The sequence below is a fragment of the Hemitrygon akajei genome, unplaced genomic scaffold, assembly GCF_048418815.1.
Source record: "Hemitrygon akajei unplaced genomic scaffold, sHemAka1.3 Scf000038, whole genome shotgun sequence".
In the NCBI taxonomy this organism is placed as follows: domain Eukaryota; kingdom Metazoa; phylum Chordata; class Chondrichthyes; order Myliobatiformes; family Dasyatidae; genus Hemitrygon; species Hemitrygon akajei.
The window spans coordinates 3,391,308-3,463,396 of NW_027331924.1; the positions used below are offsets into that span (position 1 = coordinate 3,391,308).

The window sequence follows — 72,089 nt, forward strand, 5'->3', positions numbered from 1 at the left end:
CTATTTCCTGTGGCAGTGGTCCATGTGAATGTGCTCAGTGGTGTGGAGATGAAGAGGACATATCGAGAAGAGGGCATATCCTGAATGATGGTTGTTTTGATGACGGTTGCTATTTCCTGTGGCAGTGGTCCATGTGAATGTGCTCAGTGGTGTGGAGATGAAGAGGACATATCGAGAAGAGGGCATATCCTGAATGATGGTTGTTTTGATGACGGTTGCTGTTTCTTGTGGCAGTGGTCCATGTAAATGTGCTCAGTGGTGTGGAGATGAAGAGGACATATCGAGAGGAGTGCATATCCTGAATGGTGGTTGTTTTGCTGATGGTTGCTATTTCCTGTGGCAGTAGTCCATGTAAATGTGCTCAGTGGTGTGGAGATGAAGAGGACATATCGAGAGGAGTGCATATCCTGAATGGTGGTTGTTTTGCTGATGGTTGCTATTTCCTGTGGCAGTAGTCCATGTAAATGTGCTCAGTGGTGTGGAGATGAAGAGGACATATCGAGAAGAGGGCATACCCTGAATGATGGTTGTTTTGATGACGGTTGCTATTTCCTGTGGCAGTGGTCCATGTGAATGTGCTCAGTGGTGTGGAGATGAAGAGGACATATCGAGAAGAGGGCATATCCTGAATGGTGGTTGTTTTGATGATGTTGCTATTTCCTGTGGCAGTGGTCCATGTGAATGTGCTCAGTGGTGTGGAGATGAAGAGGACATATCGAGAAGAGGGCATATCCTGAATGGTGGTTGTTTTTGATGATGTTGATATTTCCTGTGGCAGTGGTCCATGTGAATGTGCTCAGTGGTGTGGAGATGAAGAGGACATATCGAGAAGAGGACATATCCTGAATGGTGGTTGTTTTTGATGATGTTGATATTTCCTGTGGCAGTGGTCCATGTGAATGTGTTCAGTGGTGTGGAGATGAAGAGGACATATCGAGAGGAGGGCATATCCTGAATGGTGGTTGTTTTGATGACGGTTGCTATTTCTTGTGGCAGTGGTCCATGTGAATGTGCTCAGTGGTGTGGAGATGAAGAGGACATATCGAGAAGAGGGCATATCCTGAATGGTGGTTGTTTTGCTGACGGTTGCTATTTCCTGTGGCAGTGGTCCATGTGAATGTGCTCAGTGGTGTGGAGATGAAGAGGACATATCGAGAAGAGGGCATATCCTGAATGGTGGTTGTTTTGATGACGGTTGCTATTTCCTGTGGCAGTGGTCCATGTAAATGTGCTCAGTGGTGTGGAGATGAAGAGGACATATCGATAAGAGGGCATATCCTGAATGGTGGTTGTTTTGATGACGGTTGCTATTTCCTGTGTCAGTGGTCCATGTGAATGTGCTCAGTGGTGTGGAGATGAAGAGGACATATCGAGAAGAGGGCATATCCTGAATGGTGGTTGTTTTGCTGACGGTCGCTATTTCCTGTGTCAGTGGTCCATGTGAATGTGCTCAGTGGTGTGGAGATGAAGAGGACATATCGAGAAGAGGGCATATCCTGAATGGTGGTTGTTTTGCTGACAGTTGCTATTTCTTGTGGCAGTGGCCCATGTGAATGTGCTCAGTGGTGTGGAGATGTTTTCTTGTGACGGACTGGGCTGTATCAACCCCTTTCTCTGCACTGTCCCTTCACTCGGTTATTTAAGGAAACATGACAGGACGGTGTCCAGGAATGAATAACGTGGAGCAAATTGAACAATTAGATATGCAAAGGCAGTTGGTGGTTGATTTGTCTGAACAACTAAAATTGCAAATGTCATACACTCTTCCAGAGCTCTGTGGTTGGGATGATGTCGGAGACCATTAGTAAGGATGAGCTTTCGGGGTACTCGGAGGCACATGAGAAAATAGGGAAAAGTTTCCTTCAGGAAAAATCTTGCCTGACAATTCTATTGGAATTCGTTGAGCAAATAGAAATAGCAAGATAGACAATGTAGTATTGGTATATGTTGTGTATTTGTGTATCAGAAGACCTTTCACAAGGTGAGGTTGCTAAACAAGATAAGAGTGCAGGATATGACAGGAAAAATATTAGCATGGATAAAGCAATGGCTGATGGGCAGCAGGCAAAGAGTGGGAGTAACGGAGCATTTTCTGCCGGTGTCCAGTGAGGTTCCACGCTGGTCAGTGTTGGGACAGTCTCTTTTATTTATCTATGCCTATGGCTATGTCTATGTTTATTTATCTATATCATTTGTCTATGATTTCAGTGATGGGTTTAATACTTTAGTGCCCCAGATTGTGGACAACACGAGGTAGGTGGAGGGGCGTGTAGTGCTGTGGAAGCAGGGCAGCTACGGTTGGTATTGGATAGATTAGGAGAACAGCCAAAGCAGTCACAGATGGAATACAGTGTCGGAAAGTGTATGGTCATGCATTTTGGTAGGAGGAATAATAGTGTTCACTATTCTTCTAATCAGTGACAACATTCAGATGTCCATGGTGCGAACAGACCTGTGTGTCCTTGTGACAGATTCCCGAAATGTTAGTTTGTAGTTTGAGTCATTCGTGAGGAAGTTGTTTGAGGCATTGTCAGGATTCAATTCGAGAGAACGAGAAGATAAAAGCAAGGATGTAATACTGAAGGTTTATCAGCCGATGGTGAGGCCTCACTTGGAGTATTATATGTAGTTTTGTGTCTGTTATATTGGAAAGGATGTGCTGACATTGGGGAGGGTTCATAAAGAAGGTTAACAAAACTGATTCAGGAATGAAAGGCTTATATGAAAAGTGGTTGACGGCGCTGGGCCTGGATTCACTGGAATTTAGAAAAAGGAGGGAGTACTAATTGAATCCTACTGAGTATTAAATGGCCTAAAGTGTGTGTAAAGACGATACTTGCAGTGTGGCAGCCTACGACCAGCCTCAGAATACAGGGCCATTCCTTTCGAACGGAAATGAGGAGGAACTTCTTTACCAAGTGTGGTGAATCTATGGAATTCTTTCACACAGTGGGCTGTGGCGGCCTCGTCCCTGGATGTATTTAAGGTAAACATGTGAAGAAGGAATTTGATAGGAGAGGAGAACGGGAAGGAGAAGGGGTAACATAGAAAGATGATGGAGGTATGCTGACAAGACAGGAGGTCTCCTAAATGGGGATTATTAAATTTGATTTATGAACATATAGGATTGCATCGGCCCTTCAGGCTCTTCCAGCTGCGCTGCCCAGCTAACCCCCAATTTAATCCGAGTGCAATCAGGGGACAATTTACAATGGCCAATTAACCAACTAACCTGCGCAGTCACGGGAAATCAGTGGATATTGCATTTTCCAGAAGGCCTTAGACAAGGTGTCGCATGTGAGGCTGCCTGGCAAGACAACATCCCGTTGTATTACAGGAAAGATACCTGTCTGGATAGGGCGTCAACAGATCAGTAGGAGGCAAAAAGTGGGAATAAAAGGAATCTTTGCTGATTGGCTGCCGGCGACCAGTGCTGTTCTCCAGGGGTAGGTGCTGCGACTGATCTTTTTATATTATTTGTCAATGATTTCGATGCTTGAATTGATGGTTTTGATTCGAATATCCTCGTGTCCGTCGGGCACCTCGCATTCGCCACAGTTGCTCTCTCTGTCTCTACACTTGCAGTGTCAGTTTTTATATTAATTTCTTACCAGTTCAAACGTTCCATTAAAGTGACATTGACCGTAGGTCGTGGAGACCAGTCCCACATGGCACGCAGCTTTTCAGGGTCCATAAGAAGATTTCCAATTGTATTTCTAAACCCGAACCCCTTACAATACCGCGGGAGGACTAAGCAAACACACAGGCCGGTATCCTAACAACAGTAAGGACTTGCAGCCGAGGCAGACAAACAGGTTTGGTAAAACAATGCCGAGGACTGTTGGGGGTTGGGCAGAACACACCGGGAGGGGGAGGCTCAGAATCCCAACTTTAAATGGAGCCCGTCTGAGGGGCGAACAGCAGATTCCCTTCAGAAAGCCTCAGGACAGGGCAAAACTGCAGTCTCTCCCAGTCCATCAGTGATACCCCGCCCACCTGAATATACAGATAACTTGAGGACGTGTGCCAAATCAAAGTGCAGGCTGAAGGGATACGCTATATCCACTAGGTGGTCGACAAACCTAGAGGGATATTTTCCTCGCCTCCCGCATCATCACAGCCTTACAATGAAGCTGGTGGTGTTTAAGAACACTTGTGTTGATTTGCCTCCATTAGCCGGGGTTTTATTTCAAGAACCATTTTGCGGGTCTCTGAAAGTCTAATTCGATGTCACTGAGAATGTTGTTCACTTCTGGTCTCCTCCTGATAGGGAAGACGTGAATGTTTTCCGAGAGGGTGCATGGGAAATTTACCCAGGACATTGTTTTATTTTAGCTGTGTGCTGGTGTACGGCTGAATCACGATAAGCTGGAACTTGAACCTGAAGCAGTCGGGGAAAGGCTGCTGGAATGTAAACATCCCTCACCCTAGACAGGCCAGCTCTACATTAACCCTCCTTCTCCCTCGGCAGATTCCGACATTTCTGAATGTGAAGACATTGGAGGATTCTGTACCATGGCGCCCTGTCCGATTAGTGACGCTGTGGACAAAAGCTTCTGGGATAATGAGATCGATTGTAGTTACCTGTGAGACTGGCCACACTCAGAAGTGTTGGAATCTGCCGAGGGAGAGGAAGGGTTAATGTTGAGCTACAGTGAGGGATGTTTACAGTCCAGCGTCCTTTCCCCGCTTCACGTTCAAGTTCCAGTTTACCAGTATTCAGCCGTACACCAGCAAACGGGTAAAGAAAAACAATATCCTAGTAAATTTCCTATGCATCCTTTCTAAAACTTCTACGACTTTCCTATCAGGAAGAGAACCAGAACTGAACAACATTCCCTGTGTCGTCTAACTGGAATTTCCGAGAGCTGCAACATGGCTCCTGAGATAAATGCCACAATTAATGAAGGCCTTCTTAAACACCCTACCCGCTTCATTGTGAAGTGTTATGATGCGGACAGCAGGGAAAATATCCCTCTCAGTCTACGGACCTACCGGTGGATATAACATATCCCTTCAACCTGCCACTCTCAATTGGCACACGTCCTCATTATCCAGGCCTTCCACTTGTCTTTATTGGGATCTTCCTGCTCGTTAAACCCATTTTAACGTTTAAAGGTACCGTTATGTTCAGGTGGTGGGATTATTACTCATGAACTGGTAGAAACAACACACTTTCGCCCTGTCCTGAAGCTTTCTTAAGGGAATCTGCTTTTAGGTCCTCAGGCGGGCTCCGTTTACAGTTGGGATTTACAACTGTTACAACGTAACAAATTAGTCAACAACCCAGAACTAGGCACACACAACACTAAGCGCAGCTATAAGCTAGATCCCAAATGGACACTACAAAAGTATCTCAACTGGGGACTCACTAACACTTCACTCACACGCCTACAACTCTATCAGAATTATATGGCTCTCAAAGAACACACAGAAGGCACACTGTTAGTACACAACCACAACACATCTTGGAACTCAAGTCCAAGGTCCTGGACTTGACTCACGCTGAAGATTCTGACTCAGACCTCTAATGGAACAGTTACCCCCAGATCCAAAAGATCACATTTCAGCACAAGATGTTGCTGAATCACTACTAGATGACATTGGCATAGGAGGTCTATTCTCCGGCCTCTCTAAAAAGAAAGATGAAGAGCCCCCCCCCCCCTTGATTGGGAGCAATACCCCCACACTAAAATCTTATCAGCAGAAGAAGATGATCGGGGGGGGGGGGGGGGGTAACTGTCCCAACAACATCAGCAATCCCTTCACTAAGTTTTAAGTGTGAGGGTCTGACTGGGTAACAGTGTTCTGTTAAGGGTTCTGTCCAACCCCTAACAATCCTCGACATTGTTTTACCAAACCTGTTTGTCTACTTCGGCTGCAAGTCCTGACTGTTGCTGGGATACCGACCTGCTGTACTTATTTAGTCCGCTCGAGGTATGCAAGGGTTTAGGGTTTTCAAATCCAATTGGACACGGTGTTAGTGAGGATGAATCTCAATATCAATAATGGTTCAGGACCCCCGTTTAGGAAAGTATACAGTACATTCGCATTGAATACGGTCCAACAGGGATTCATTCTTCACAAGCAAAAACAACTACAACAGTTAGCTCCATATTCTTTATGTTGTTTAGATGAATAGTTGCCAATTTTATTGAGCTGTACATAGTCCCACTGGGACGTGAGTGTGAGTGGTGGAAGAGACATCATACCCCGGCTGCCTACCTACCTTACAGCATGGACATTGATTTCCCAACTTCCAGGAATTGGTCAATGTGTGAAAATTATGGGGAGAAGGCAGGAGGATGTGGTTCAGAGGGCTAATAAATCAGCCATGATGGAACGGCTGAGCAGAGGTAATGGAGCAAATGACCTAATTCTGCTCCTATGTCTTATAGTCTAGTGCTCTCATTGATTTTGGAAAACAATTATCTAACCGACTTTACTTGAGACACAGGCACGGGGAACTGGAATTGCAGACACTGTAAGCAACGGTGTTGGTGGAAAACAGGAAGCTTGTGAAGTACTGTGGGAATGGGACAGGTCCCTCATGCAGACCATAGCATAACAGGACAACAGTGAAAACTGATCTACCCAAATATGAAGTTAGCACAGCTTTTACATTCCCATTTGATAAAATTACCAGTAAAGCTCCATTTTGATAGTTATCAGGGCCCACACTATTAATTCATGAATTCTTTCCATGATCAAAATGGAGCTTTATTGTTAATTTTGTCTATGGTCTGCATAAGGGACCTTTCCCATTCCCATAGTACTTCACAAGCTTCCTGTTTTCCACTAACACCATTCCTTACAGTGTCTGAAATTCCAGTTCCCCGCGCCTGTGTCTCAAGTAAAGTCGGTTAGATAATTGTTTTCCAAAATCAATTAGAGCACTAGCTCCATTACTTCTGCTCGGCCGTTCCATCATGGCTGATTTATTAACCCTCTCAACCACATCCTCCTGCCTCCTCCCCATCATTTTCACACATTAACCAATCCAGAAACTATCAACCTTTGCCTTAAATACACCGAGTGATGAGTTCTCCACCGCCGTCTGTGAAGAGAAATTTCATAGATTCACCACACTCTTCATAAATAAATTCTTCCCCATTTCCATTCAAAGGGAATGTCCCTCAATTCTGAAGCTGTGTCCTCTGGTCATAGGCTGCAACATGATAAACGTCCACTCTACATGGACTTTAGGCCTTTTTAATATTCAGTAGGTTTCAATTAGCACCCCTCATTCTTCTACATTCCAGTGAATACAGGCCCAGTGTGCTCAGACACTGTTCATACAAGTTTTTGATTTCTGAATCAGTATTGTGAACCTCCATTGAATCTTCTCCATCATTTCCTATATTATGGACATAAAACTACTTACAATTGTGCACTGATCCCTCATTTTACTAAACTATCTAATTTCTTGCTTCTTCAACATGACCTGCTCCCCACGCCCCCTTCCTGCCCTCATATTGTCTGGAAACTTGGCCACCAATCCATCATTCAAATCATTGAGATGCAATATGAAAATAAACGATCCCAACACAGACCCATATGCCAGCAAACCAGAAAGGGCTCCCACTATTCCCACTCTTTGTCTGTTGCCAGTCAGCCAATACTTTATCCATGCTCATATCATTCCTGTAATACCCTGAAACAAATTACCTTGTTTATCAGCCTCAACTGGTCAAATCCCTTCTGAGAACCCAAATACACAGCATTCACAGATACTACTTTGTCCATCTTCCTTGTTATTGGCTCAAGGAATTCCAATAGATAAGCCAGGCAGGAATTTCCCTTACTCAAACTGTGCAGCTATTGGCCTATTTTATAATGGGGCACCAAGTACCCCGAAACCTTCTCCTTATTAATCAACCCCAACACCTTCCCAACCACTGAGCTCAGGCTATTGGTTCCATTGCTTTTTGAAGAGTGGAGTGGCATTTGTAATTTTAGACTTTCAGACTTTTGATCAACTCCCAAGTCCCTTTGCTCATCTGTTTCATCAATTTGTTCCACATTATGATATTCAGGCACAGCCTACAGTCATGTTTACTTCAGGAACCTGGTGAAGAGAATGTGATGGATAGAGGCCAGTCCATCACAGGCAAACCTCTCCACACCATTGAATACATTCAGATGGACCACTGCCTCAAGAAAGCAGCATCTATCATCAAGGACGCCCAGCATTCAGGATAGGCCCTCTTATCACCACCACATCTGGAGACCTTTTGGTCTGACACCACCAGGTTCAGGACCATTTGTTATCTTACAGCCGTCAGGCTCCTGAAGCAGTGTGGATAATTTCAATCAGCAATAAATCTCAACTGATTCCACAACCGACAGACTCACTTTCATGGAGTCCACAACTGAATCCAGAACCTACAGACTCACTGTCACAGAGTCTACAACTGATTCCACAACCGACAGACTCACTTTCACAGAGTCTACAACTGATTCCACAACCTACAGACTCAGCTTCACAGAATCTACAACTAATTCCACAACCGACAGATTCACTTTCACGGAGTCTACAACTGATTCCCCAACCGACAGACTCACTTTCACAGAGTCTACAACTGATTCCACAACCGACAGACTCACTTTCACAGAGTCTACAACTGATTCCACAACCGACAGACTCACTTTCACAGAGTCTACAACTGATTCCACAACTGACAGAATCACTTTCACAGAGTCTACAACTGATTCCACAACCGACATACTCACTTTCACAGTCTACAACTGATTCCACAAACGACAGACTCACTTTCACAGAGTCTACAACTGATTCCACAACCGACAGACTCACTTTCACAGAGTCTACAACTGTTTCCACAACCGACAGACTCGCTTTCACAGAGTCTACAACTGATTCCACAACCTACAGACTCAATTTCACAGAGTCTACAACTGATTCCACAACCTTCAGTCTCACTTTCACAGAGTCTACAACTGATTCCACAACCTACAGACTCACTTTCACAGAGTCTACAACTGATTCCACAACCGACAGACTCACTTTCACAGAGTCTACAACTGATTCCACAACCGACAGACTCACTTTCACAGAGTCTACAACTGATTCCACAACCTACAGACTCACTTTCACAGTCTACAACTGATTCCACAACCGACAGATTCACTTTCACAGAGTCTACAACTGATTCCACAACCGACAGACTCACTTTCACAGAGTCTACAACTGATTCCACAACCGACAGACTCACTTTCACAGTCTACAACTGATTCCACAACCTACAGACTCACTTTCACAGTCTACAACTGATTCCACAACCGACAGACTCACTTTCACAGAGTCTACAACTGATTCCACAACCGACATACTCACTTTCACAGTCTACAACTGATTCCACAACCGACAGACTCACTTTCACAGAGTCTACAACTGTTTCCACAACCGACAGACTCGCTTTCACAGAGTCTACAACTGATTCCACAACCTACAGACTCACTTTCACAGAGTCTACAACTGATTCCACAACCTTCAGACTCACTTTCACAGAGTCTACAACTGATTCCACAACCTACAGACTCACTTTCACAGAGTCTACAACTGATTCCACAACCGACAGACTCACTTTCACAGAGTCTACAACTGATTCTACAACCGACAGACTCACTTTCACAGAGTCTACAACTGATTCCACAACCTACAGACTCACTTTCACAGTCTACAACTGATTCCACAACCGACAGATTCACTTTCACAGAGTCTACAACTGATTCCACAACCGACAGACTCACTTTCACAGATTCTACAACTGATTCCACAACCGACAGACTCACTTTCACAGTCTACAACTGATTCCACAACCTACAGACTCACTTTCACAGTCTACAACTGATTCCACAACCGACAGACTCACTTTCACAGAGTCTACAACTGATTCCACAACCGACAGACTCACTTTCACAGAGTCTACACCTGTTTCCACAACCGACAGACTCGCTTTCACAGAGTCTACAACTGATTCCACAATCTACAGACTCACTTTCACAGAGTCTACAACTGATTCCACAACCGACAGACTCACTTTCACAGTCTACAACTGATTCCACAACCTACAGACTCACTTTCACAGTCTACAACTGATTCCACAACCGACAGACTCACTTTCACAGAGTCTACAACTGATTCCACAACCGACATACTCACTTTCACAGTCTACAACTGATTCCACAAACGACAGACTCACTTTCACAGAGTCTACAACTGATTCCACAACCTTCAGACTCACTTTCACAGAGTCTACAACTGATTCCACAACCTACAGACTCACTTTCACAGAGTCTACAACTGATTCCACAACCTTCAGACTCACTTTCACAGAGTCTACAACTGATTCCACAACCGACATACACACTTTCACAGTCTACAACTGATTCCACAACCGACAGACTCACTTTCACAGAGTCTACAACTGATTCCACAACCGACATACACACTTTCACAGTCTACAACTGATTCCACAAACGACAGACTCACTTTCACAGTCTACAACTGATTCCACAACCTACAGACTCACTTTCACAGACTACAACTGATTCCACAACCGACAGACTCACTTTCACAGAGTCTACAACTGATTCCACAACCGACATACTCACTTTCACAGTCTACAACTGATTCCACAAACGACAGACTCACTTTCACAGAGTCTACAACTGATTCCACAACCTTCAGACTCACTTTCACAGAGTCTACAAATGATTCCACAACCTACAGACTCACTTTCACAGAGTCTACAACTGATTCCACAACCTTCAGACTCACTTTCACAGAGTCTACAACTGATTCCACAACCTACAGACTCACTTTCACAGAGTCTACAACTGATTCCACAACCGACAGACTCACTTTCACAGAGTCTACAACTGATTCCACAACCGACAGACTCACTTTCACAGAGTCTACAACTGATTCCACAGCCTACAGACTCACTTTCACAGTCTACAACTGATTCCACAACCGACAGATTCACTTTCACAGAGTCTACAACTGATTCCACAACCGACAGACTCACTTTCACAGAGTCTACAACTGATTCCACAACCGACAGACTCACTTTCACAGTCTACAACTGATTCCACAACCTACAGACTCACTTTCACAGAGTCTACAACTGATTCCACAACCTACAGACTCACTTTCACAGTCTACAACTGATTCCACAACCTACAGACTCACTTTCACAGTCTACAACTGATTCCACAACCGACAGACTCACTTTCACAGAGTCTACAACTGATTCCACAACCGACATACACACTTTCACAGTCTACAACTGATTCCACAAACGACAGACTCACTTTCACAGTCTACAACTGATTCCACAACCTACAGACTCACTTTCACAGTCTACAACTGATTCCACAACCGACAGACTCACTTTCACAGAGTCTACAACTGATTCCACAACCGACATACTCACTTTCACAGTCTACAACTGATTCCACAAACGACAGACTCACTTTCACAGAGTCTACAACTGATTCCACAACCTTCAGACTCACTTTCACAGAGTCTACAACTGATTCCACAACCTACAGACTCACTTTCACAGAGTCTACAACTGATTCCACAACCTTCAGACTCACTTTCACAGAGTCTACAACTGATTCCACAACCGACAGACTCACTTTCACAGAGTCTACAACTGATTCCACAACCGACAGACTCACTTTCACAGAGTCTACAACTGATTCCACAGCCTACAGACTCACTTTCACAGTCTACAACTGATTCCACAACCGACAGATTCACTTTCACAGAGTCTACAACTGATTCCACAACCGACAGACTCACTTTCACAGAGTCTACAACTGATTCCACAACCGACAGACTCACTTTCACAGTCTACAACTGATTCCACAACCTACAGACTCACTTTCACAGTCTACAACTGATTCCACAACCGACAGACTCACTTTCTCAGAGTCTACAACTGATTCCACAACCTTCAGACTCACTTTCACAGAGTCTACAACTGATTCCATAACCTACAGACTCACTTTCACAGAGTCTACAACTGATTCCACAACCGACAGACTCACTTTCACAGAGTCTACAACTGATTCCACAACCGACAGACTCACTTTCACAGAGTCTACAACTGATTCCACAACTGACAGATTCACTTTCACAGAGTCCACAGCTGATTCCACAACCGATAAACTCACTTTCACAGAGTCTACAACTGATTCCACAACCTACAGACTCACTTTCACAGAGTCTACAACTGATTCCACAACCGACAGACTCACTTTCACAGAGTCTACAACTGATTCCACAACCGACAGACTCACTTTCACAGAGTCTACAACTGATTCCACAACCTACAGACTCACTTTCACAGCGTCCACAGCTGATTCCACAACTTACAGACTCACTTTCACAGAGTCTACAACTGATTCCACAACCGACAGACTCACTTTCACAGAGTCTACAACTGATTCCACAACCGATAAACTCACTTTCACGGAGTCTACAACACAATGTAGCCTTCTTATTTTTATTTGCATCTTTTATTTTCCCTGCACATTGATTGTTTTGTCCGTGTCTGTCTCTTCCTGCATCGTTTTTAATACATTCCTTTGTGCTATGATTTGTTTTGTGCAGAATCCTCCAATATCTGCACATTCAGAACTGCAGGAATCTGCCGAGGGAGAAGGAGGGTTAATGTTGAACTGGCTCGTCTGCAGTGAGGGATGCTTACATTCCAGCAGCCTCTCCCCGACCGCTTCAAGCTCAAGTTCCTGTTTATTGTGTTACAGCACACAGCTAAAATTAAACAATAATTTTATATGCACCCTCTCGAAAAACTGCGTCTGTCCTATCAGGTGGAGACCCGGACTGACACAAAATTCTCGGTGCTGCCTACCTAGACTTTTAGAGACCTGCGACATTGTTCTGCAGATAAATGCCCCGACTAATGAAGGCCAAAATACCATACGCTTTCTTCAACCCCCTACCAGCTTCGTTATAAGAATGTTATAATGCGTGCAGGGGGAAAATACCACTCTAGGTTTGCCGATCTCCTAGTGGACATACCGCCTCCGTTGACCCTGCCACTTTGATTTGGACACCTCTTTATTGTCCAGATCCGCCACTTGTCTTTATTGGATTCTTCCTCCTCGTTAAATCCATTTCAAAGTTTAAAATGATCAGTGGTGGGGTTATTAGTTATTAGAAACTGCACTGTTTCGCCCTGTCCTGTCGCTTTCCCAATGGAATCTGCTGTTCGACCCTCAGACGGGCTCCGTTTAAAGTTGGGATTCTGTGCCTGCCCCTCCCGGAGTGTTCTGCCCAACCCCCAACAGTCCTCGACGTTGTTTTGCCAAATCTGTTTGTCTGCCTCGGCTGCAAGTCCTGACTGTTGCTAGGATACCGGCCTGTGTGTTGGTTTAGCCCGTTCGAGGTATGAAATGGGTTCTGGTTTAGAAATACAATTGGACAGGGTGTTGCTGAGGCGGAATCTTAATATTGATTATGGTTCAGTATCCCCTGTGTAAGAAAGTGAACAGTACATTAAACACGCTCCAACAGAGATTCATTCTTCACAAACTAAAACAATTTGCTCCAGATTCGTTGGTCGTCTAGAAGAAGGTTTGCCGATTTTACCGAGCGGTACAAAATCCCACTGGGACGTGAGTGTGAGTAGACGGAGTGATTCAGGTGCAGAGAGAGACAACGTGGAAATAACCCCCTGTCCGATTTATAGCGGGTACTGTTAATAATCATCAAGTTCATTTTGAAGTATAATTGTAATCCGACCGTACTCCTGTGTACAAGACGGGACGGTAGCGTGGTGGTTCGCACAGTGCTTTACAGTACAGGTGGCCACAGAGTACAGGGCGCCATATACGACATTGCCGGTAAAGAGTTTGTACTTTCTCCCCGAGACCGTGTGGGTTTCCTCCAGTGGCTCTGTTTTCCTCCCACAGTCCAGACGCACTGGTTGTTGGATGGAGTTCCGTGACGGTCCCTAAGATCCCACATCCCTGGCCATTTATAGACTCCAGACCGACAGGTATTTTTTTACGATCTGCGGTTGACCCGACCAGTAGGAGTACCAGTGTCTGAGTTAGACCATCACCTGAGTACCAGCGCTCTTGACGGGAGACCACTTGAGCCAGGAAATGTTTGTCACGTCTCAGAGGCCCTGTGCTTCCTGATAGATTTCACTTTATCTATTCCCTTGGGGTCCGCTTCTGCTGAGGGTTTCTGTGGTTTTCAGAGCATGGCCCCGTTATGGTCCCGGGAAACTTCCTGGGATCATCATAGTCAGAAACATGGGAATGGCTCTATCCTGGGCCGATTCCCAGAAGCTCACGAGTTCCCGAGACTGTAACCCCTGTTTCCGATCCTGCCTCTGACATTCCCGAGTTTTCGACCTATGACGATCCCAAGAGTTTTCCCAGGAGTATTCCGACCTCCTCGGGGTTTCCAGTAAACAGATTGCAAACGCACACACCGCCCCATCGGCGCTATGTTTGTGTCATGAAGTTATTTTAGGGACCCGCCCAGCGCATGGAAGACTCCTTCTCTCCCTCAGGACCCGAAATGCTGGTCAAGGACAAGTATATTCAAGAGGCTCTTTCCGCAGGGTTTTTCAGATCCTGCACTTCCCTAGCGGGAGCAGGGTTCTTTGTGTGATCAGAAAGATGGTCGTCTGACACCTTGCATCGATTATAGTGGCTTTAACAAAAATAACAGTGTGAATCACTCCCACTTGTCAATAACTAACACAGTGTTTGAATCACTGCAAGGGGCAACTATTCTCGTAAAACTGAACCTGAGGAATGCCTCTAACTTAGTTCGTATTCATTAAGGGGGCGAGTGGAAGACAGCTTTTAATGCCCCGAGAGATCATTATGAATACTGATTGATAATATCCAGTTGTCTTTCAGACATTTATAAATGGCATTCTGAGGGGAATGCTTGACAAGTTCGTGTTCGTGCACCTCGATGACATTCTGATCTTTTGAAACGCTTATGGGGAACAGGTAACACATGTAAGTCCGGTTCTTCAGTACCTGTTCAGGAATCGCCTGTCTGTGAAAATAGAGAAGAGTGGGTTCCACATCCCCAGTTGGGAATTGTCATCTCCCAAGGAAATCTTCTTATGGACCCTGAAAAACCACGAGCCGTGTGGGACTGGCCTACATGACCTACAGCCAATAACACTGGAATACAAGAATTGAATTGTAAGAAAGGAGCATAAAAGCAGAAGCTTCAAGTGTGCAGGCGGGTGTAACTCTGTAGACCAACTATCGCAGATGTGAGGTTGGAAACGGGACTATGAGGAACATGCGACCTGCAGAAGGAAGTCATTGGTCTTATATTTCCTGTTCTTTGACCCTTCATTGGTCAGGAAAACTTAGTTGGTGAGCTCAAAGCCCCCACTTGTCCATTTACTTCACATGGTCCCCTTCGTTGTATTTGCCTCGAGTATCACCCCTGGAAGGGCACCACAATGTGTCAACAAAAACTGCCCCGCACACCTCCTTTCAACTTAACCACTCTTGGCGCACATGCGTACCACCTAGTCTGTGATATTGCGCTCTTGGGACAATAAAATCAATTGTTTATTCTATCTGTGACTCTGTACAAACATTCTTACAAACATTCGTTAAGTTATCCTTCAGCCTCGGCAGCCCCAGAGAAAACAACACGTTTGTCCAATCTCTGCTTGTTATTTACCTCGTGTCTCAACAAGTGTTACATCTGCCAATTCACCTCCTTACCTACCAATATTCAAGGTCCCAAAGAGTCCTTGAGTCCTTATTATTAAAGAGTACTTTGATAATAAATTTACCCGGAATTGTCACGAAAGGAATGTAGGTTTGATTTATTGCTATAACGGTGTGGATGGTGATGAAGATTTCACAATCAGCTGGATTTGCTCTATCCAGTCCAAGGGTCGAACAACATTCCTTTTCTTTTTAGAAGAAAAAAAAACGAGATTTACAGAGTGCAACACATAGATACATCTCAACATGAAGTGTGTACATTCATATATTGTAATAAAATTGATCAAAATGTTACAGCATATCACACAAAGGTATACCACTCTGTAATCAAAAATTTAAAGATAGGTTATACATCATAAAAGAATGTTTTATATAAAAAAGTCAACCCCCTACCAACTACCAAAGAAAAAAACTGTTAAACTTTATAAATTGGAAAAGTAATTTAGGAAAGGTCCCCAGATATCATGAAAAGATTGTTTCGAATTTAAGGCTGAGCAGCGGATCTTGTTCTAAATTTAAATAAGACATAATATCATGAAGCCATTGAAGATGTGAAGGAGGGGTAGACTCCTTCCATTTTGGGCACCTCTGGAAGGGAATTTCATTCACCCATTACAATACGTCAATAAATCTTGCCCCGCAAATCTCCTTTATATATGAGGAGAGTTTGGCAGCTCTTGGCCTGAGCTTACTGGAATTTAGAAGAATGCGGGGGAAATCTGATTGTAACCTCCAGCATGTTGAAAGGACTAGATAATTTGTATGTGAAAATAATGTTTCCTCTGAAGGGGGTATCCAGAACTGGAGGGCAAAACTAAGGCACGGCCACCTGGAGCAGAGTTAAAGAGGAATATTTCAGCCAGAGAGTAGTGAATCTGTGGAATGTGCCCGAGGCCAAGTACGAGGGTATTTTTGAAGCGGAAATTGACAGGTTCCTGATTGGTTAAGACATCAAAGGATTTATGAAGAAAGCAGGAACATGGGGTTGAGTGGAATCCGGGTCGGCCAAGCTGAAATGGTGGAGCAGACTGGATGGGCTGAATGGCCTAATCCTGCTCCTAAACCTTATGATCTTATGGACAGAATCTCCTGCTGGCCACCGATTGTAATTCCCCTTCCCTTTCTCATTCCAACATGCCTCTCCATGCCCTCCCTACTGCCTCTATGACACGACTCCCCGGTTGGAGGAATAACACCACGTACTTGGCCTCCACCACATTCCACAGACTCCCTACTCTCCAGCTAATTGCCCCAGGTTCCGGTATTTATCCCCCCCCCCCTTCCCTTTCTCCCATTCTCTATTCAGGCTCCACTCTCACCTCCTCTTCTCTACTCACATCCCTTCCTGGGGTACACCTCCTCCTTACCGTTCCCCCATGGTCCACACTCCTCTCCCATCAGCTTCCTTCTTCAGCCATTTATCTCTTCTCCCTGTCACTCCCAGCTTCATACTTCATGTCCCTTCCCCCACCTACTCACCTTTCCCCTCACCTATCACCTTCCCGCTTGTTCTCCTTCCCCTCTCACGCCATTATTATTCTCCCTTCTGCTCCCTTCCTTTCCATTGCACACGAAGGGTCTCAGCCTGATCCGTCAACTCATTATTCATCTCCATGGATGCTGCCTGACCTGCTGAGTTCCTCCAGAATTTTGTTTTTATTATGCTGTTATAAAAATCGCAAAGATCATTGTGCCCAGCGCAGATCCTTGCAGAACACCACATGTCACTGACTTCCAGGCAGAATCCCCTCTATCTGAACCACCCTCTACCTTCCATGGAGAAGACAATTCCGTATCCACACATCCCAGCGCGGATCCCTGCAGAACACCACATGTCACTGACCTCCAGGCAGAATACCCTCTATCTGAACCACCCTCTACCTTCTATGGAGAAGACAATTCCGTATCCACACATCCCAGCGCGGATCCCTGCAGAACACCACATGTCACTGACCTCCAGGCAGAATACCCTCTATCTGAACCACCCTCTACCTTCTATGGAGAAGACAATTCTGCATCCGCAATTCCCCAAAAATTGAATGGGTTAATTTCAGTTCGAAGAAGGAGAGGTGATTTGATAGGTGTGTATAGCTTACGATAGCATAGGTAGGGTGGCTAAAATTTTCCAGTTAGCTTGGGCGAACTGCATGCGGAGATGATCGGTTAAGGGTGAAAGGTGAAAATTTTAAGGGAACATCTTCACTGAGAGTGTGGTGGGTGTGTGGAACGAGATGCCAGCAGAAGTTCAACATTGACTAGAGTTTTGGATGACTACATGTGTGGGAGAGTTCAGTACAGATCGGTGGCAGCAGGCAGAGTAATAGCTCGGCAAGGTCTAGACGGGCTAAATGGCCTGTTCTGTGCTGCAGTGTTTAAAGAAAAGTTGCTAATGTAAAGGGAAACTGCTGGCAAGGTCTAGAAGTAGAGACATGGATTGGAGCAGTGACGACACCCAAGTTTCAGGAACTTCACTGATGATATTATAGTGTGTATCACTTGTTGTCATAGAGAATTGGCCTTGCTCTTAGACCTGTGCATCAGTGTTTTATTCAGTCAACAGGACCTAGTCTGTTACTTCATTAAGTATTTTTGTAATCACCAGTATTTTTGGTTGGTAGTGTCAAATGACTTTTAGTGACATGATCATTTTTGAGAGGTAAGTCTAGTGGCGGTAATATATCCATCTTGTTGGATGCAATTGACCCAGATTTATTCTTCTGCTGAGCATCCAATATTTGGTCCACGTGACGTCCACATGTCTGGTCTCCATCATCCACTGGTCCTCTCGGTAATCACCTGCTAGGACTTTTTCTCAAATCTCAAAGTTCCATGCTGATCTGCTGGAAACCGGCTCAAATGCACTTTCTCCATAGATCTGGTTTCAGGATGTCTCGGCAAGATCTCAGACACCTGTTCATGAACATCATTGCAGGTGTTTGATTTGTCGTCGCATGGACTGAGTTCCAATACACTAAAAGGAAAATTGTTCACCTTGTGCTTTACAGAAATGTCCTCCTTGTCCATAGTTTTGTTCGAATGCTTGAAGGTTTGGATAAAACTTTCAACTAACTCATTCGTTTCCGTGTGGTGGTGAGCTGATTTGAAATATTTGATGCCATTTTTCTGCATGAATACTCTAAACTCCCCTGACGTCTATTCTGGTCGCTTGTCACACATAATTTGTTCACCATCAGCAACTTGTGGAGAAGGAAGTTGTCAGAGTGGAGGAAGAGCAGAGTGATCGACTTCACTGGTATGACCTTCTGCCACTTCGAATGAGCATCCACAGCAGCCAGAAACACAGAATCCATGTATATCCCAGCAAAGTCAATATCCAGAGATATCCATGATGAAGACGGCCATTCCCACGGGTGTAACGGTGCCTGTAGGGGTTCATTTTGAACTTCGTGGCATCCCAAACAGCTTTTGTCCAAGTCTGCAATCTATCTATATATTCCCGGCCAGCACACTTAACTTTCATCTTCACTGTATCCAGGTGTCTTTCATGCAGAGTTTCTAACGCCCTGATGCACAGTTTACAGGGAAATACATCACGAGGTCAACACATCACCATTCTTTGACTTACCAACAGTTGGTCTCATCTCACTGAGAGTGCTGGAAACATAGGGCTACCTATGAGCTGGCCATCCTTGCATGGTAATTTCATAGACTTCCGACAATGTTGGGTCAATCCTTGTTTCTCTTTCTGTTACTGAATGTGTTACTGGAGTTGATCCACCAATGAAGTCTAAAAAGTCGACTGTGCTCTTTTCCGTAGATGCTGCCTGGCCTGATGAGTTCCCCCACCATTTTGTGACTGCTGCTTGGACTTCCAGCATCTGCAGATTCTTTCATTTTCCCTTACAAAGGGAGCAGGCCATATAAGAATAGGGTTGAGTGATCATGGCCTTTTTCCTTGGAGCGATGGAGGATGAGAGGTGACCTCATAGTGGTGTACAAGACAATGAGAGTCATTGATCGTGTGGATAGTCAGAGGCTTTTTCCCCAGGGCTGAAATGGCTAGCACGAGAGGGTATTGTCTTAAGCTGCTTGGAAGTTGGTACAGAGGAGATGTCAAGTGTAAGTTTGTTTACCCAGATTGTGGTGAGTGCTTGGAATGGGCTGCCGGCGGCAGTGGTGGAGGCGGAAACAATAGGGTATTTTAAGAGATTCCTGGATGGGTATATGGAGCTTAGGAAAATAAAGCGCTATGGGTAAGCCTAGGTTGTTCTAAGGCAGGGACTTACTCGGCACAGCTTTGTGGGCCGAAGGGCTTGTATTGAGCTGTAGGTTTTCTGTGTTTCTATGTTACATACCTCGAGCAGACTGAGCAAACACACAGGCCCGTATCCTAGCAACAGTCAGGACTCGCAGCCGAAGCAGACAAACAGGTTTGGTAAAACAATGCCGAGGACTGTTGGGGGTTGGGCAGAACACTCCGGGAGGGGGAGGCACAGAATCCCAACTTTAAATGAAGCCTGTCTGAGGGGCGAACAGCAGATTTCCTTCAGAAAGCCTCAAAACAGGGCAAAACTGTGTTGCCTCTCCCAGTCCATCAGTAATAACCCCACTGGCTGAATATACAGGTAACTTAAAACCTTAAAATGGGTTTAACGAGGAGAAAGATTCCAATGAAGACACTTGGGGGACGTGGATAATGAAGACGTGGGCCATCTCAAAGTTGGGTAGTGAAGGGATACTGCGTATCCACTAGGAGGCTGACAAATCTAGAGGGATATCTTCCCAGCTGCCCACATCATCACATCCTTACAATGAAGCTGGTCGGGTGTTTAAGAATGCATATGGTGTGTTGGACTTCATTAGTCGGGACATTAATCTCAAGGGCCATGTTGAGCTCTCTAAAAGTCTAGTTAGACGACACTGAGAGTTTTGTGTCAGTTCTGGTCTCCTCCTGAAAGGAAAGTCGTGGAGGTTTTAGAGAGGGAGAGTAGGAAATTTACCCAGGGCATTGTTTTACCCAGTTCAGCCAGTATGCGGGTGTACGGCTGAATCACAGCAAACTGGAACTTGAACCTGAAGCGGTCGGGGAAAGGCTGCTGGAATGTAAACATCCCTCACCATAGACGAGCCAGTTCTACATTAACCCTCCATCTCCCTCGGCAGATTCCAACACTTCTGAATGTGAGGACGTTGGAGGATTCCCTCAAAGCAGCTGCACAAGTTGATAGACCGAAAGGCCATGATAGAAAGGATCACAATGGGAACATTAGGCCCATCGAGTCTGCCTGCCATCCCACCATGACTGATTTCTTCTTCTGTGCAAACTCTGTTTGATTTCTGATCCTCAGGGTTCTTCCGGGCCCGTGCCCGTATAGTGACGCAGTGGGCAGAAGCTTCTGAAATGATGAGCTCGATTGTTGTTACCCGTGAGAATGGCCACACTCAGTGGGGAGGACTGACCATCAGCAGACACCCTCCCATCGTGATGTAGGAACCACGAGTCATATTTAAATGACAAAAAAGCAAATTTTTAAAAAACAAATAAAAATAGCCGAATCACAACGAATCGTTGGTCACTGATTCCTACCCTGGCCAAAGCAGCGTGAGGGGAGAGAAATGCGGGACACACTGTTAAAGAGTCGCTTCTGACCCTGAACATAGAATTATAGAACCAAAAACAGGCCACTCATCCCACCTATCAGACGCCAAACTACCGTGCTGCCTCGACCCATCAACCGGATGCGTCGCTCCCCAAATCCCAGCCCTCATTACCTGTGCAGATCACTCTGAAATGTGGAAACCGAAGCCGCATCCACCACTTGCGCTGGCAGCCCGTTCCACACTCTCACCCCCGAGTGAATGTTCCCCACCTCACCTTCCCCTTCGGCACTTCAATGAAAAAATATCTGAAATAGCCTCTCACATTTTTGCAAAAGCGACCAGCCCCTATTTTTGGGAACCAGGACACACCATCTTTAATTACCCACAGAGTTTATTGAAGACTGCACCCAAACTAGACCATGATGCACCCCATGATGTAGTTACAATCCTGTTACAAAATAAACATAATTATCTATCTGTCTTCGGTATACAAACAACATATACACATTTACACATCCCCATCACCAGAGACATTGATGCCCTGTATGTTCGGAAAGGGACCACTAAGCCAACCCGAGCGTATCAACCCAGTTTAAAACACTTTATTAAAAATAACGTTAACAACTTTGAAGTGCGTACAGTCAGCTGAATGACAACAGAACGACAAGACAATATTTGTGTGTGCAATGAGTGTGTTTATCGAGCGCTGCCTGTCACAAGCCGAATGGCCGAATCCTGCTCCTGTATCTTATGGTCTCCCATCGTCGTGGAGCCTCAAATGCAGCCGCACAAGTTCATAGACCAAAGGGCCATGAGATAAAGGAGCAAAATTAGAACATTAGGCCCTTCCAGTCTGTCTGCCATCCCATCATGACTGATTTCTTCTCCTGTGGAAACTCTGTTTAATTTCTGACGCTTAGAGATCTTCCAGGAGTTAAAAATAACTAGTGACCTTAATTTCAAAATTTCGGTTTATCTTAGAGTACAAACAAACATACAAATCCTCAGCAAACTAAGCAAAGAGCTGAGAATGATGGCAAGAAGTGTAAGGCAAAAAAACCCAGCGCTTCTGAAAAATCTATCACTTCTATAATAAGATAAAGGAACTCACTTCGATGATGACGAAATAATTAACAGGATAATAAATTCTTCTCCTGCTTCCAGCCGGGTACAAGTATCAATTTTAACCGATGTTTCCATTACAAACTCTGCCATCTTCATATGGGATGATGCAGTGGTATATATATTTCCATTAACCACCCCGAACAGACATGCCCAGGTGTCGTCCCTGACGAAGATGCAGAGTTTGGTATTGGCATGCTGATTGAAATAGACACCTGTACCCGATTGGAAGCCTGAGAAGAGTTTAAACGTCATCTACGCCGGGAAAGCACTGGGTCCTTTATTTTAAATTAATACGCTGCATAATTTCAGTAAATGCAGCACATGTGTAATGTGCTCATCCTTAAACAACGAAAAGTGAGAAAGGTGATATATCGGTATGGACTGGCCACTGCATAGGATCGCCTTCTGCAACTGGATCCTCACCAGGAGACCACAGTCTGTGTGGATCAGAAATAACATCTCCTCCTTGCTGACAATCAACACCGGCACACGTCAACGATGCGTGCTCAGCCCACTGCTCTACTCTCTCTACACCCACGTCTGTGTGTCTCGGCTCATCTATAAACTTGCCGATGACACAACTATTGTTGGTGGAATTTCAGATGGTGACGAGGAGGAGTACAGGAGTCAGATAGATCAGCAAGTTGAGTGGTGTCGCAGCAACAACCTTGCACTCAACATCATGAAGACAAAGGAATTGATTGTGGATTCAGGAAGGGGAAGTCGAGGGAACACACACCAGTCCTCATCGAGGGATCAGAAGTGAAAAGGGTGAGCAGTTTCCATTTCCTGCCTGTCAACATCTCTGAGGAACTATCCTGGGCCCACCATATTGATGCAGTTACAATGAAGGCACAACATCGGCTATATTTCATTTGGAGATTGAGGGGAATCGGTCTGTCACTAAAGACACTTGCAAATTTCTACAGATGTACTGTGGAGAGCATTCTAACTGGTTGCATCACTGCCTGGTGTGGAGAGGCCACTGCACAGGACTGGAAAATGCTGCAGAAAGTTATAAACTCAGCCAGCTCCTTCATGGGCACTGGACTCCACAGCATCCAGCACACATTCAAAAGATGATGCCACAAAAAGGGGGCATCCATCATTGAGGACCCCCATCACCCAGGACATGACCTCTTCTCATTGCTACCATCAAGGAGGATGTACAGGATCCTGAAGACACACTCAATATTTCAGAAACAACTTCTTCCCCTCCACCGTCAGATTTCTGAATGGACAATGATCCCATGAACACTTCCTCAGGATTTTCCCTCCCGTTTTGTACTAACGTTTAAATTTAATTTATAAATACTTACTGTAATTTATACTTTTTATTACTATGTATTGCAATGTACTGCTGTCACAAAACAACACATTTCACAACATATGCCGGTGATATTAAACCTGATTCTAATACACAAACAGACACAGCTGGGCTCGGACATACAACACTCTCACATTCCTCGCTTTGTGACACCCTGCTTGCTCCGTGGCCCCCGGTATGAAGCTCAAACTGTTGCAACACCTGCCCTTTAAATTCATGGCTGAGGCTGTGTTGTGTCTGTTCACTGTTTGAGTTCAATATTAAATGAAGAGCATTGAATGGGAAGGAAGGTTTGAATAGAAGAATAAAGATCTCCTCTGAAGGTATATGGGGTCCTGGTGAGAGCGTACATGGAACACTGTGCGCAGGTCTGGTCTCCCACCCGGAGTCAGCCTGTGGGATGAAGGGTATGAAGAGATTTCCCAGATTGATTTAGGAGGTGAGGTACTGTCCTCGGAGAGATTATACTGACCGGGCCTGTCTCAAAATTAGAGAAATAAAAGGTCGTCTAACTGAGACAGACACAATCTCACAGCATATTGACAGGGTAGAGGCAGGAATGATGTTTCCTTTGGCTGTGGTGAGGAATGGGGGTCACAGAATCCGAGTTCACCTCAGCAGAACTGAGATGAGGAGAAATTTCCTCACCAGGAGGGCAGCGAATCTTTGGAATTTTCTCTACAAGGTTTCTAAATTCGAAGGACAAATTTTGGGGCTCTGCGATGCTGGGAACGTTGCGCGAAAGTGGCGATGAAGTCAAAGTTCAGACATGTTCTGTGTGAAAGGCAGAACAGACACAAAGGGCCGAATGGCCTGCTGCTGTTTCCTTTTTCTAAAGTCCGAGTTTACCTTTGCGCCTGTTCTCCCTTGACCTTCAGCCTGTCGTTTTGCACAGGGGAGCGCTCACAGCACCGGAGTTCCATCGGCAGCCGCTGCGGGCCAGCTCCCGTATCCCAGCAGCAGGGGACAGGACTGGGAGGAAACTCCGGACAACAGGCCCCGATCCACGGCGGGGAAAGACCGGGCACCCTCTGTGTGGCTGAAACATCTCACGGAATCTCCGCCCGAATCTTCACCTCCGCCATCAGAAGGATTCAAAACTCCGGCCGCTGTTGCAGCCTTTACCCAGGGAGCTGCTCCCAATCTCGGGTCTCTCACCGGGTCCACTCGTTCCCGATTCCAAACTTCGGTCCGGTCCGAGCGCTCAGCATCCCGCCCACTAACACACCACAGCCAATGGAGGCAAGATACTCCCAGCGGTGGTCGCTGATTGGCTGTGAGTGTGTCTGAGGACGGGCTGCTACCGGGAGTTGGAGCTGTCAGTCATAGTTTGCTCTCAGAATCAAAGCAAGTTCCCCGAGGCTCAAAGTTCAAAGTAAATTTTATTATCAGAGTACATATAAGTCACCACATACAACTCCTACAAACATACAGAGACAAAGCTACAGAATGGGACTATATCTGGATCACTGAAAGATCAACCAGAGTGCAGAAGACAACAAACTTCGCCAATGCAAATAAACAACGAGAAGATGAAATAACCGCAGCGGCTGCCGATAGATGTCCGGTGCTCTCAGCGCTCCCTGTTCAATCTGACAGGACAAGAAACAGTAAGGCGCAAAGGTAAACTCGTGTTTCAGAAAATAAGAAATAGAGAAGGCGTGGCCATTCGGCTCCTTGCACCTCTTCTGCCCTTCACTCAGAACATGCTTAACTTTTGACCTCAGCACCACTTTCCTGCAACTTTCCATCAACGCTGAGCCCCAGGATATGTCTGTTCAATTTAGAAACCTTGTGGAGATAATTGCAATGATTCACTGCACTCTGGGTGAGGAAATTTCTCCTCATCTCAGTCCTGCTGAGTTGTCCTCGGATTTTGAGTCTGTGAGCGCTGGTTCCACACCTTATGGGAAACATCATTCCAGCCTTTCCGCTGTAAATATCCTGTGAGATTGTACTTCTCTAATTCTGACACAGGAATGTGATCTGTCTCAGTCAAACCACCTCTTATTTCACTCATTTTGAGACAGTCCCAGTACGATGATTTGTTGTGGGAGCATCTCTATGGACAGCAGGTGAGTGCAGTTATCCTGTGTTGTTCCACAGCCTGATGGCTGAGGGGTAGTAATTGTTCCTGACCCTGGAGGGGCGAGTCCAGAGGCTCTCGTACCTTCTACCTGATTACAGCAGTGAGAAAAGAGCCTGCCTGTGTGGTGAGCCTGATCACAGCCGCTTGTATCGCCGTCCCCTCTGGCCTGCCCTATCCGAGACCAAAGGGATTGGGGAGAGTAAATGTGGTACTCTGTCGAGTATCACTCTGATCCATCCCCTCTGGCCTGCCCTATCCTGGACCAAAGGGATTGTGGAGAGTAAATGTGGTACTCTTGTCGATTATTAGTGTGATCCGTCCCCTCTGGCCTGCCCTATCCGGGACCAAAGGGATTATGGAGAGTGAATGTGGTACTCTGTCGCGTATCACTGTGATCCTTCCCCTCTGGCATGCCCTATCCTGGACCAAAGGGATTGTGGAGAGTAAATGCGGTACTCTTGTCGATTATTACTGTGATCCGTCCCCTCTGGCCTGCCCTATCTATGACCAAAGGGACTGTGGAGAGTAAATGTTTTACTCTGTCGATTATCACCGTGATCGGTCCCCTCTGGCCTGCCCTATTCGGGACCAAACGGATTGTGGAGAGTAAATGTGGTACTCTATCGATTATCACCGTGATCCGTCCCCTTTGGCCTGCCCTATCCGGGACCAAAGGGATTGTGGAGAGTAAATGTGGTACTCTGTCGAGTATCACTGTGATCCGTCCCCTCTGGCCTGCCCTATCCGGGAACAAAGGGATTGTGGAGAGTAAATGTGGTACTCTGTCGAGTATCACTGTGATCCGTCCCCTCTGGCCTGCCCTATGCGGGACCAATGGGATTGTGGAGAGTAAATTTGTTACTCTGTCGAGTATTACTGTGATCTGGGCTCTCTTCCTGCCTCTTATTATTCTTGTCTGTGATTGCAGTGCGAATCTCTGGCCCAATGTCCCCTCTTTCTACAAACCCCGTTTCTGTCTTTAGCCAAGTGTCCTCTTCATCTGCACCGTCCGCACGATCCTGCCACCCGTTCTGGGTTCTTCGTCAGGACCCGAACTACATCTCCTCACTACCAGTTCTCTGTGCACACTCCCGCTTTTCCGCAGTCCTTTTAAAGAGTCAATAGCGCTCCATATTCATCAGAATTTATTTCACCCGGGGCCAGGTCTGGCACAGCGAATTGAGATTAGTTAACTTAAAGGAGTGGGCAGGCTTGGGTCTGAGACAGTTTAGAAAAGTCTGCACTGCCAGCTGGACACACTGATCTGTCCAGGGGGTTGCCAGCATTGGACTCTCACGTATCCTTAAAACGGATAAAGTACGCAAGGGATTCTCCTTTTTTCTGTAGTTATCGGGTAAATTCACCAAAATCCGCGTGCAGTCGGGCTGTCATTCAAATGGGTTCCCTTACCTCAGCGAACCACCGTGCCATGGCTTGTATTACATCAGCCCCTCTGGTGGCTCCTGGTTACCTTCGGGTATCTGCCTGGGAAAGGGGAACCCACTCCCTGTCCCTGCCCGAGAGGTTCCATATATAACCCAGAGGAGTGGCACAAGTCCCCGGGCAGGGTCTGGACAGGGGAACCCACTCCCTGTCCCTGTCCGAGAGGTTCCATATATAACCCTGAGGAGTGGCACAAGTCCCCGGGCAGGGTCTGGAAAGGGGAACCCACTCACTGTCCCTGCCCGAGAGGTTCCATATATAACCCTGAGGAGTGGAACAAGTCCCCCGGCAGGGTCTGGAAAGGGGAACCCACTCCCAGTCCCGGTCCGAGAGGTTCCATATATAACACTGAGGAGTGGCACAAGTCCCCGGGCAGGGTCTGGAAAGGGGGAACCCACTCCCTGTCCCTGCCCGAGAGGTTCCATATATAACCCTGAGGAGTGGCACAAGTCCCCGGGCAGGGTCTGGAAAGGGGAACCCACTCCCTGTCCCGGTCCGAGAGGTTCCATATATAACCCTGAGGAGTGGCCAAGTCCCCGGGCAGGGTCTGGAAAGGGGAACCCACTCCCTGTCCCTGTCCGAGAGGTTCCATATATAACCCTGAGGAGTGACACAAGTCCCCGGACAGGGTCTGGAAAGGGGAACCCACTCCCTGTCCCTGTCCGAGAGGTTCCATATATAACCCTGAGGAGTGGCACAAGTCCCCGGGCAGGGTCTGGAAAGGGGAACGCACTCCCTGTCCCTGTCCGAGAGGTTCCATATATAACCCTGAGGAGTGGAACAAGTCCCCCGGCAGGGTCTGGAAAGGGGAACCCACTCCCAGTCCCGGTCCGAGAGGTTCCATATATAACACTGAGGAGTGGCACAAGTCCCCGGGCAGGGTCTGGAAAGGGGAACCCACTCCCTGTCCCTGCCCGAGAGGTTCCATATATAACCCTGAGGAGTGGCACAAGTCCCCGGGCAGGGTCTGGAAAGGGGAACCCACTCCCTGTCCCTGTCCGAGAGGTTCCATATATAACCCTGAGGAGTGCAGGCAAGTCCCCGGGCAGGGTCTGGAAAGGGGAACCCTCTACCTGTCCCTGTCCGAGGGGTTCCATATATAACCCTGAGGAGTGGCACGTCCCCGGGCAGGGCCTGGAAATGTGAACCCACTCCCTTTTTCAATAAATTCCGGTAAAGCCCCTGGTCTGGATGGTTATACTGTTGAATGTTTAAAATCCTTTTCTTCTATACTCGCTCCTTGGCTTTGTAAAATTTTTAAAGATGCGTTAACTGTAGTAAATAAGCACAATCTTTTTATGATGCCTCCATTTCTCCCTTTCTTTAAAAAGATAAAGACCCCACTGAATGTGCATCCTATCGGCCAATATCCTTGCTGAATACGGATTCTAAGATTTTTACCGAAATTTTGGCCACTAGTTTAGAAAATGTATTACCTCAAATTATCTCTGAAGATCAGACTGGATTTATTAAAACCTGTTATTCATCTTTTAACATTAGAAAATTAATTAATATAATTAATAATTCTTCATCTAAAATACCAGAATGTCATTTCCTTAGATGCTGAAAAAGCGTTCGATAGAGTTGAATGGCTATATTTATTTAATACGTTGCAGAATTTTTATATTAGGTGGGTAAGGGACTTATAAGTTATCATTATATGCTGACGATTTGTTACTATACATATCTGACCGTGGGTAAGGGACTTACAAGTTGTCATTATATGCTGATGATTTGTTACTATACATATCTGACCCTGAGAGATCTATTCCTGCTATTTCATCCTTGCTTGCTCAGTTTAGTAGCTTTTCTGGCTACAAGCTGAATTTTAATAAGAGTGAATTATTTCCATTAAATATGCAAGTTCCAATTTATAAACACTTACCATTTAAAGTTGTCACAGATCATTTTACTTATTTGGGTATTAAAATTACCAAGAAACATAAGGGTTTATTTAAAGTTAATTTTTTACCTTTAATTGAACAAATCAAGCAACTTGTTACCAGGTGGTCCCCATTATCTCTGTCATTGGTTGGTCGAATTAATGCTATCAAGATGATAGTATTACCTAAATTTTTATATTTATTCCAAGCATTACCAGTTTTTATTCCTAAATCTTTTTTTGATATTATTGATACAAAATATACTCGTATGTGTGGCAGAATAAAAATCCTAGATTAAGTAAAAAATATTTACAGAAGCCTAAGAAGGAAGGTAGTTTTGCTTTGCCAAACCTGAGATTTTACTATTGGACAGTTAATATTCAATATTTAATATTTTGGACACAAGAATCGGTCATAGTACCGTGCCCACAATGGGTTAATTTGGAGTGTAAATCTGTACAAGACTTCTCATTGTTTTCTATTTTAGGATCTTCGCTTCCTTTTGCTTAATCTAAACCGAATAAACAAATAACTAATCCTATAGTTAAACATACATTATATCTAACTTCTTTTTCCAGCCCTCTTTTATGGACCAAGCCTTTGTGTTATGGAAAACAAAAGGTATAACATGTTTTCGTCATCTATTTTTAGATAACAGTTTTATGTCCTTTGAACAGCTATCCAACATAAAACTCATATTTTTTTAGATACTTGCAAGTTAGAAATTTCTTGAATGTTAGTATTTTCTGAAATTATGTCCAATGGACATTACAGAAAAAATTCTAGCTCTGAATCCTTGCCAGAAGGGTTAAGTAGCCATCATTTATCATATGATCATGAAAATACAGCCAGGAGTATCAGAAATAATTAAGAAGGAATGGGGAAAAGAACTTCACTGCCTTATACCCACAGAGCAGTGGGAGAAAATTTTACAATTAGTCAATTCTTCTTCCATTTGTGCTAAACATGCCTAATACAATTTAAGGTTGTTCATAGGGCTCACATGTCCAAGGATAAACTCGCTCAATTTTATTCTTATGTTAATCCAACCAGTGACAGTTGTCATTCTGAAGTCGCTTCATTGAACCACATGTTCTGGTCCTGCTCCTGTTTGCAAAATTATTGGAAAAATCTTTTTGGTATTATTTCAACAGTTCTGAATATCAAATTGCTACCGCATCCTATTACTGCAATTTCCGGTTTACCAATGGAGGATGATAGTCGTTTATCCCCCCTCAGCCCGGCGGATGATTGCATTTGTTACATTAATGGCTAGAAGATCTATCCTATTGAATTGGAAAGAAATTAATCCTCCAACTATATTTCAGTGGTTTTCTCAAACTATTTCTTGTTCGAGTTTAGAAAAAATTACAAGTGTTGTCTTTGTCCCTTCAGTTAAATTTGAAGAAACTTGGAGACCATTTATTCAACATTTTCATATAACCTAAACTGACTTTTCCTAAACCTTACTTTTATTGTCCTTAATTATTTGGATGGAGGTGCTGAGTTATTGACGCTACTGTGTATAATTGATACAATGCAATGGCCCTTGTCGGTTAGGATTTTTTTCATTTTTTTGGGAGGAGGGTTTCTTATTTTCTCCATTTTTTGTAACCACTATGAGTTTGGGAGGTTATTATCATCTATTTATATTTATACCTTAACCTATTAATTATGTACTCTCAAGCTCTTTGTATTCATGTTTCATTTATGTTTGTTTAAAATCAATAAAAAGATTTTAAAAAGGACTATTCTGAGGAAAGGGTGGAATAGGCGCAAAGGGCCGAGTGGCCAGGCCTGCTCCTGTTACTTATTTTCTAAAGCACGAGTTTACCTTTGCGCCTGGTTCTCCCTTGACCTTAAGCCTGTCCTTTTGCACAGGGGAGCGCTCACAGCACCGGAGTTCCGTCGGCAGCCGCTGCGGGCCAGCTCCCGTATCCCAGCAGCAGGAGACAGGACTGGGAGGAAACTCCGGACAATAGGCCCCGATCCACGGCGGGGAAAGACCGGGCACCCTCTGTGTGGCTGAAACATCTCACGGAATCTCCACCCGAATCTTCACCTCCGCCATCGGAAGGATTCAAAACACCGGCCGCTGTTGCAACCTTTACCCGGGGAGCTGCTCCCAATCTCGGGTCTCTCACCGGGTCCACTCGTTCCCGGTTCCAAACTTCGGTCCGCTCTGCGTCCCGCCCACTGACACTCCTCAGCCAATGGAGGCAAGAGTCTCCAGGCGGTGTTCTCTGATTGGCTGTGAATGTATCCGAGGGCGGGCTGCTGCCGGGAGCTGGAGATGTCAGTCACAGTTTGTTCCCAGAATCAAAGCAAGTAACCTGAGGCTCAAAGATCAAAGTAAATTTTATTATTATTTATAAATTTTTTAAATTTTTATTAAACACAATCAAAAACAGAAACACTAAACATATGCTAACAAAGCCAGGGAGTCACACAAAAGCAGCAACAAATATATAACTATTAACTTTAAATATACAAATAAACGAAGAAATCCGCTCTAAATATTGTTGGACAGAAGGAACTATATCTAAGAGGAGTCACAAAACAGGAACATTTACAGAGATAACCCAAAACGTTGACAGATTTGTACAGTCTTTACAGCCTTCTGGCTATGGGAAGTTTTCAGAGGATAAAAGTATAGTTTGAAGTCTGACATCAAAATATAAATGAAGGTTTCTTATTGCTGTGATTGAATTTATGGATATAAAATTTGCTGTAAATAACAAAAGATTTATGATAAAGAAATTATCCCTATGAGATTTGGTGTTATTAGTTAACCCAAATAAGACATTTTGAAAACCAAAAGTAAAATCCACATTAATATATTGATCTACAAATTGACCAACATCAACCCAAAAAGTTTTAACATATTCACAATCCCAAAACAGATGAAATAAATTCTCTGGATATAAACCACAAAAAGAACAGTTAGTTTCAATATCAGAATTAACCCTTGTCAAATAAACATTGGTTGGATAATATCTATGTATAATTTTAAATAAGCCCCAAATACTCCTCCACCTCAGATTCCCCAAGTGACTATTCCAAAAACTAACAGAGTACATATAAGTCGCCACATACAACTCCTACAAACATACAGAGCAAAGCTACAGAATGGTAACTATATCTGAATCACTGAAAGATCAACCAGAGTGCAGAAGACAACAAACTTCTCCAATGCAAATAAACAACGGGAACATGAAATAACAGCTGCGGCTGCCAATGGTTGTCCGGTGCTCTCAGCGCTCCCTGTTCAATCTGACAGGACAAGAAACAGTGAGGCGCAAAGGTAAACTCGTGTTTCAGAAAATCAGAAATAGAGAAGGCGTGGCCATTCGGCCCCTTGCACCTCTTCTGCCCTTCACTCAGAACATGCTTGACTTTTGACCTCAGCACCACTTTCCTGCAACTTCCCATCACCGCTGAGCCCCAGGATATGTCTATTCAATTTAGAAACCTTGTGGAGATAATTGCAATGATTCACTGCACTCTGGGTAGGGAAATGTCTCCTCATCTCAGTCCTGCTGAGTTGTCCTCGGATTTTGAGTCTGTAACCGCTGGATCCACACCTTATGGGAAACATCATTCCAGCCCTTCCGCTGTAAATATCCTGTGAGATTCTATTTCTCCTATACTGAGACAGGAATGTGATCTGTCTCTGTCTAACCACCTCTTATTTCACTCATTTTGAGACAGTCCCAGTACGATGATTTGTTGTGGGAGCATCTCTATGGACAGCAAGTGAGTGCAGTTATCCTGTGTTGTTCCACAGACTGATGGTTGAGGGGTAGTAACTGTTCCTGACCCTGGTGGGGTGAGTCCTGAGGCTCTTGTACCTTCTAACTGATTACAACAGTGAGAAAGGAGCCTGCCTGTGTGGTGAGCCTGATCACAGCCGCCTGTATCACCGTCCCCTCTGGCCTGCCCTATCCGGAACCAAAGGGATTGTGGAGAGTAAATGTGGTACTCTGTCAAGTATCACTGTGATCCGTCCCCTCTGGCCTGCCCTATCCGGGACCAAAGGGATTGTGGACAGTAAATATGGTACTCTGTCGAATATCACTGTGATCCGTCCCCTCTGGCCTGCCCTATCCAGGACCAAAGCGAATCTGGAGAGTAAATGTGGTACTCTGTCGTGTATCACTGTGATTTGTCCCCTCTGACCTGCCCTCTCCAGGACCAAAGGGATTGCGGAGAGTAAAACTGGTACTCTGTCGAGTATCACTGGGATCCGTCCCCTCTGGCCGGCCCTATCCAGGACCAAAGAGATTATGGACAGTAAATGTGGTACTCTGTCGAGTATCATTGTGATCCGTCCCCTCTGGCCTGCCCTATCCGGGACCAAAGAGATGATGGACAGTAAATGTGGTACTCTGTCGAGTATCACTGTGATCCGTCCCCTCTGGCTTGCCCTATCCGGGACCAAAGGGATTGTGGACAGTAAATGTGGTACACTGTCGAGTATTACTGTGATCCGGGCTTTCTTCCTGCCTCTTATTATTCTTGTCTGTGATTGCAGTGCGACAATTGCACTCCATATTCATCAGAATTTATGTCACCCGGGGCCGGGTCTGACACATCAAATTGAGATCAGTTAACTTAAAGGAGTGGGCAGGCTTGGGTCTGGGACAGTTTAGAAAAGTCTGCACTGCCAGCTGGACATACTGATCTGTCCAGGGGTTTGCCGGCATTGGACTCTCACGTATCCTTACAACGAGCTATAAAATATGCAAGGGATTCTCCTTTTTTCTATAGTTATCGGGTAAATTCACCAAAATCCGCATGCACTCGGGCTGTCATTCAAATAGGTTCCCTTACCTCAGTGACCCACCGTGTCATGGCTTGTATTACATCAGCCCCTCTGGTGGCTCCCGGTCACCTTCAGGAATCTTCCTGGGAAAGGGGAACCCACTCCCTGTCCCTGCCCGAGAGGTTCCATATATAACCCTGAGGAGTGGCACAAGTCCCCGGGCAGGGTCTGGAAAGGGGAACCCACTCCCTATCCCTGTCCGAGAGGTTCCATATATAACCCTGAGGAGTGGCACAAGTCCCCGGGCAGGGTCTGGAAAGGGGAACCCACTCCCTATCCCTGTCCGAGAGGTTCCATATATAACCCTGAGGAGTGGCACAAGACCCCGGGCAGGGTCTGGAACGGGGAACCCACTCCCTTTTTCAATGAATTCAGGTAAAGCCCCTGGTCCGGACGGTTATATGCTGAATTTTTTAAATCCTTTTCTTCTATACTCGCTCCTTGGTTTGTAAAATTTTTAAAGCTGCTTTTACCGTAGGTAAATACCTACAATCTTTTTATGATGCCTCCATTTCTCCAATTCTTAAAAAAGATAAAGACCCCACTGAATGTGCATCCTATCGGCCAATATCCTTGCTGAATACGGATTCTAAGATTTTTAGCAAAATATTGGCCACTAGATTAGAAAATGTATTACCTCAAATTATCTCTGAAGATCAGACCGGATTTATTAAAAACTGTTATTCATCTTTTAACATTAGAAAATTAATTAATATAATTTATACTTCTTCATCTAAAATACCAGAATGTCATTTCATTGGATGCTGAAAAAGCGTTCGATAGAGTTGAATGGCTATATTTATTTAATATGTTGCAGAATTTTAATTTTAGCTTGAAATTTATATCATGGATTAAATTAATGTATTATAAACCTTTGGCTTCGGTTCTTACCAGTAATCAAAGATCTCCTTTTTTTCAGTTGTCCCGTGGTACGACGCAAGGCTGCCCTTTAAGTCCTCTATTATTTGACATTGCTTTGGAACCTTTAGCCGTTGCTATTCGTGAATCACCTAATATTTTTGGTATTACCCGTGGGTAAGGGACTTATCAGTTATCGTTATATGCTGATGATGTTACTATACATATCTGACCCTGAGAGATCTATTCCTACTATTTTATCCTTGCTTGCTCAGTTTAGTAGCTTTTCTGGCTACAAACTTAATTTTAATAAGAGGTAATTAATTCCGTTAAATATGCAAGTTCCAATTTATGAACACATACCATTTAAAGTTGTCACAGATCATTTTACTTATTTGGGTATTAAAATTACCAGGAAACATAAGGGTTTATTTAGTTAATTTTTTACCTTTAATTGACCAAATCAAGCAACTTGTTAAAAGGTGATCCCCATTATCTCTGTCATTGGTTGGTCGAATTAATACTATCAAGATGATAGTGTTACCCAAATTTTTATATTTATTCCAAACATTACCAATTTTTATTCCTAAATCTTTTTTTTTGATATTATTGACTCCAAAATATCCTCAGATGTGTGGCAGAATAAAAATCCTAGATTAAGTAAAAAATATTTACAGAAGCCTAAGAAGGAAGGTGGTTTTGCTTTGCCAAACCTGAGATTTTACTACGGGGTAGTTAATGTTCAATATTTAATAATTTGGACACAAGGATCGGTCATAGTACCTTGCACACAATGGGTAAATTTGGAGTGTAAATCTGTACAAGACTTCTCATTGTTTTCTATTTTAGGAACTTCATTTCCTTTTGCTTTATCTAAACTGAATAAACAAATAACTAATCAAATAATCAAATAAAAAACAAATAAACATACATTAAGAATATGGTTTCAATTTTGTAAATTCTTTGGCTTGAATAATCAAGCCCTATTATATCTAACTTCCTTTTCCAGCCCACTTTGATGGACCAAGCCTTTGTGTTATGGAAAACAAAAGATATAACATGTTTTCATGATCTATTTTTAGATAACAGTTTTATGTCCTTTGAACAGCTATCCAGCCTAAAACTCATTTTTTTTTAGATTCTTGCAAGTTAGAAATTTATTGAATGTTATATTTTCTGAAATTATGTCCAATGGACATTACAGAAAAAATTCTATCTCTGAATCCTTGCCGGAAGGGTTAAGTAGCCATCATTTATCATAAGATCATGAAAATACAGCCAGGAGTATCAGAAATAATTAAGAAGGAATGGGAAATAGAACTTCACTGTCTTATACCCACAGAGCAGTGGGAGAAAATTTTACAATTAGTCAATTCTTCTTCTATTTGTGCTAAACATGCCTAATACAATTTAAGGTTGTTCATAGGGCTCACATGTCCAAGGATAAACTCGCTCGATTTTATTCTTATGTTAGTTCAACCAGTGACAGATGTCATTCTGAAGTCGCTTCATTGACCCAAAAGTTCTGGTCTTGCCCCTGTTTGCAAAATTATTGGAAAGATATTTTTGGTATTATTTCAACAGTTCTGAATATCAAATTGCAACGTCATCCTATTACTGCAACTTTTGGTTTACCAATGGTGGATAATAGTCCTTTATCCCCCCCCCCCCCCAGCCCGGCGGATGATTGCATTTGTTACATTAATGGCTAGAAGATCTATCCTATTGAATTGGAAAGAAATTAATCCTCCAACTATATTTCAGTGGTGTTCTCAAACTATTTCGTGTTCGAGTTTAGAAAAAATTAGAAGTGTTGTCTTTGACCCTCCAGTTAAATATGAAGAAACTTGGAGACCATTTATTCAACATTTTCATATGAGCTAAACTGACTTTTCCTAAACCTTACTTTTATTGTCCTTAATTATTTGGATGGAGGTGCGGAGTTATTGACGCTACTGTGTATAATTGATATAATGCAATGGCCCATGTCGGTTAGGTATTTTTTTCATTTTTTTGGTGGGGACGGTTTCTTATTTTCTCCATTTTTTGTAACCACTATGAGTTTGGGAGGTTATTATCATCTATTTGTATTTATACCTTAACCTATTAATTATGTACTCTCAAGCTCTTTTATTCATGTTTCATTTATGTTTGTTTAAAATCAATAAAAAGATTTAAAAAGAAAGGACTATTCTGAGGAAAGGGTGGAATAGGCGCAACAAGCCGAGTGGCCAGGAATGCTCCTGTTTCTTATTTTCTAAAGCACGAGTTTACCTTTGCGTCTTGTTCTCCGTTGGTTTTCAGCCATTCGGATTGCACAGGGGAGCGGTGAGAGCTCCGGAGATCCATCAGCAGCCGCTGCGGGGCAGCTCCCGTCTCCCAGCAGGAAGGGACGAGTCTGGGAGACAACAGGCCCCGATCCTCGGCGGGGAAAGGCCGGGCGCCCTTCGTGTAACTGAAACATCTCACGGAATCTCCGCCAGTCTCTTCAGCTCTGCCTTCGAAGGGATTCACGACCCGCCGGTGGTGCAGCCGAAATCCGAGGCGCAGCTCCCGGTCTCCGGCCTCACTCGGTCCCGGTTCCAAACACCGGCCCGGCCACTGACAGCTCGCAGACAGTGAGAGCATCTCTCTCCCAGCGGTGATCGCTGATTGGCTGTTTGTGTGTGAGGACGGGCTGCTACTAGGAGCTGGAGATGTCAGTCACAGTTTGTTCTCAGAATTAAAGGAAATCCCCGAAACTCAAATTTAAAAATAAATTTTATTATCGGAGTACAGATAAGTCAGCACATACAACCCCGAGAAGCATTTTTATGCGGACATATTTAGAAAAAGTATAGAATAGTAACGATAACAGAAGCAGGCAGTGAAAGATCAGCCAGAGTGCTGAAGGTAACAAACAGTGCAAATGCAAATATGGAGAAACAGCGATAAACAGAATAAATAACAAGAGCATGAAATAACCGCAGCGGCTGCTGATGGATCTCCGGAGCTCTCACCGCTCCCCTGTGCAATCCGACAGGCTGAAGGCCAAGGGAAAACAAGGCGGAAAGGTCAACATCGTGATTTAGAAAATAAGAAACAGGAGCATTCCTGGCCACTCGGCTTGTTGCGCCTATTCCACCCTTTCCTCAGAATAGTCCTTTCTTTTTAAAACATTTTATTGATTTTAAACAGGAGCAGGCGTTGCCATTCGGCCCATTGCACTGTTCTGCCCCTCACTCAGAACATGGCTGATCTTTGACCCCAGCACCACCTCCCAACATCGCCGAACCCCTAAATATTAATCCACCGGCAGCCGCTGCAGGGCAGCTCCGTTCTCCCAGCAGGAAGTGACGGGTCTTGGAGACAACTCCAGACAACAGACCCCGATCCTCGGCGGGGAAAGGCCGGACGCCCTCCGTGTAGCTGAAACATCTCACGGAATCTCCGCCAATCTCCTTCAGCTCTGCCTTCGAAAGGATTCACGACCCGCCGGTGGTGCAGCCGAAACCCGAGGCGCAGCTCCCAGTCTTCGACCTCACTCGGTCCCGGTTCCAAACTCCGGCTCGGCCGGGCGCTCAGCGTCCCGCCCTCTGACACCCCTCAGCCAATGAGATCATCCTTCTCCCAGCAATGATCGCTGATTGGCTGTGAGTGTGTGGGGACGGGCTGCTGCTGGAAGCTGGAGATGTCAATCACAGTTTGTTCTCAGGATCAAAGGAAGTTCCCCGAAACACAAATTTCAAAGTAAATTTTATTATCAGAGTACAGATAAGTCAGCACATACAACGCCGAGAAGCATTTTCCTGCGGACACACATAGAAAAAGTATAGAATAGTAACCATTACAGAAGCAGGTAGTGAAAGATCAGCCAGAGTGCTGAAGGTATCAAACTGTGCGAATGCAAATATGGAGAAAAAGCGATAAATAACAAGAGCATGAAATAACCGCGGCGGCTGCTGATGGATCTCCGGAGCTCTCACCGCTCCCCTGTGCAATCCGACAGGCTGAAGGCCAAGGGAGAACAAGGCGCAAAGGTAAACTCGTGATTTAGAAAATAAGAAACAGGAGCGGGCGTTGCCATTCGGCCCGTTGCGCTGTTCTGCCCCTCACTCAGAACATGGCTGATCTTTGACCTCAGCGCCACTTTCCTGCAACGTTCCCAACATCGCCGAGCCCCTAAATATGTCTGTTTAATTAAGAAAACTTGTGGAGAAAACTCCAAATATTCACTGCATTGTGTTGGGGAAATTTCTCCTCATCTCAGTCCTGCTGAGGTGATCTCGGATTTTGAGTCTGTGATCCCTGGTTCCACTGCCCAGCCAGGGGAAACATCATTCCTGCCCCTACCCTGTAAATACCCTGTGAGACTGTGTCTGTCTCAGTCAGGAAGCTTCTCCATGTGAACTTTGAGTTAATGAAATTGGTGACATTTCTTTCAGACCAGCAGCTTTGACCACAAGAACACCAGGCAGTGGTCAGCACGGAATGTCCTGCAGTGACTGCAGGAGAAGGACTGGATGGACACAGTGGAGTGGTTCCCTGAGCAGACAGCCCAGACCATCTGGCAGAATGCCTCATCACCAGATCTCACCAACAGGCAGCAAGACCTCGCCTGTCTGGCGGCGAGAGGGACCTCCCAGTCTGATCCTTGCTGCATGCCCGGAGATCACTCCCACAGCGCGCTGCCCCGAGATTACTGCAGTGGAGACGAGAGGGCCCCTCCCAGTCTGATCCTTGCTGCATGCCCGGAGATCACTCCCACAGCACGCTGCCCCGAGATTACTGCAGTGGAGACGAGAGGGGCCCTCCCAGTCTGATCCTTGCTGAATGCCCGGAGATCACTCCCACAGCGCGCTGCCCTGAGATTACTGCAGTGGAGACGAGAGGGGCCCTCCCAGTCTGATCCTTGCTGCATGCCCGGAGATCACTCCCACAGCGCGCTGCCCCGAGATTACTGCAGTGGAGACGAGACGGCCACTCACCTCTTTGCGGACTGTGAGCTGGCGAAGATCTGTGGACAAAGATGCAAGGGCCTGTGCCACAGCGGCTGCGTGACAGAAGGCTCACTGATCCTCGGGCTGTTCCCAGGACGTATACGAAAACGGACAGCGAGTGCTGCTGGAAGATCGTCAACTCGGGGAAAGACGCTCGAAACTTGTTGCCCTGTCATCAAATCGAAATGTCCGGAGGGCAGGGGTTCCCAACCTGGGGTCCACGGTTACTGGTATTGGTCTTTGGCATTAAAAAAATGTTTGGGAACCCCTGTCGTACAGGAATACTGCCTACTGGCACATTCCAGATTACAGGGACACCATTGGAACCACAGGGATCTTCTACACTGGATAGGGAGAGGCCGGGTTGGCTGAGGAAGCCTCACTGTTATTGTAGTAGTGAACCACCCCAGGGGGGGACATGGCTTCTCCTTTCAGCGCAGGACTTCCAGGGGACTGTCCTTCCGACCGCAGGGATGGGGCCTTTGGGGCGTTTGGAGATTTAGCTGACGTTTTTGTCTCTCTAGGTTTTTAAGAGATGGGGTTGCAAGCCATATGGCCAACCCTCCTCCGCTCGTAGCCGGGCTTAGACAGTCCATGGCCGCATTTTCTTATCTGTTGCCAGTTTAATGTGTTTTTGATCCCACGCTGACCAAAATTTCCAGTGAACACATCCAGCAGCAGAATGTTCATTCCCTGAGACTGCAGCGCGCGTAGTGGACAATCGCGGTACTGCAGGGGATCAGCAACTCCCCGAAAGTGAAAGCATTCTGAATCAGGAAGTGCTGGGAGTTAACATGGCTTCGAAAGGACCGGTCGAGAGTTTGAGCGAGGAGGTAATTTGTCCCATCTGCCTGGATTTCTTCAACGATCCGGTGTCACTGGAGTGTGGACACAACTTCTGTCGCTCTTGTATCACACAGTATTGGGAAAGGGAGGAGAGAAACTCCTGCCCGGAATGTAGAGAGGTGTTTGCTGACCGCACCCTCAGGGCCAGTCGGGCCTTAGCAAATCTGGCTGAAAAAGCTCGAAATCTAAACCTGAATCCGAAAGGGAAGAAAAGTAAACGTCACTGCGAGGAACATGAGGAAGAACTGAAGCTGTTTTGTGAAACGGACAAGACACTGATCTGTCTGGTCTGCAGAGACGCGCAGGAACACAGAGAGCACCGCTTCATGCCGATTAAAGAAGCTGTTAAAATCTACATGGTAAAAACTAACGTTAATTTAATACTTAACACATTTCCTTTGTCCTACATACCATCACACGAGCCTACATAACTAACACTTCATTCTTTGCAACTTCCGCCATCTCCAACGGGATTCTAGCATCTATCTGTCCCACAGCCCACCTCCGCACCCCGCAACTCTCCGATCTTTATACGGATCGCTCCCCGTACTGTATCGCCCTGATCCACTCGCTCCTCCCCACTGATCTCCCTCCTGACACTGACAACTGCAAGCGGGACAAGTGCTACACCTGACTCCTAACTCCTCCCTCGTCACCATTCAGGGCCGCATACAGCCCAGTTCCTCCCGTGTCTTCGATGGTCGATTGTCCTCTCCTATTAGATTCCTTCTTCTCCAGCCCTTTACCTCTTCCACCTGTCCCCTCCTAGCTTCTCACTTCATCACCCTCCCCCACGTTCCCCCTCACGTTGTCTCACCCGTCACCTGTCAGCTGGTTCTCATCCCCAACCTTTTTATTCTGGCTTCTGCCGCATTCCTTCCCAGTCCTGATGAAGGGTCTCATCCCGAAACACCGACTGTTTATTTCCCCTGAAAAGATGCTGCCTGACTCACTGAGTTCCTCCGGCATTTTGTGAGATAATCGGGTTTGATCACCTGTTTCTTTTGATGCATCTTAGTTTCTATTTCCTTCGCTCTCTGACTTCCAGGATCAGCTAAAATCTTCCTTAGACTCTCTCACAAAAAAGAAATCAGACTTCCAGGAAAAGGAGCAGCAACAGAAAGAGAAGATTTCCGGAGTTCGGGTGAGGCTTCCTGAGTGGAATTTCTGATATTACTGTCGAGTTTTGCTCCATTTAATGCAGAATAGACGGGTATCGCAGCTCCAGTGACCTGGGTTCGATCCTGATCTCTGGTGCTGTCTGTGTGGAGTTTGCATGTTCTCCCTGTGGCCAGACACATCCCAAGGACATGCTGGATGAATGGCTAATTACAATTAACCCTGTGAAGGTGGGGGAGGGTGTATGTGAATCACGTGGGAGTTAATGGATCATTGAGGGAGAATAGGTTTCAGGGAAGCGTGAGGAAATGGGGTTGACGGGAATGTCTCAGAAGTAGTATGGACCTGAATGGACCGAATGGTCACTTTTATGTCATAACGAAATACAACACAGCAATGCAGTAAACTAATCTTCACCTTCCATTTGACAGAAACAGTCACACAGCGTTCAGTCCCACATCACATCCCAGTTTGCTGAACTGCGCCGGATTATCACTGAGAAAGAGCAGAGCTCACTCCGGGATCTCAGGGAAGAAGAGAAGAGGATTCTTAATCCAATGGAGAAAAACCTTCGAGAGATTCAAGAGAATATCAGGTTTATTCAGGAGGAAATCTTGAAGTTAAAGGAGCAGATAGATCAAAAAGATGGTGTGATATTTCTCAAGGTGAGTGATTAAATTTTAATTTGTTTCTGTCAAATTGAAGTAAATGAACAGTGGTATATTTGAAATAAACACAGCACAGCGGCCAATTCTACCAAATCAATTGCCGCTGCTGGTGTCCTCACACAGAGTGTTCTCCTTGCATGACGAACCTCCAATCACTCCACTAATGACATTCGGAGACAGATAATCGATCATTTATCAGCAACATACAATCTTTACGCGATGAATTTTCAGCATAATTAATCGTAAATTAAACTGCAATGAATCGGTCAACGATGTGGAGAGTAAGTCCAAGTCTAATCAGATTTGTGTTTTTATTTATTTCAGGAGGAAGCTCGTCGGAAGAGGAGGTAGGACATGCTCTTTACTGAAACCCTGCACAGATTTGTAAAATAGTTCAAAAATTCCAGTTTATCACCAGCAGTTTAATATTTACAGGATTAATGACGATATCCAGGAATTGTCAGTGACAGATGAGGCCCTGCCGGTTGGAAAATTCGTTCACCCCTATTTGTTGAACACAGTGCTGAGAGAAAAACTTGATACCATTAAGCGAGGTAACATTTACAAAGATTCATTTTTCCTTGTTCACGAAACACAATTATGTTATAAGTTGAAGCAAGGATTGGCTGCGATAATGGACTGAAGGGGAACTGAAGTTTATTCCACATGAACCCCACCGACTGGGAGGCATCACTGTCACATGGTCAGCTGGAGATGTCAGACCCCTGAACACACCAGCACAGGGTCACAATACAACCAATACATGGGACTGGCAGATGAACCACTGTGTCCTGATTCCAGCCACACTGCACTAACACACCAGGACTTGAATTTGAATCTTACCACAGATGCTGGGAATTTAATGCTGACTAAAAACGGGTATCAGTGTGGTGACGGGGATTGTCAGGAAAATACACAAGTCCTGCGTGCCCTGTGAGTGCAGACTCTGACTGACGCAGGTCTTCCCCCTTCCGGATCAGCATCTCTCACTGTTGTTAGAGGGAGCAGAGGGGAGCGGTAGTGATCGGGGACTCAATCGTTCGGGGAACAGACAGGAGAATCTTTGGACAAGAATCAGACACCGGAATGCTATGTTGTCTCCTAGGTGCCAAGGTCAGGGACGTCTCAGATCGAGTCTGCAGCATTTTGGAGAGGGAGGGTCAAGAGCCAGCTATCATTTTGCAACTTGGGACCAATTACATAGGAAGTAAAAACAAAGAGGTCCTGAAAAGAATCTGGCTAGCTTGGTAGAAAGCTCAGAAGCAGCACCTCCAGGGTTGTAATTTCTGGATTGCTGCCTGTGCCACGTGCTGGTGAGGGTAGAAACAGGATAACTTGGCAGATAAACCATGGCTGAGAAGATGGTGCTGGGGACAGGGCCTCAGGTTCTTGCATCATTGGGATCTGTTCTGGTGGAGGAATTACCTGCTCAGAAGGGATGCATTGCACCTCGACCCGACAGAGAACAATATTCTTGATGAGAGAGGTTTCATAGAGCTGTTGGGTAGGATTTAAACTAATTTGGTGGTGGGGGGTGGTTGGAACTGGAGTGAAGGGATAGGACTGATGGTAAAAATGCAAAGATAGCATGCAGTCAGACTGCCAGATACAGCGGACAGATGCGAGGACAAAATTGCGGCCAGCAGGGTGAGTATCAGTGCATTAGGGATGCAGAATTAAAAAGGGTAGCAGATACAGTACACAAAGTGTTATATCTCAATGCATGGAGTATGAGAAATAAGGAGGATGATCTTGTTGCACTATTACCGATTGTCAGGTATGATGTTGTGGCCATCACGGAATCGTGGCTGAAGAATGGTTGTAGTTGGGAGCTGAATGTCCAAGGTTACACAATGTATCGGAGGAAGGAAGGAAGGCTGATGGGGTGGTGTGGCTCTGCTGGTAAATCAGCAGCTAGATGTGACATAGGATTGGAAGATGTTGAATCCTTGTGGGTTGAGGTAAGGAACTGCAAAAGTAAAAATGACACTGACACCAGTCATATACAGGCCTCCCAACAGTCAGTGGGTTGAGGCCCACAGATTACAACTGGAAATAGAAAAGGCTGATGAAAAGGACAATGTTATGATAATCATGGGAGATTTCAACATGCAGGTCAATTGGGAAAATCAGGTTGGTAAAGGATCTCAAGAGAGTGAGTTTGTTGAATGCAATGTGATGGCTTTCTAGAGCAGTTTGTCGTTGAGCCTACTCGGGGAACAGCTCTACTGGATTGGGTGTTATGTATTGAACCAGGGGTGAGTAGTTAAAAGAATCCTTAGGAGGCAGTGCTCACAACATGCTGAGTTCAACTTGAAATTTGATGAGGAGAAAGTAAAGTCTTACATTGTAGTATTTCAGAGAAGTAAAATAAATTACAGTGGTCTGAGAGAGAAGTTGGCCAAAGCAAATTGGAAGGAGATGCTGGCAGGGATGAGAGCAGAGCAGAAATGGTGTCAGTTTCTGGGAAAATGAGGAAGGTGAAGGATAGATGTATTCCAAAAATAAATAAATACTCAAATGGTAAAATAGTAAAACCGTGGCTGACAAGGGAAGTCAAGTTCATTTAAAGGCAAAAGAGAGGGGATACAACAAAACAAAAATTAGTAGGAAGACAGAGGATTGGGAAGCTTTTAAATATCTACAGAGAGGAACTGAAAGAATGATTAGGATGAATAAAATAAACAAGAAATTGATTTGAATTCAATTGACTTTATTACTTACATCCTTCATATACATGAGGATTAAAAATCTTTACGGTACATCTCCGCCTAAATGTGCAATGTGCAATTTATAGTAATTTATGATGAATAATATGTACAACAGGCTGGTTAATATAACATAGAAATTCAGTTGTGTCAACACGAGTTAATCAGTCTGATGGCCTGGTTGAAGAAGCTGTCCCGGAGTCTGTTGCTCCTGGCTGTTAATCTGTGGTTCAGAATAGCATTCAATCCAAGAGCAGGGATGTGATACTGGGGCTTTATAAGGCGCTGGTGAAGCCTCACCTTGAGTATTGTGCACAATTTTTCTAAGAAAAGATGTGCTGGCATTGCAGAAGGTTCATTTCATAAGGATGTTTCCAGGAATGAAAGGGTTATCATACAAGGAATGTTTGATAGCTCTGTGTCTGTACTCGCTGGAATTTAGAAAGATGAGGGGGGATCTCATTGAAACCTTTCGAATGTTGAAAGGCCTAGACAGAGTAGATGTGGAAACGATGTTTCCCATGGCGGTGGAGTTTAGGACAAGAGGGCACAGCCTCAAGATAGAGGGGAGTCGATTTAAAACAGATGCGGAGAAATTTGAGCCAGCGGCTGGTGAATTTGTGGAACTTGTTCTGTGTATTTAAGGCAGAGCTTGATAGGTTCTAGATTGGACACAGCATCAAATGTTATGGGGAGAAGACCAGGTACTGGGGCTGAGGAGGGAAAAAAAGGATCAGCCATGATTGAATGGTGGAGCAGACACGGTAGGCAAATGGCCTAATTCTGCTCCTATGTCTTATGGTGATCAGACCACTACATTGAAGCATTGTGAGAATTAGCTCGGACACACCAACAAGCATTGACATGGGTCAAGATTTCATCTCGGGAGAAGCACATACAGCATAACCAGCCTGGCAAAGCTCACTCACACACATACACAGGAAGGACTGGCAGATTGTAGTCAGAGCCTCAGCAATGTACGTGGTTATTTCCCTCAGTAACCTGGAAACTAATCTCTTCAGAGACAGTCATTTATTCATTTAAACAACTCAATCAAGTGTGACACACGGCCACAGAAATAGGCACAAATTCCCATTTAGGATTGAAATCTGCCGTCCTTACCCAGTCTGTCTGTTCTGTGGCACTGAGCTGCCCTCTGACGTGACGTCACATCAACACTTCACAGACAGACTCCGGGGTGAGATTCCTCAGGAGGATGATCTGGGAGGGTTTGATGGATGTTGAACTCACGGCCCGCTTCATCAATCTGCAAGACTAAGATGTCTTCTTGAGCACGGCCCATTTGTGTGTGTTTGCCCCCCCCCCCATCCCTCTAACCATTTCCCATCTGTGTACCTGCCCAAATTTATTTTAAGATATTTTATTTTTACCTGTTTCTACAGCGTCTGAGGGCAAATTCCATTTACAAACCTCCCTCTCTATGAGAATGTTACCCAATAGACCACTCAGAAAAATTTCCCGTCTCACTTTCAATCTGAGGCCTCTGGATCTGTACCCCCATTTCTTGGAAAAAGAAACTTTATTTAAGCTCCTTATGAATTATTTACCTCGATAAGGGGTCATACCTGAACATCCTACTCTCTGCTTTTAACCCAAGCCCCCAGTCCTGGTAACATCCTCCTGAAGCCTCCTGTCCAGTGTAATGACATCCTCCCCATATTCGGGAACCGGAAAAGCAGACAATGCTCCAAGTGTGGTCTATCATCGACATCAAAGGCCTTGCTGAATTTCATGTGGACAGTGTGGAATAGGCTGATGAATACAGGACTGAAGGTGTTTTTTAGATTGGGACAAGAAGGGTGGCGTGGGAGCTAAATTCTGAAGGAAGGCAGATTTTTTAAAAGACTTTGCGTACAAGAACGGCGAGATTGCGTAGGACAGCGCGGAGAGTTTAAAAAGATGACCACCCTATACAGCGGGCAGCGGAGTGGGTGGCAGCAGAGTGTAGGGCTTTGGCTCAACGGGCTTAGGCGGTAACGGGAAGAGGCGAGAGTGAGAAACCGACTCTTTTTCTCCCCTTGGCAAATCGTGCTGGACGGACGGGGGAACAGCAGGGCACATTAGCTAACGGTTTAAAAAGTTTGTGTACTTGGCGAAGTAAGTGGGTGAGTTGACCTATCTTTCTTTGTTTCATTCCTGTAGAATTAGGTAGCATGTCTGCAGGGTTAGTGCTTTGTTCAGGGTGTCAGATGTGGGAATCCTGGGAGACCTCCAGCCTCCCTGATAGCCACATCTGCACCAGGTGAACCGAGATTCAGCTCCTCGGAGACCGTGTTAGGGATCTGGAGCTGCAGCTTGATGACCTACTGCTTATTAGAGAAAATGAAGAGGTGATAGACAGGAGCTACAGGGAGGTAGTCATCCCTAGGCTACAGGGATCAGAAAACTGGGTGACTGTCAGGAGAGGGAAGGGAAATGCCCGGATAGTGGAGAGCACCCCTGTGGCTGCCCCCCTCAGCAACAAGTATATCGTTTTGGATGCTGTTGAGGGGGATGACCTGACAGGGGACGGCCACGATGACCGGGTCTCTGGCACTCAGCCTGGCGCTGTTGTGCAGGAGGGAAGGAGGGAGAAGAGGAATGCGGTAGTCAGAGGGGATTCCATAGTCAGGGGAACAGACAGGAGAATCTGTGAGCCTGGTAGAGATACCCGCATGGTGTGCTGCCTCCCAGGTGCCAGGGTACGGGATGTCTCGGATCGGGTCCAGAATATCCTGAAGGGAGAGGGCGAGCAGCCAGCTGTCTTGGTACATGTTGGTACCAATGACATAGAGAGGAAAAGGGAGGAGGTCCTGAAGAGAGATTTCCGGGAGTTAGGAAGGAAGCTGAGAAGCAGGACCTCCAGGGTAGTAATCTCAGGATTGCTACCTGTGCCACGTGCTAGCGAGGGCAAGAATAGTAGGATCAGGCTGATGAATGCGTGGCTGACAGACTAGTGTAGGGGGCAGGGCTTCAGATTCTTGGATCATTGGGATCTCTTCTGGGGGAAGTATTACCTGTTCAAAAAGGACGGGTTACACCCGAACCATAGCGGGAATGTTTAATAGAGCTGTTAGGGAGGGTTTAAACTAATTTGGCAGGGGGATGGTAAACCGGAATGGTAAAGTGGAAGAGGGGGAAAACAGAAATAAATCTAAGATAGTGAGTAGGAAAGATGTCAGGAAGGACAGGCAGGTGATGGGGCAAATTTGCAGCCAATGGGATGAGTTGAAGTGCAATCAAATCAAAAAGTATCAAATACTGGACTTAAGGTGTTATACTTAAATACACACAGCATAAGGAATAAGGTGGATGATCTTGTCGTACAGCTACAGATTGGCAGGTATAATTTTGTGGCCATCACTGAGACGTGGCTAAAGGATGCATGTCTCTGAGAGCTGAACGTCCAAGGATACACGGTGTATCGGAAGTATAGGCAGGTAGGCAGAGGGGGTGGCATGGAAATGATATTAAATCATTAGAAAGAGGTGACATAGTATCGGAAGGTGCAGAATCTTTCTGGGTTGAGCTAAGAAATCGCAGGGGTAAAAGGACCCTGATGGCAGTTATCTACAGGCCTCCTAACAGCTGCAGTGAGGTGGACTACAAATTACAACAGGAAATAGAAAAGGCTTGCCAGAAGGGCAGTGTTATGATAATTGTGGGGGATTTTAACATGCGAGTGGATTGGGAAAATCAGGTCAACACTGGATCTCAAGAGAGAGAATTTGTAGAATGTCTACGAGATGGCTTTTCAGAACAGCTTGTTGTTGAGCCCACTAGGGGATCAGAGGTACTGGATTGGATATTGTGTAATGACCCAGAGGTGATTAGAGAGATTGAGGTGAAGGAGCTGTTAGGAGGCAGTGATTGTAACATGATTGAGTTCACTGTGAAATTTGAGAAAGAGAAGCCGAAATCCGATGTGTCGGTATTTCAGTGGAGTAAAGGAAATTACAGTGGCATGAGAGAGGAACTGGCCAAATTTGACTGGAAAGGGACACTAGCGGGAAGGACGGCAGAGCAGCAGTGGCTGGAGTTTATGCGAGAAGTGAGTAAGGTGCAAGACAGATATATTCCAAAAAAGAAGAAATTTTCGAATGGAAAAAGGATGCGACCGTAGCTAACAAGAGAAGTGAAAGCCAAAGTAAAAGCAACGGAGAGGGCATTCAAGGAAACAAAAATTAGTGTGAAGACAGAGGATTGGGAAGTTTTTAAAAGCTTACAAAAGGAAACTACGATGGCCATTAAGAGGGAAAAGATGATCTGTAAAAGGAAGCTGGCAAATAATATCAAAGAAGATACTTAAAGCTTTTTCAAGTATATAAAGAGTAAAAAACGGGTGAGAGTGGAGAAAGCACCGATAGAAAATGATGCTGGAGAAATTGTAATGGGAGATAAGGAGATGGCTGAGGAACTGAACGAGTATTTGCATCAGTCCTCACTGAGGAAGATATCAGCAGTATAGCGGACACTCAAGGGTGTCAGGGAAGAGATGCGTGCGCAGTCACAATTACGACAGAGAAAGTACTGAGGAAGCTGAATAGTCTAAGGGTAGATAAATCTCCAGGACCAGATGGAATGCACCCTTGTGTTTTGAAGGAAGTAGCTGTGGAGATCGCGGAGGCATTAGCAATGATCTTTCAAAAGTCAATAGATTCTGGCATGGTTCCGGAGGAGTGGAAGATTGTAAATGCCACTCTGGTATTTAAGAAAGGGGCAAGGAAGCAAAATGTAAATTATAGACCTGTTAGCTTGAGAAATGGTTGGGAGGTTTCTGGAGTCAATTGTCAAGGATGAGGTTACGGAGTCATGTGACAAGATAGGCCAAACTCAGCATGGTTTCCTTAAAGGAAAATCCTGCCTGACAAACAAGATAAGAGCCCATGGAATTACGGGAAATTTACATATGTGGATAGATCGTTGGCGGATTGGCAGGAAACAGAGAGTGGGAATAAAGGATCCCATTCTGGTTGTCTGCCGGTTACCAGTGGTGTTCCACAGGGGTCCTTGTTGGGGCCGTTTCTTTTTACGTTGTATATCAACGATTTGGATTATGGAATAGATGGCTTTGTGGCTAAGTTTGTTGATGATACGAAGATAGGTGGAGGGAACGGTAGTGCTGAGGAAACAGAGTCTGCAGAGAGACTTGGATAGATTAGGAGAATGGTCAAAGAAGTGGCAAATGAAATACAATGTTGAAAAGTGTATGGTCATGCACGTTGGTAGAAGAAGTAAACGGGCTGACTATTATTTAAATGGAGAGAGAATTCAAAATTCTGAGATGTGTTACGAACCCCGTAACTGGGTCACTTACCAGCAAAGATAGAGAGGTCGGTTGAAGTCTGATGGTACTATTTTTAACAGTATTTATTGGTAAAAATACACAAAAATAATATCAATGCAAACATACAGATAATATACGTCGTCAATACTAAATCTAAAAGTGCGGGTATAATAATAATCAATAAGAAATAACTATCGTTGTCTAGGGGATAATGTATTGTCCGATGGAAATATAAAAGTCACTCAGTTCATGCAGGCTTCAGCATTTGGTTGGAGTCAAGAGAGAGTTTTTAGAAACTTGCCAGCTTTTCCTTTTTATGATGCCGATCCTTCGAAATTTCGTTGGTGGCCTCTTCTTTAGCGAAGCCGTTCTTCCATGGTAAGGCCCCAATCCCAGGCAACGGGAAAGGATGCACGCGAGCCCTCCACCGGCTGTCGCTATTAAACGCTGTCACGGGATTTCTAAAATTTCTCCTGGAGCGTCTCAAGGGGTTGTTTCCCAGACCCGCTTTTATCCTTACTCACGGGGTCTTAGATGTCAATCAGGTTGGGATGATGCAATCCCTCAACCAGCCCACTCCGGTCATTCCCTGAGGGCTTCAATGAATAGTACAGTACTCAATACACAATTCCGTCTCCAAGAGACAATGGCCGTTATCCGTGGCTTAGTCTTGCTGAGGGGCCAGGACACATTGCAAAAACCTTGAGGATTCTCTCTCATTTCCTGGGTCCCAGACACGAATTAAAAGCCATCTTGCGATTCTCAAGAAGGAGGGGACGAATTTGTACCCTTCGGCCCGTGAGAGTTGTTGCACATTCGGAACAGATGCAATGGGACTGGGGAGTGCTCATGCAGGATACCCTTAAGGTTAACCTCCAGGTTGAGTCGGTGGTGAAGTAGGCGAATGCAATGTTGGCATTCATTTCTAGAGGAATAGAGTATAGGAGCAGGGATGTGATGTTGAGGCACTGGTAAGACCTCACTTGGAATACTGTGTACAGTTTTGGGTTCCTTATTTAAGAAAGGATGTTCTGACATTGGAGAGGGTTCAGAGAAGATTCACTAGAATGATTCCGGGAATGAGAGGGTTAACATATGAAAAACATTTGACCGCTCTTGGACTGTACTCCTTGGAGTTTAGAAGAATGAGGGGGAACTTCACAGAAATATTTCGAATGTTAAAATGCATGGACAGAGTGGTTGTGGCAAAGTTGTTTCCCATGGTGGAGGAGTTTAGTACGAGAGGACATGACTTAAGGATTGAAGGGCGACCATTCAGAACGGAGATGTGAAGAAATTTTTTTAGCCAGAGGGTGGTGAATCTGTGAGTTTCTTGCGGCAGTGGAAGCCAAGTCATTGGGTGTATTTAAGTCAGGGATTGATAGGTATGTGAGTAGCCAGGGCATCAAAGGTCATGGTGAGAAGGTGGGGGAATGGGACAAAATGGGAGAATGGATCAGCTCATGATAAAATGTCGGAGCAGATTCGAAGGGCCGAATGGCCGGCTTCTGCTGCTTTGTCTTATGGTCTTATTTGAATGCACCAGTATACGGAATGAGGATCTTGTAGCACAGGTAGAGTTTGGCAGGTACAAACTTAGGCAGCTACGACTTTGGTCGAAGGAATAAAAGCAGAGACAGTTCTGTAAACCGGGTGAAAACTGAAAAATCAGAGGTGCAAAGGGACATGGGTGTCCTTGTGCAGGATTCCCTGAAGGTTAACTTGCAGTTTGTGTCAGTGGTAAGATTGGCAAACTCAATGTTTGCTTTCACTTCAAGAGGATTAGAGTACAAGAGCAAGGATGTAATTCTGAGGTTTTAATAAGGCATTGTTCAGACCACACTTGGAGTATTGTGAGCAGTTTTGGGTCCCTTCTATCGGAAAACATGTACTGGCATTGGAGAGGGTGCAGAAGATTCACAAGAATGATTCCGGGAATGAAATAATTAACATGTGAGGATTGTCTGATGGTTCTGGGCCTGTACTCACGGGAGTTTAGAGGAATGTCTGATTTATTATCTCCATCAATCCTATTCTCCCGCCTCCTCCCCATAACATTGGAGACACTGACCAATCAAGAAGTTTACTTATTAACTTCTGCTTTAAAAATCAAACATGAGAAACTCTGCAGATGCTGGTAATGCAAGTTACACAGGTCCTGATGAATGGTCTCGCCAGATCTCTCTGACACCTGTCGGGAGAGAGTTGATGTTGGGAGGATGTGGGTGGGTCGAGAACAGTAAGCACAGCCTCCGACTATAGGGATGTCCATTTAGGACAGAGATGAGGAGGAAGTCCTTTATCCACAGGATAGTGAATCTGCCACAGGCAGCTGTGGAGGCCAAATAATTGAGTATATTTAAAGCAGAGTAACACACACAAATTGTTGCGGGAATAGCAGGCCGGGAAGTTTCTGTGGAAAAGAGTAAACAGTCGACAGTTCAGACTGAAACACTTCATCAGGACCTGTGTTGCTTAAGGGTTCCTGCAAATTCATCCCCTGTCCTAATGAGGGGCTGCGGGGGATGGGGTTCTGGGAAAGGGGACAAAGTCATCCTCATCTGCCATCTTTGCCCCCTCTAGCTTCTCATTACGTCTACACACACAGTTCACCCACGGGGTTTCCACCCCTCCCCCCACCTGGTTCAATCTGCCATTCATCTCTCCCCTACTGGTTCCCATTATCACCTCCTTTACTGTCTCAAACCATCACACTCCCCCACTTCACACTCACAAATGAATGTGAACATTGAATGACGGGCCTGTTCCTGTGTTGTACTGCTCTATGTTCTCTGTTCCCAGTTTCGAAGAATGAGAGGAGATCTCATGGAAACACAAAATTCTTTCAGGGGTCAACAGGCAGGAGTGAGGGAGGATGTTTCCCCTGTCTGAGGAGTCAAGGGTCAGGGGTCTCTCTGCTCACCGTCCAGCATAAAACCCCTGGGGAGACATTAATTGTCCATCCGCTTTCGTCGGGTCAAACAACGGGAAAGGTTCGAGTCGGCCACCCGACCGCGCCTGAGGCCCAGCGGACTTTCCGTCGGTCCCGGGGCCGCGCTGTCCGAGTCTCCCCCCGCTCCCCGGGGTCGCGCTGCCCGAGTCTCCCCCCGATCCCCGGGGCCGTGCTGCCCGAGTCTCCCCCCGATCCCCGGGGCCGCGCTGCCCGAGTCTCCCCCGATCCCCGGGGCCGTGCTGCCCGAGCCTCCCCCCGATCCCCGGGGGCGCGCTGCCCGAGTCTCCCCCCGATCCCCGGGGCCGCGCTGCCCGAGTCTCCCCCCGATCCCCGGGGGCGCGCTGCCCGAGTCTCCCCCCGATCCCCGGGGCCCCGCTGCCCGAGTCTCCCCCCGATCCCCGGGGCCGCGCTGCCGGAGTCTCCCCCCGATCCCCGGGGCCGCGCTGCCCGAGTCTCCCCCCGACCCCCGGGGCCGCGCTGCCCGAGTCTCCCCCCGATCCCCGATCCCCGCTGTCCGAGTCTCCCCCGATCCCCGGGGCCGCGCTGTCCGAGTCTCCCCCCGATCCCCGATCCCCGCTGTCCGAGTCTCGCCCCGATCCCCGGGGCCGCGCTGCCCGAGTCTCCCCCCGATCCCCGGGGCCGCGCTGCCCGAGTCTCCCCCCGATCCCCGGGGCCGCGCTGCCCGAGACTCCCCCCGACCCCCGGGGCCGCGCTGTCCGAGTCTCCCCCCGATCCCCGGGGCCGCGCTGTCCGAGTCTCCCCCGATCCCCGGGGCCGCGCTGTCCGAGTCTCCCCCCGATCCCCGATGTCCGAGTCTCGCCCCGATCCCCGGGGCCGCGCTGCCCGAGTCTCCCACCCGATCCCCGGGGCCGCGCTGCCCGAGTCTCCCTCCGATCCCCGGGGCCGCGCTGTCCGAGTCTCCCCCCGATCCCCGATGTCCGAGTCTCGCCCCGATCCCCGGGGCCGCGCTGCCCGAGTCTCCCACCCGATCCCCGGGGCCGCGCTGCCCGAGTCTCCCCCCGATCCCCGGGGCCGCGCTGTCCGAGTCTCCCCCCGATCCCCGGGGCCGCGCTGTCCGAGTCTCCCCCCGATCCCCGGGGCCGCGCTGTCCGAGTCACCCCCCGATCCCCGGGGACTCTCTAATTCTCTGCTTCTCCCCCCGATCCCCGGGGCCGCGCTGCCTGAGTCACCCCCCGATCCCCGGAGACTCTCTAATTCTCTGCTTTTCCCCCCAGTCTCTGTCACCCTGGATGTGGAAACGGCGAATCAGCGGCTCGAGGTGTCTGAGGATCGGAAGAGTGTGAGACGGACCGGGATCCGGAGGGATCTCCCTGACACCGGGAAGAGATTCACATACTGGGAATGTGTGCTGGGATCGGAGGGATTCACATCGGGGAGACATTACTGGGAGGTGGAGGTGACGGGGAATCGGCTCTGGTGTCTGGGAGTCGCCGCAGAGTCTGTGGAGAGGAAGGGATTGGTCAGTCTGAGTCCGGAGACCGGATTCTGGGTCATCAGGCGGTATTATGACGTGTTACATCGGGATTGTGACGTGTTCGGTATCCCCTCCCCCGAGTCCCGTCTCGCTGCCGGTCCCATCCCCAGGAGGGTGGGAGTTTATCTCAGTTACGAGTCCGGGACAGTTTCATTTTACAACGCGGAGACCAAGTCCCATCTCCACACCTTCACTGGGAATAAATTCACGGGGAAACTTTATCCTTTCTTCATGACCTGGGATGTAAACCAGTGGCTGAGAATCTGCTCCGGTTCCGCTCCGGGTCTGTAAACGAGTCGGGTCCAGGGACCGGCGTCAGGAGTAAAGTCCCTGTAAATATAAATGTGCGGAGAGTGCAGCTAAATACGTGGCTAAGGAGATGGTGCAGGAGGGAGGGCTTCATGTTTCTGGACAATTGGGCTTTGTTCCCGGGAAGGTGGGGCCTGTTCCGACGGGACGGTTTGCCCCTGAACTGGAGGGGGACTAACATTCTTGCGGGTAGATTTGCTAGTGCTGCTCGGGGAGGGGAGGGGGTTAAACTACATTTGCAGTGGGAGGGGAACCAGAGTGTCAGAGCAGATAGTGAGGTGGAGGAGGATAAAGGTCATGCGAGGACTGCATGTATAGACAGAAATCAAAGGTTTGTACATTAGGTTGTAAATTAATTTTCAGAACTTTAGAAATTGTAGAAAACAAAGATTTCTAAAAAAGATTTTAATGAAGAACATGACCAGAACTTATGTGAAAAAGTGGCTACTTCAGTCTTACACCTATCGCAATAATTGTCTATGTTAGGAAATATTATGGATAGTCTCTCCTTTGTTAAATAGTAACAGTGAACAATTTTAAATTGAATTAAGCACTGACTGGCACATATCAAAGAAGAATTGACCATCTTCGTTAACAAAGGTTAACAAAGAACAAAGTTCTCCCAAACTTGTTTAGTTTTTAGTGATTAAGGGGATCTGTTTTTCTTTGTGCAGATTTATTTATTTTTATTTTCGTTTATTTTGTGATGGTCGATTTATGACTTTTGAAGTGTTAATTAGCAAATATTCTCTCTCTCATACACACTTTCTGCAATATCTTCAGGGTAGACATTTTTTACAAAAATAATTATCTAAATTTCCATATATGCAAGAATCTGATTTGTTGGATACTATTTTGAATAAGTATCCTTTAGTAAGAGGTTGCATTGGTAGAATTTATAATTTATTTTTAATACATTAATACAAAAAGATAACCTCCCACCTAAGGTTTATACACGATAGAAATATTCGTTGTTTCAGACGTGATAGAGGGGGAGGGATGAAAGGGGGTGGAGTGGCATTACTAGTCAGGGAAAATATCACAGCTGTGCGTAGACAGGACAGCCCGGAGGGCTTGTCTACAGAGGTCATATGGGTGGAGCTGAGGAACGGGAAAGGTGTAACCACACTAATAGGGTTGTAATAGCCAGAGGGAATGTAAGAAACAGGAAGCTGTAATAGCAGGGGTTTTAACTTTCCACATATTGACTGGGACTCCCACACTGTAAAATGGCTAGATGGCTTGGAGTTTGTCAAATGTTTTCAGGAAAGTCTTCTAAATCAATATACAGAGGTACCTACGAGAGAGGATGCAATACTTGATCTCCTATTAGGAAACCAGACAGTCAGGTGACAGAAGTATGTGTAGGCGAACATTTTGGGTCCAGTGACCATAATGTCATCAGTTTCAAGTTAATTACGGATAAGGATGGGTCTGGACCTCGAGTTGAGTTTCTAAATAACAGAAGGGCCAATTTTGTGGAAAAGAAAAAAGATCTCGGAAGAGTGGATTGGGATAAGTTTTTTTTCCTGACAAGGATGTGTTCAGTAAGTGGAAGGCCTCCAAATGTGAAATTTTGAGAGGGCAGAGTTTGCATGTTCCTGCCAGGATTAAAGACAAAGTTAACAGGCAAAGGGAACCTTGGTTTTCAAGGGATATTGGCGATCTGGTTAAGAAAAAGAGAGAAGTGTATAGCAGGTAGAGACAACAAAGAGCAAACGTGTTACTTCAAGAGTATAGAAAACGTAAGAAAATACTAAAGAAGGAAATCAGGAAGGAAAAATGACATGAGGTGGCTTTGGCAGATAATGTGAAGGAAAACCCGAAGGGTTTTTACAAGTATATTAAGAGTAAAAGGATAGTAAGGGACAAAATTGGTCCCCGAGAAGATCAGAGTGGTCGTCTATGTGTGGAGCCTTACCAGATGGGGGAGATCTTAAACAGATTTTTTGCATCAGTATTTACTCAGGAAACTGGCATAGTGTATATGGAAGGAAGGGAAACAAGCAGTAGTGTCATGGAACATTTAGAGATTAAAGAGGAGGAGATGCTTGCTGCCTTACAGTGCATAAAGGTAGATAAATCCCCCGGGCCTGACTTGATATTTTCTCAGACCTTGAGTGAGACTAGAGTAGAAATTGCAGGGGCCCTGACAGAAATATTTAAAATGTCCTCAGCCATGGGTGCACTGCCAGAGGATTGGACGGTAGCTCATATTATTCCGTTGTTTAAAAAAGACTCCAATAGTAAACCAGATAACTACAGGCCGGTGATCCTGAAATCAGTAGTATGTAAATTATTTTAATATGTTCTGAGAGATCGGATTTACAAGTATTTGGACAGCCGAGGGTTGATTAAGGATTGTCAGTATGGCTTTGTGCGTGGTAGATCGTGTTTAATGAATCTTGAAGAGTTTTTCGAGGAGGTTACCAGCAAAGTAGGTGAAGGTAAGGCTGTGGATGTTGTCTACATGAACTTTAGTAAGGCCTTTGACAAGGTCCCACATGGGACGTTAGTTCAGAAAGTTCAGACATGAGGTATCCATGGAGAGGTTGGAGAGATGGAAAGAGTGCAGAGATTTACTAGGATGTTGCCAGGTCTTCAGGAGTTGAGTTACAGGGAAAGATTGAACAGGTTAGGACTTTATTCCTTGAAGCGTAGAAGAATGAGGGGGATTTGATAGAGGTTTACAAAATTATGTGGGGTAAAGACAGTAAATGCGAGTAGGTTCTTTCCATTTAGATTAGGAACGATAAATACGAGAGGACATGGTTTTAGGGTGAAAGGGTAAGCTTTAGGGGGAACATTAGGAGGAACTTCTTCACTCAGAGAGTGGTGGGAGTGTGGAACGAGCTGCCATCTGATGTTGTAAATGCCGGCTCACTGTTAAGTTTTAAGAATAAATTGGATAGATACATGGATGGGAGAGGTCTGGAGGGTTACGGACTGGGTGCAGGTCAATGGGACGAGCGGAATAAAGTTTCTGCACAGACTAGAAGCACCAAATGGCCTGTTTTCTGTGCTGTAGTGTTCTATGGTTCTATGGAGTGAAATAAACACGACATGAGAATTGTCGATCGATTAATTTTAACTCGTTCACCACATCCGTCAACCGAACAGAAACACCGGGGATTCAGCAGCAGCTGCGGGCGGCGGGTCCTGAGTTCCCCCGGGTCCTGAAGTTCACCCGTATGAGACAGGGTAAGTGGGACAAGTGGGGGCGGTGCTGACCGGAAAAGATTGTTCATTCAGTTCATCTGCCATTCCTTTGTCCCCCATTACTACTTCACCAGCATCATTTTCCAGTGGTCCAGTATGAACTCTCATCTCCCTTTCACTCTTCATGGAACTGAAAACTAAACTTAGTATCCTGATTTATATTATTGGCCAGTTTGCCCTCATATTTCGTCTTGACCATTCTTATGGCTTTTTTCGTTGCCTTTTGTTGGATTTTAAGAGCATCCCAATAATCAAAAATCCCACTCACCTTTGCTACCCTATATGTCATTTCCTTCGGTTTAACACAATTATTACACGCCTTTTCCAGCTCAAACTCTGAATTGATTTAAATTCAGTCCCATAATTTAATAGTTTTTAATCTGAAAACTATCTACCCTCGCAAAGATTGTGCTGAAGACTGCATTTGATTTTTCTTCAGTCTTGTACGCTTCACATTGAAATAGTATGTGTTTCGACAGTTTCATAATGACAAAATGTACACGACACAGAATGAAGTTTTTCAATTAGTTACAAGGCATAATTAAGCATAGTGTGGACATTTCTATGTCATGTCAATATCATTCCTTCCCTTGTTTTAAGCCCTTCTTCTATAAACCCAACAGGTTTATGTATTCTGTAAAGGTGTCTGTCCTTATGTCCATTATCCTACGTCTTGCCATAAGCCCCTAATTCTTAACACTACCAACCCTTTAGCTTCTAATTTGCTAAGTGGAAGGTCAAAATCCACAGCTTAACATTTAACAGCTTTTGGTGCTAAACAGTCAACATCATCATTTCCCTCAACAGTGTGATGTGCAGGGCCCATAATGTGCAGACATATAAATCAAACTTTATATATGAAATACCGTTTGACAAGTTTCTAACAGTCAATCTGACCTACTGCCAGAATGACCTGTTTAAGAATCATCAAAACCGAAATGTATTCTAAGCAAATTATAAGGACCAATTGCCTGCACCCACTGTAAGCCTATACTGTTGGGAAAGAATTCTGCTTCCGATGCTGATAAATGGCTATAAGTCATTTCTTTATCATTACCTGCAATTCAGGCACACAAAAACAGCCACACCAACATCCCCAGTTAACTTATCTTCTGATATATCTGTAAAAATGGTTACTGTATGATAATAACTTTCATTAATATACTGATGAATCAACAAACTCTCAGGCAGAACCGAATCCAATCGTGTAACCTAAAATCAACTGAAGTCATTGGAAAAAACAAGGTGGGGCTACAGAGAAAGCTACAGTGGGACATATTGTATCATCAAATACACCCATATCCCAGTGTGATAAGAACCCAGCCACCCAAAACAAAAAACACTCTTCTTGCGATGTCCCCAACCGTCCTCCTGCACACCTTTAACAGGATGATCATTTCTTTGCCCCCGCAAATGAATCCAGTATGTTGACATCAACTTGAACCTCCGGTACTTTGAGGGCAATTGTCCCATTGCAATCAGTAAAGCCAAAACAGGAGACAACATTACCGCACCAGAACACAATCTTAAAGTCTGTAATTGTATCACATACAAACATTTTAAATTTGAAGATGAAGCTGATCCATAAGCCACACAGACATAATCAAGAACAGATCAAATTAAACAAATATAATTGGTCAACAAAGATTTTCAATGTTGCACCCAAGAATACCCACATGGATGTCTGAGGAGATTTAAAGCTCCTTTACATTTATCAATTATTTTACCGATAGGTACTTCCACGTCAGCTTATTATCCATCCACATACTGAGAAATCTTACCACTGATACTTCCTCAAGACATTAATCATGTAAGTTAAAATCAAGTGCAAGTCTATTAATGCTGTTTGCAAACCACGTAATGTGTTTTAACGACGGAAAGCTTAAAATCCTCATCAATCTGCCCACAGTTTTACCTATTAATTGTAAATTGCAATTAATACCTCTAATCTATAAAGCTACATCATCTGTATATTGTGATTTACCCAGGTATCGCATTTTCCCATCTCAGAGAAAATATAATTAATCATAATATTAAATAATGAACGGCTACAAATACTGCCTTGTGGGATCCCATTCTCTATCTCATAGAAACACAAACATAACATGCCGACAGGTACTTGGACAGTCCATCCAAAAAAAACTCAGAAAAATTATACAATGTCCCCCTCATTCCTAATTTAATCAAAAGTCCTTTCTTCCATATCATTTCCCTTTTCAGCATCAAGAAATACTGCTATTACAACATCTTTATTTAATTGTGTTTTCCAAATATAATCTTCCAAACCTAAAACTCAATCTAATGTCATTTCACCCTTCCAAAATCCACTCTAATAAAACACTTTATCACCACTCTTTCCAAAATATAACTCAAGCGCTTGATTACCATACATTCCATAAGTTTACATAAATGAGACATTCACGATATAGGCCCTGAACTAGAAGGATCAAATGGGGATCTGCCAGGTTTTAGAATAGGCACTACTATTTCCATTTTCCATGAGGAAAGTAGATGCTCAATTCAAACATTTAATATTTTCACAAAAGCGAATTATATACAATTACAATTTCAAATATCACTCTTTCCTGGGGACACCTGACCTGCATTATTAATAGACTTCTTAAATCCATACAAAGAAATCTCTCCATCAGTGATACTATCATTGCTACAGCTGACTTCCAGCACATCATTCCACCACTGAAAAACATATCCCTTAACATATTGCTTAACTTATTCACTTAAATTATACTGATTATGAATCTCAACAAATGATCCAGCCAGTAACACAACCTTCCCGGTTTCAGTAACAATCATTTTGCCCTCACTAATCAACACTAGAATATTATGATCCCCACAAATCCCCCCATTTTCTAAATCATATCCCAAACAATTCCAAGTTTGATATCCCTTCCAATATTATCTCCATATAACCCCCAGTAAATAACCTCCTTCCTCACCACGGCCTTTGCCCTTTTATTGTTAATAATGTAACTCGGAGACTGATGCACCATCACATAAAAACTCACATTTCTTCCAATTTGCTTCCTGTCCCGTTATAAATCCAAATCCAAACTCATAAAGACAAGAAGGCTGACTGACGTTCACATAGACTAATCAACCTCTGAGTTCCCATTTGAGCGACAGGCACCACAGCCAATGACAGCAGGGGTCAGTGTTACGTCTGAGCCACGATAGGCTGGTGAAAATCGGCCCACGTCCAGCCCCTCCTCTTCCGCTCCATCGCCATGGCGGAGATCAGCGATTCGCTTCTGTCGCTGTCGCCGGCCTCGGCGCCCACAAGGACGGGTGTGATTCCCCTTCGCGCCTCGCTGGGTCTGTTTCGGTGACGTCTGTGGTGGCTGACGAAACATGCTTGGACAGGGAGCGAGCGAGGACAAATGACTACAACTCCCAGAAGGCCCCACTGATGACGTTGTGGTTTTTAGGAGTAAGGTATAAAAGCAAAATGGAGGAAAATGTAATGCATTACGTTTTCTGTACTGTGTCGTGCCTTCAATAAAAAATTAAATTAAAAGAGAGATTCCAGCGAGGAATAGATAGAACATAGAACCATACACAACACTACAGGCCCTTCGGCCCACAATGTTGTGCCGACCCTTAAACGCTGCCTCCCTAAGCTTAAATTCCTCCATCTACCTTTCCAGTAGTCTCTTAAACTTCACTAGTGTATCTGCCTCCACCACTGACTCGGGCAGTGCATTCCACACACCAACCACTCTCTTGAGTATAAAATCTTCCTCTAATATCCCCCTTGAACTTCCCTCCCCTTACCTTAAAGCCATGTCCTCTTGTATTGAGCAGTGGTGCCCTGGGGAAGAGGCGCTGGCTGTCCACTCTATCTATTCCCCTTAATATCAACTATACTGCTATCATTTCTCCTCTCATCCTCCTTCTCTCCAGAGAGTAAAGCCCTAGCTCCCTTAATCTCTGATCATAATCCATACTCTAAACCAGGCAGCATTCTGGTAAATCTCCTCTATACCCTTTCCAATGCTTCAACATCCTTCTTATAGTGAGGTGACCAGAACTGGACAGAGTACTCCTTGTGTGGCCCAACCAGAGTTTTATAAAGCTGCAACATTACATCGCGACTCTTAAACTCTATCCCTCGACTTATAAAAGCTAACACCCCATAAGCTTTCTTAAATATTCTGTCTACCTGTGAGGTAACTTTCAGGGATCTGTGGACATGTAGCCCCAGATCCCTCTGCTCCTCCACACTTCCAAGTATCCTGCCATTTACTTTGTACTCTGCCTTGGAGTTTGTCCTTCTAAAGTGTACCAGCTCACACTTCTGCAGGTTGAACGCTATCTGCCACTTCTCAGCCCTCTCCTGCATCCTATCAATGTCTCTCTGCATTCTTTGACAATCCTCTTCACTGTCCACAACACCACCAACCTTTGTGTCTTCAACAAACTTGCCAATCCATCCTTCTACCCCGACATCCAGGTCATTAATAAAAATCACGAAAGGCAGTGGTCCCAGAACTGATCCTTGTGGGACACGACTAGTCACAACCCTCCAATCCGAATGTACTCCCTCCACCACAACTCTCTGCTTTCTGCAGGCAAGCAAACTCTGAATCCACCTGGTCAAACATCCTTGGATCCCATGACTTTCTGAATAAGCCTACAGTGTGGAACCTTATCAAATGCATTACTAAAATCCATGTAGATCACATCCACTGCAATACCCTCATCTATATGCCTGGTCACCTCCTAAAAGAACTCCATCAGGCTTGTTAGACACGATCTGCCCTTCAGAAAGCCATGCTGACTGTCACTGATCAGACCATGATTCTCTAAATGCAAATAAATCCTATCTTTGTGAATCTTTTCCAACAGCTTTCCCATCACAGATGTAAGGCTCAATGGTCTATAATTATCCGGACTGACCCTACTACCCTTTTGGAACAAGGCGACAACATTCGCCTCCCTCCAATCCTCCGGTACCATTCCCGTGGACAATGAGGACATAATGATCCTAGCCAGAGGCTCAGCAATCTATTTCCTCACCTCGGATACAGAACTGGGAAGTGGCAGAGGGAGTTCAACACAGATGATGAGGTTCATTTCTGCAGGTCAAATTTGAACACAGAATATCATATTAATGGTGAGACTCGTGGCAGTGTGGAGGGTCAGAGAGATCTTGGGGTCCATGTCCATACGACATTCAAAGCTGCTGTGGAAGTTGGCAGTGTTGTTAGGAAGGCGTCTGGTGTGATGGCCTTCATCAACCGTGAGATTGAGTTCAAGAGCTGTGAGGTGATGTTGAAGCTATATTTCTCCTAACCTATACATAATAAGATGATGAGAGGCTTTGACCATGTGGATAACCAGAGGCATTTTCCCAGGCTTGAAGTGACTAACACGAGGGGACGTAGTTTTAAGCTACTTGGAAGTCGGTACCGAGGGAATGTCAGGGGTAAGTTTCTTACACAGAGAGTGGTGGGGTGCATGGAATGCACTGCCTGCAGCGATGGTGGAGGTGGATACAATAGGATATTTTAAGAGACTCTTAGATAGGTTCATGGAGCTTAGAAACATAGAGGGATATACGATCAGGAAATCCTAGGCAGTCTCTAGAGTAGGTTACATGGTCGGTACAACATTGTGGGCTGAAGAGCCTGTAAAGTGCTGTAGATTTCTATGTTCTGTGTGAAAGACAGGCAGAGGGATTAGTTTAAATGGACAGGAGGACAGCATGGAAAGGTTGGGCCGAAGGGCCTGCGTTAGTGCCCTAAGGGAGGGGTTCTGTCCCAACCATCGACTCTATTCCCCTCAACAGATGCTGCCTGACTTGACAACGTTCTTGAAAAGTTGCATTCGGTTCCGCTTACATTCTGTACAAAGGATGTTTTGTGCTGGAAGAGTGCAGAGGAGATTCATCATGATTGAGGGGGCTTGTGTTCATAAGTCCATAAGACATAGGAACATAATTAGGCCATTCAGCCCATTGAGTCAGGCACCTTTCCATCATGGCTGATCCCAGATCGCACTCAATTCCAGATATCTGACCTCCTGCCATATCCTTTGATGCCCTGACTGATCAGGAAACGATCAACTTCCGCCTTGAATATACCCACACACTCGGCCTCCACCGCAGTCTGTGGCAGAGCATTCCACAGATCCAATACACCTTGGCTAATAAAAAAAATAAGCTGCTTACCTCTGTTTGAAAAGGTGGCCCCTCAACTTTGTGGCTGTGCCCCACCACAGGAAATACCTTCTCCACATCCACCTTATCCAGTCCTTTCAACATTCGGTAGGTTTCAATGAGATGCCCCCGCATTTTTCTGAGTTCCAGTGAGCACAGGGTCAAAGCTGCCAAGTGCTGCTCATATTTTAACCCCTTCATTCCCGAAATCATCTTTCTGAACCTCCTCTGGACTCTCTCCAATGACAACACATCCTGTCTGAGATGTGGGGCCCAACACTGTTGACAATACTCCAAGTGTGGCCTGACTCGTGTCTTATAAAGCCTCAGCATTATCTCTTTGCTGTTATATTCATGGGGCGAGATTGGACTGTGTTGATCGACAGGGGGATCTTGGAATCCGAGTTCATAACTCCCAGATAGTGGTTCCATTGTCAGGCAGTTATGTTGCAGTTGTATAAATCTCTAGTTTAACCACATCTGGAGAATTGCATTCGAATACAGGAATAATGCGGAGGTTTTGGATGGTGAGTGGAAGAGGCTTAACAGGATGCTGCCTGGATAAAGTGAGACCGGACAATCTCGGGTAATTTTCTCCGGAGTGGCAGAGGCTGAGGGAGGTCTGACAGACGTTTACAGGAATGTGAGAGACACAGCAGAGTGGACAGCCGGGATTTTATCTCTAAGGAGGAAATGTCCAATGCCAGTGGGCATGCACTTCAGGAGAAAGGGGGAACACATCCTCATTGGTCCTTTTTGAACTATTGAAGTATTTTGTAATTTAGTGTAATTTTGTATCTTTTCTCTGCATAGCTGCTGTTGAAAAAAAAATTACAAAAGACAAGAATGTTAAAAACCTGACTCAGAATGTTTAAAGGAGATTTGCGTTTCAAGTTTTGTTTTTCATTCCCATAGTGGTGGGTGTCTGGAGTGAATATCGGGTGGTGATGGAGGCAGATGTGAAAGAGGCTATTAGATACCACGTGAATGTGAGGAGGATGGAGGGATGTGTTCCTTGTGTAGGCAGAAGGGATTGGTTTAGTAAGGCATGAAGTGACCAGTTCAATTGGTTCAGAACAACACAGTGAGCAGAAGGGCCTGTTCAAGGACAAGTACAGCAAGCAGAGCAGGTAAACTGGATAAAGTGATTCCACTCAGAGAACAGACTGTGACGACAGTGGATATATGCCGGCATCACAGTTCTCTCACCAAAGATACTTCACTGCTGGATAAAATGAAGTTTGTGATGTTTATAACCGATGAGGTGAATTGTACTGCTCAGACATCTCTTCCTACTGAGGACATTAAAATTATTGTGAAAGCTGCAGAAAGGTATCTTGGTGTAACTGGTGTTTTGTGGGAAGCTGTAAATGAAGCTCTGATTTGTGGGGGTTTCTGCATCCCAGTCTACTTGTGAAGATATGTAATGGGATTGAAATATGGAAGTGAAATGCAAGAAGCCTGATGTTACATGGTCAACACTTTTAGCAGTTTATTTCTGATTTGTCAGATTCTTCCAATGTTATATCTGTTCAGGAAACCTGCACATTTTAAGTTTTATTCCTGTGCAGGATTATATTGTTGTTTGGCTTGACAGGTTAGTTGGTAGAGGGGTGGTGTTGTCAGTTTTATAAGGAAAGGGGCAGAGTATAGTGTTGTGAATGGGAATAAAATGTATCATGAACTTGTAGAAAATCTTGATTCAACAGGTATGTGTAATTTTCTTTTGTGAAAATATTAACTTTCTGAATCGTATTTGGAGGTTTGGCCATCTACTTTTCTCATGGAAAATGGTTGTAGTAGTTCCCATTCTAAAAACTGGATCTCCCCGTCTGATCCTCCTTCTTGTAGGCCAATATCATTAAAGTCTCATTTATGTAAACTTGTGGAATGTATGGTAATCGAGTGTTTGAATTATATTTTCGATAAAAGAGGTAATTTCATGTTTTATCAGAGGGGAATTTGGAACGGTAGAATAAGGCCATGAGACAAAGGAGCAGAAGTCGGTCATTCGGCCCATCGTGTCAGCTCCGCCATTTTATCATGAGCTGATCCATTTTCCCATTTAGTCCCACTCCCCCGCCTTCTCACCATAACATTTGATACCCTGGCTACTCAGATACCTGGCAATCTCTGCCTTAAATAACATTGGAATCAGTTTTGGTTTGGAAGATCATATTAGGAAAGTACAGTTAAATAAAGATGTTGTAATAGCAATATTTTTGATATTGAAAAGGCAAATAATATTTATTGAAGGATGGACTTTTGATTAATTTTTGGAAATGCAATTGAGAGGGCTATTGTACAATTTTTTCTGATTGTTTCTATTTGTACGTCTTGTAAAGGTATGGGTGGGCAAGTATGACATTGAATTCATTTTTATATTTGGAAGATGGTATTAGGAAAGCCAGTTAAATACAGATGTTGTAACAGCAGTACTTTTACTATTCAAAAAGCAGATGGTATTTATGGAAGGAAAGAATTTTTATGAAATTGTGGAAATGAGGATGGAGGAGCTATTATCTAACTTTGAGTTGTTTTAATTGAACGTTTTGTGTCAGGTATGGGTGGGAAAGTTATATTCAGGTTGTTATGAGATAGAGACTGGAATCCCACAGGCAGTATTTATTATTTTATATTATAATTAATAATATTTTTCTCTGAGATAGGGTTTGGAGTGTGTAAATCACTATATGCAGATGATGGAGGTTTATGGATTAGAGGTAGAAATTTCACTTTTACTGTATATAGGATGCTTTAGCAATTAGTAAGGTCGAACAGTCGGCGAATAGATGGGATTTGAGCTTTCAGTAGCAAAAACACAAGTTATGTGTTTTACAAACAGGATTAGCAGACCTGCACTTGATTGGAAATGATATGGTCAAACTCCTTAAAAGGTGTCAGTGGTGAGATTTCCAGGCATGTGGACGGATAATAAAAGCTGACATGGAAGAACCGGATCAGAAAATAATTGATAAATGTAAAGAAACATTAAATACTCTTTGTTATCTCTGTGAGTATTCTGGGGTGTTACATGAAAATATTCGTTGACCAATCTCGTTTGTTTAAACGATCTGTTCTTGATTATGTTTGTGGTTTATAGATCACCTTCTTCTTCAACTTGATGATGTTTGGGTGTGATACATTTCGTGCTTTAAGATTGTGTTGTGGTTAAGTCAGGTCCTCCCCTGTTTCGGCTTTACTGGTTGAAATGGGACAATTGCCCTTCCAGGGACAGAGGTGGAAGTTGATGTTAACAAATTGGATTGAACATCCTGTGCTAAAGGGTGGTTGGGAACATCACAAGAAGAATGCTTTTAGTTTTGGGTGGCTGGGTTCTTATCACGCTGGGAAGATGGGTGTATTGGATGATACAGTATGTTCCACTGTAGCTTTCTCGGTAACCTCACTTTGTTGTTTTTTTCCAATGACTGTAGTTAATTTTAGGTTACACAACTGGATTCTGTTCTGCCTGAGAGTCTGTTGGTTCATGAGTATATTAATGAAAGTTATTATCATACGGTCAGCATTTTTACAGATGGATTAAAACATAATTTAACTGGGAATGTTGGTGTGTCTGTTCTCATTTTTTGTGTGTGCCTGAGTTGCAGGTAATGATAAAGAAATCACTTACCAGCCATTTGTGGGTATGTAAAGCAGAATTCTTTGCTTTGATTTTAGGGTTACAGTGGGTGGAGGAAATTGGTCCTTGCAAACTTGTAATTTATAACCATATAACCATATAACAATCACAGCACGGAAACAGGCCATTCCGGCCCTCCTAGTCCGTGCCGAACTCTTAATCTCACCTAGTCCCACCTACCCGCACTCAGCCCATAACCCTCCACTCCTTTCCTATCCATATACCTATCCAATTTTACCTTAAATGACACAACTGAACTGGCCTCTACTACTTCTACAGGAAGCTCATTCCACACAGCTATCACTCTCTGAGTAAAGAAATACCCCCTCGTGTTTCCCTTAAACTTTTGCCCCCTAACTCTCAAATCATGTCCTCTCGTTTGAATCTCCCCTACTCTCAATGGAAACAGCCTATTCACGTCAACTCTATCTATCCCTCTCAACATTTTAAATACCTCGATCAAATCCCCTCTCAACCTTCTACGCTCCAATGAATAGAGACCTAACTTGTTCAACCTTTCTCTGTAACTTAAGTGCTGAAACCCAGGTAACATCCTAGTAAATCGTCTCTGCACTCTCTCTAATTTATTGATATCTTTCCTATAATTCGGTGACCAGAACTGTACACAATATTCCAAATTTGGCCTTACCAATGCCTTGTACAATTTTAACATTACATCCCAACTTCTGTACTCAATGCTCTGATTTATAAAGGCCAGCGTTCCAAAAGCCTTCTTCACCACCCTATCTACATGAGACTCCACCTTCAGGGAACTATGCACTGTTATTCCTAGATCTCTCTGTTCCACTGCATTCCTCAATGCCCTACCATTTACCCTGTATGTTCTATTTGGATTATTCCTGCCAAAATGTAGAACCTCACACTTCTCAGCATTAAACTCCATCTGCCAACGTTCAGCCCATTCTTCTAACCGGCATAAATCTCCCTGCAAGCTTTGAAAACCCACCTCATTATCCACAACACCTCCTACCTTAGTATCATCAGCATACTTACTAATCCAATTTACCACCCCATCATCCAGATCATTTATGTATATTACAAACAACATTGGGCCCAAAACAGATCCCTGAGGCACCCCGCTAGTCACCGGCCTCCATCCCGATAAACAATTATCCACCACTACTCTCTGGCATCTCCCATCTAGCCACTGTTGAATCCATTTTATTACTCCAGCATTAATACCTAACGACTGAACCTTCTTAACTAACCTTCCATGTGGAATTTGTTTAGATTCTTTTTCTGTTTTGATGAGCCTTAAAACAGGACATTCTGGAGTAGGTCACATTGACTGTTGGAAACTCATCAAGCATTATTTCATATACAAAGTTCGGTTCATATGTCTGCACCTTATGGGCCCTGCACATCGCACTGTTGAGGGAAATGATGGGGTTGACTGTTCAGCAACAAAACCTGTTAGAAGTTCAACTGTGGATATAGACATTCCACTTCGCAAATCAGAAGCTAAGGGGATGGTAGGGTTAAGAATTCAGGACTTATGGCAAGATCTGTAGGAAAATTGTAGGAATACATAAACAAGTTGGGTTTATGGAAGAAGGGTTTAAAACAGGAAGGGAAGGAATGATATTGACACGACTTAGAATTGCCAACACTATGCTTAATTATGCCTTGTATCTAATTAGAAAACTTCATTCTGTGTCACAGGACCATAGAACCATAGAACACGACAGCACAGAACAGGCCCTTCAGCCCTCCATGTTGTGCCGACCCATATAATCCTTTAAAAAAGTACTAAATCCACTCTACCCCATAACCCTCTAATTTTCTTTCATCCATGTGCCTCTCCAAGAGGTTCTTAAATACCCCTAATGTTTTAGCCTCCACCACCATCCCTGGCAAGTCATTTCAGGCACTCACAACCCTCTGTGTAAAAATCTTACCCCTGAGGTTCCCCCTAAACCTCCATCCCTTAATCTTGTACCTAGGCCCTCTGGTGTTTGCTATTGGTGCCCTGGGAAACAGGTACTGACTGTCCACCCTATCTATGCCTCTTATGATCTTGTAGACCTCTACCAAGTCCCCTCTCATTCTTCTACGCTCCAAAATCAAAAGTCCCAGCTCTGCTAACCTTGCTTTATATAACTGTTGTGTACATTTTGTCATTATGAAACTTTTAAACACATACTATTTCAGTGTGAAGCAGATATGGGTGAAAAAAATCAAATGCAGCCTTCAGTACAATCTTTGAGGGGTTGATAGTTTTCAGATAAAAACTTTATTAAGTTATAGGACTGACTTTAAATTAATTCACAGTATTGAACAGGCAAAGGCATATAATAATGGAAACGTCCCAATTGTATCGGGACGTTACTCTGGGGATGACGGCTTCACAGAGGTGGCTGACGGATGTGGGAATAGCAGGAGAGACATGTCCCACCAAAGAAGTTCTCAAATGGCAGGGGTAGGAATCCGTCACTGACAAGGGAAGTTAAGGACTGTGTTAAGCCTAAGGAAATGGCATATAAGGTAGCAAAGGTGAATGGGATGTTGGATTATTGGGATGCTCTTAAAATCCAACAAAAGGCAATGAAAAAAGCCACAAGAATGGTCAAGACGAAATATGAGGGCAAACTGGCCAATAATATAAATCAGGATACTAAAAGTTTAGTTTTCAGTTACATGAAGAGTGAAAGGGAGATGAGAGTTGATACTGGACCAATGGAAAATGATGCTGGTGAAGTAGTAATGGGGGACAAAGAAATGGCAGATGAACTTAATGAACAATCTTCACTGTCTTTTCCAGTCAGTACCGCCCCCACTTGTCCCATTTAACCTGTCTCAGTTCGGGTGGACTGTAGGACCCGGGGGAGCTGAGGACCCTATTCTATCCTGTTGTTGGACGCGGTGAACGAGTTAAAATTAATGGATCAACAATTCTCATCTCATGATTATTTCACTCTCCGCATATTTACATTTACAGTGATCTTACTCCTGACGCCGGTCCCGGGACCCGACCCATTTACAGACCCGGAGCGGAACCGGAGCAGATTCTCAGTCACTGGTTTTCATCCCCAGTCACAAAGTAAGGATAAAGTTTCCCCGTGAATTTATTCCCAGTGAAGGTGTGGAGATGGGACTTGGTCTCCGCGTTGTAAAATGAAACTGTCCCGGACTCGTAACTGAGATAAACTCCCACCCTCCCGGGGATGGGTCCGGTACAGAGACAGGACTCGGGTGAGGGGAATAAACGGAACACGTCATAATCCCGATGTAACACGTCACAATACCGCCCTATGACCCAGAATCCGGTCTCCGGACTCAGTCCGACCCCTCTCTTCCTCTCCACAGACTCTGCGGCGACTCCCAGACCCCAGCTCCGAATCCCCGTCACCTCCACCTCCCAGTAATGTCTCCCCGATGTGAATCCCTCCGATCCCAGCACACAAGGCCAGTCTGTGAATCTCTTCCCGGTGTCAGGGAGATTTCTCCGGGTCCCGGTTCGTCTCACACTCTTCAGATCCTCAGACACCTCGAGACACGGACTCTCCGTTTCCACATCCAGGGTGACAGAGACTGGGGGGAGAAGCAGAGAATTAGAGAGTCCCCGGGGATCGGGGGGAGACTTGGGCAGCGCTGCCCCAGAGATTGGGGGAACACTTGGGCAAAGCGTCCCCAGGACCAGTGGAAAGCCCGTTGGCCTTCAGCGCAGTCGGGTTGCCGACAGGCAACCTTTCCCAGGGAAGCGGGTGGGCAACTAATATCTCTCCAATATCTTTCCGCTGGACGGAGAGCAGAGATTTCCCGATCAAACAGA

The 72,089-nt window shown here is 45.0% G+C and overlaps 1 protein-coding gene across 1 annotated transcript; it reads left to right on the plus strand.

Moving 5' to 3' along the window:
* The first annotated feature begins 40,423 nt into the window (after window positions 1–40,423).
* On the plus strand, window positions 40,424–55,779 carry LOC140720202 (zinc-binding protein A33-like). Its single transcript, XM_073035088.1, has 5 exons — window positions 40,424–40,444; window positions 42,268–42,501; window positions 42,829–42,851; window positions 42,940–43,058; window positions 54,688–55,779. The coding sequence occupies exons 1-5, from the start codon at window positions 40,424–40,426 to the stop codon at window positions 55,236–55,238; spliced, it is 948 nt and encodes a 315-aa protein (XP_072891189.1). The 3' UTR covers window positions 55,239–55,779.
* Window positions 55,780–72,089: the final 16,310 nt, after the last annotated feature.

Bases quoted from the DNA above. Each gene is read 5' to 3' on its own strand.
- LOC140720202 (XM_073035088.1), top strand. From the start codon at position 40,424: ATGGCCAACCCTCCTCCGCTC. The intron at 40,445-42,267 runs GTAGCCGGGCTT...TCCATTTGACAG, and splicing joins TGGCCAACCCTCCTCCGCTC to AAACAGTCACACAGCGTTCA. The intron at 42,852-42,939 runs GTAGGACATGCT...TAATATTTACAG, and splicing joins GAAGCTCGTCGGAAGAGGAG to GATTAATGACGATATCCAGG.